General features: G+C 45.9%; 1 protein-coding gene across 1 annotated transcript; it reads left to right on the top strand.

Moving 5' to 3' along the window:
* The first annotated feature begins 32,602 nt into the window (after positions 1-32,602).
* Positions 32,603-61,658, top strand: LOC140185024 (uncharacterized). Its single transcript, XM_072238249.1, has 3 exons — positions 32,603-32,664; positions 52,165-52,355; positions 60,760-61,658. The coding sequence occupies exons 1-3, from the start codon at positions 32,603-32,605 to the stop codon at positions 61,656-61,658; spliced, it is 1,152 nt and encodes a 383-aa protein (XP_072094350.1).
* Positions 61,659-72,089: the final 10,431 nt, after the last annotated feature.

Genomic DNA, 72,089 nt, shown 5'->3' with positions numbered 1-72,089 from the left:
CCCTGCACTCACACTCTGACAGCTTCTCCTCACCCAGTTCTGCTCAATCACGCCCTTTCATCTCCATTGCCTCCTACCCCCTACTCGCCCCTACTGCCACACCTTCCCCTCCCTCTCCTGTAGACCCCTCCACGCTCCTGAAGAGTGGCGTCTCATGCGGTCCACGCCACTCCCTTTCTCTCCCCTCCCTTCCTCCAGCCCATCTGACTATTGAATCCCTCCCATTTTATCCCCGTCAGATGAGGCCGCCATCGCTGGATACCACTGGCCAGCACCAGGTGAGATCCCGCGGAGACCCTCCTTCCGCGAGGGCGATGTGGCGAGTTTGACCGCTCCCCCCTCCCGCCCACCGCTGCCCGCGCTTCCCTCCCACCTCCCTGACACCATTCCTCAGGGCTGGATGCGGCCTTCTCCTGTGGGCATGTTCCTATCCAGGGTCAGCATGCAGAGCGGGTTGGTCATGTATGAGGTCCTCCCACCGTTTACTGAGGAGTGCATTAGAACAAGGGGTATCTGGGAATACAGGTCTACAATTCAGTGAAAGTGGCTTCACGGGTAGATCGGGTCGTATAGAAAGCTTTCGACACATTGACCTTCAAAACACGAAGCACTGAGTGCAGGAGATGGGACGTTATGTTGAAGTTGTAGAACTGTTCAAGAGGCCTCATTTGAAATTCTGGTCAACTACCGACAGGCGAGATTAACTGAGTGCAGAGATACTTTACAGGGTTGTTAGAATAAAGACCGTTACAGCGCAGTGCAAGCGCTTCGGCCGACAATGTTGCCGGGCCTTGAGGAACTGGGATTTCGGGAAATGTTGAATAGGGTCGGACTTAATTCCCAGGAACGCGGACGACTGAGGTGAGATTCGATCGAGGGATACAGAATTATGAGGGAAATAGATTGGGTAAATGCAAGCAGGCTTTTCCCACTGAGGTTGCGCAAGAATAGAGGTCAAGGATTAAGGGTCAAAGTGAAATGTTTAGGGGGAACACGAGGGGGAACCTCTTCCCTCAGAGGGTGGTGAGCGTATGGAACCAGCAGCCAGCAGAAGTGTTGGATGAGATTTTGATTTCAACAGTTAAGTTTGGATCAGTATATACAGGTCGGAGGGTTCTGGAGGGCTATGGCCCTGGTGCGAATCGTTGGGACTAGACACAGTTACGGTCGGCAAGGACTAGACAGGTTCTTCGCCAGAAGGACAGCAGCAGTCACAGAAGGTGATCACCCGCCGTGTAATTCCGAGGAGACAAAGGTAGAAAATGGTATCCCTCCCTCACACCGTCACGCACCGTCAGGCTGGACGCCGGGCTTAATCCAGCAGTATCCGATCTCCCCATAAACCCACAAAATGGTCAGAGGAAAAGGCCGTGTAGCAGAACAACACAACGCAGGCTGAGTGGCAGGATTCTCAGCGGTGAGGAAGAGCAGAGAGATCTCGGGGTCTACGTCCACAGATCCCTGAAAGTCGTCACGCAAGTTTACAGGGTGTTTACGAAGGCGTACGTTGTGCTGGCCTTCATTATTCGTGGGGTTGAGTTCAAGAGCCACAAGGTAATGCTGCAGTTCTTTAAACCCTGGTTGGACACAACTTGGACTATCTTGTTCAGTTCTGGTCGTCTCACTGATAAGAAGGACGTGCAAGCTTTAGAGAGTGTGCACAGCAGATTCGCCAGGCTGCTGTCTGGATTAGAGAAAGTGTCTAATGAAGATACGTTGAGCGACCTTTTCCCTTTGGAGCGAAGAAGAAGGAGAGGTGATTTGATAGAGCTTTACAGGATGATAAGAAGCACAGATCAAGTGGATGGCGAGAGACAGTTTTCCGAAACAGAAATGGCCGATTCGAGGGGGCATAGTTTCTCGGTGACCAGAGGGAAATATACGGGCGATGTCAGAGGTGGGCACATGGATGGCAGAAAACTGGAGGGCTATGTGGGCGGGAAGGATTGGATTGACCTTAAAATTTTGTCACAACATAGTGGGCCGAAGGACCTGTACTGTGCTATGATGTTTGAACACGGAAAAGTACATCACAGAAACAGACCCTATTCTAAGATTAATCTATGGTATCAATCTAATATCATTCTAAGGGACCAGAAGGATGATGGACTGATGGGTCGGTGCCTGTGCTGTTCAAGAGGCTGCTAATGTAGCTGCTTCTCCCACCAACCCTGACAGGAAGTTCCACGCACCCACCAATCTCTGTATGAAAATCTTACCTCTGACATTGCCCCCAGTACTTTCCACTCACATTAGATATCCCCCCCCCCTCCCCAATTTATTGAGCTGGAAAGAGTGCAGGAGATTGTGGAGAATGCTGCTGGCTCTCGAGGGCCAGTGTTATATCAAGGTGATAGGTAGCTTTGGATTTTAATCCGTGGCGAGCAGAGGACCGAGGGACGACCTTGCAGGTGCATATTAAATTCCGGGGGCCCTAGATGAGGTAGATACTTGCAGTGTTATCCCAGGGAACGGGATCTTCCAAAGGGAGCACTGGCTTCCTGAGAGAAAGGGAGAGATTTAAAAGGGGACTGGAGGGAGATCATTTTCACCCAGAGGATGGTGAGATTACGGAACGGAATGAGCTGCTAGTGGAAGTACCAGAGACAGGTACATTAACAACATTAAAAGGCCTTCCAATAGAAGCGCCTTTAAAGACGAAAGATGATCTTCGTCCCAAGTACGTCAAACAGAGAGTGAAATGTATCACTGGTGTCAGGGAGGATTGTGCTGGGGCCTGCCGGAAGTGTCGCCACGCTTCTAGCGCCAACGTAACCTGCCCACAACTTACTAACCCTTGTGGCACAGATCACGCTTAATTTAAACCCCTTCTCTATCGAAAAGCCTGTGGTCCGTGGGAGGAAACCGGGCACACAGAGGTAACCAGCATGGTCATGGAGAGAACCGACAAACTCCTTTCAGAGAGCAGCGGGAATCAAACCTCGGTTGGTGATCGCTGGCCAGGGGAAATGGTTGGCATAGACCATCCTGTGTGACTCAAATCCATTGCTTCCATTTCGCAGCGAAGGATCCCACAGGAACGCGACTGCGACGGAAGAGGACGTTTCTCCACAAGGGCTCAGATCAATGTTTCAGTAACTTGTAATCACTTCTAATGAATACATTTCTTAATCTATCAGTGTCACGCTGTATCTCTGTACCAAAGCACAGGATCACACAGAGAGTTGGAAAGGTTAAACAAAAATAGGTATTTCATTAACCAAGGGGACAAGCAAGGTATTGAATAAATGGGCAGATCTTCACTGGAGGAGAATCAGGACAGTCAAGAGCTTGAGGGGTTGGAACTGCCTCTTTATTTGTTCAGCGGTTTGAACGGGGCACGACTGCGCACGCGCGTGGACGTCAACCAGAGGCAACAGTGGGAAGAGTTTAAAAAGAAGACAGCTTTATACAGCGGGCGACAGAGTAGAGGGAGACAGTGTAGGAAGGTTTTGGCTCAACGGGGCTTCTGCCATAAACGGTCGAGGCGAGGTAGGTTACTTGTGTAGAATACAGACAGAAAGAATGTGTGTGAGGCCGGTTTTCTGTGCTTGGTGTCATATGTGGGAGGTCCTGGAGACTCCCAGCCTCCCAGACGGCCATATCTGCACCAGGTCCTCCCAGCTGCAGCTCCTTAAGGACCGCGTCAGGGAACTGGAGCTGGAGCTCGATGACCTTCGTCTGGTCAGGGACAATGAGGAGGTGATAGAGTGGAGCTATAGGCAGGTAGTCACTCCGGCGCCTGAGGAGACAGATAAGTGGGTAACAGTCAGGAGAGGGAAGGTGAAGAGCCAAATGCTAGAGAATACCCCAGTGGCTGTCCCCCTTAACAATAAGTAGTCGTGTTTGAGTACTGTTGGGGGAGAAGTCCTAACTGGGGTAAACAACAGTGGTCGAGCCTCTGGCACAGAGTCTGGCCCTGTGGCTCAGAAGGGTAGGAAAATGAAGAGGATAGCAACAGTAAGGGGGTCAGACAGGCGATTCTGTGGACGTAGGAAAGAAACGTGGATGGTAGTTTGCCTCCCAGGTGACAGGGTCCGTGAAGTTTCTGATCGCGTCCACGATATCTTGCAGTGGGAAAGCAACAGCCAGATGTCGTGGTACATATTGGTACCAACCACATAGGTAGGAAAAGGGAGGAGGTCCTGAAAACAGACCACAGGGAGTTAGGAAGGAAGTTGAGAAGCAGGACGTCGAAGGTAGTAATCTCGGGATTACTGCCCGTGTCAGGTGATAGTGTCTGTAGGAATCGGATGAGGTAGAGTATAAATGCGTGGCAAGGGGCAGTGATTCCGATTTTTGGATCATTGGGACCTCTTTTGTGAACTGTACAAAAAGACAGGCTGCACTTGAATTCCAGAGGACCAATATTCTGGCGGGGAGGTTTGCGCAGACTATTGGTGAAAGTTTAAACTAGAATTGCCGGGGGGCGGGATGCTGGCAACCGAATTGAACTGACGGAGGAAAGGGAGGTTGGTTGACAAATAGAGAAAGCTTGGAGACAGTGTGAAAGGGAGGATAGGCAGATGATCGATAGATAGACAGACAGATAGATAGATAGATAGATAGATAGATAGATAGATAGATAGATAGATAGACGTAATTTGTTGATCCCGAGGGAAACTGGGTTTCGTAGAGTTGCACCAACCAAGAATAGAGTATAAATGTAGCAATATAAAACCATAAATAATTAAATAATAATATGTAAATTATGCCAGATGGAAATAAGTCCAGGACCAGCCTGTTGGCTCAGGGTGTCTGACCCTCTAAGGGAGGAGTTGTAAAGTTTGATGGCCACAGGCAGGAATGACTTCCTATGACGCTCTGCGTTGCATCTCGATGGAATGAGTCTCTGGCTGAATGTACTCCTGTGCCCAACCAGTACATTATGTAGTGGATGGGAGACATTGTCCAAGATGACATGCAACTTGGACAGCATCCTCTTTTCAGACACCACCGTCAGAGAGTCCAGTTCCATCCCCACAACATCACTGGCCTTACGAATGAGTTTGTTGATTCTGTTGGTGTCTGCTACCCTCAGCCTGCTGCCCCAGCACACAACAGCAAACATGATAGCACTGGCCACCACAGACTCATAGAACATCCTTAGCATCGTCCGGCAGATGTTAAAGAACCTCAGCCTCCTCAGAAAATGGAGACGGCTCTGACCTTTCTTGTAGACAGCCTTGGTGTTCTTTGACCAGTCCATTTTATTGTCAATTCGTATCCCCAGGTATTTGTAATCCTCCACCATGTGCACACTGACCCCCTGGATGGGAACAGGGGTCACCAGTGCCTCAACCCTCCTCAGGTCCACCACCAGCTCCTTTGTCTTTTTCACATTAAGCTGCAGATAATTCTGCTCACACCATGTGACAATGTTTCCCACCGTAGCCCTTAACTCAGCCTAATCTCCCTTGCTGATGCATTCAACTATGGCAGAGTCATCAGAAAACTTCTGAATATGGCAAGACTCTGTGCAGTAGTTGAAGTCCGAGGTGTAGATGGTGAAGAGAAAAGCAGACAAGACAGTCCCCTGTGGAACCCCAGTGCTGCTGGTCACTCTGTCGGACACACAGTGTTGCAAGCACACGTACTGTGGTCTGCCAGTCAGGTAATCAAGAATCCATGACACCAGGGATGGTGCAGGGCGGATGGTGTTGAACGCACCGGAGAAGACAAAAAACATGACCCTCACAGTGCTCGCTGGCTTGTCCAGGTGGGCGTAACCACGGTTCAGCAGGTAGACGATGGCATCCTCAACTCCTATTCGGAGCTGGTAGGCGAACTGGAGGGGATCTAAGTGTGGCCTGACCATAGGCCGGTGCTGCTCCAGAACAAGTCTCTATAGGGTCTTCATGATGTCGGAGGTCAATGCCACCGGTCTGTAGTCATTGAGGCCACTGGGGCGCGGCGTCTTCGGCACAGGGAAGAGGCAGGACGTCTTTCACAGCACAGGAACCCTCTGGAGACTCAGGCTCAGTGTCTCTATCTTCTCAGATAGAGAAGAGACGGAGACTCAGGCTCAGGGCCTCTATCTTCTCAGATAGAGAAGAGACGCGCTCTGACCGAAGGTTTGAGATGTATCTATCTTAAAGCAAGGAGTATTATGAATAAAGCGGATGAGCTTAGGGCGCGGATCAGCACTTGGAGCTACGATGTTGTGGCCATTACAGAGACTGGGATGGTTCAGGGGGAGGAAATCAAGTGCCAGGCTTGAGATGTTTCAGAAAGGATAGGTAGGGAGGCAAAAGAGGTGGGGGCGTGGCACTGTGGATCAGGGATGGTATCACAGCTGCAGAAAAGGAGGATGTCAGGGAGGGGTTGTCTACAGAATATCAGTGGGTGAAAGTTAGGAATAGGAAGGGGTCAATAAGTGGACTGTTTTTTTATACAGCACCCAAAAGGAGCGGATAGGGAGACAGATTCTGCAAAGGTGTAATGGTAATACGGTTGTTGTGGTGGGATATTTACCATTGATTCATCTCCATAGAGTGAGGGGTTTACATAGGGTGGAGTTTGCCAGGTGTGTTCAGGAAGGTTTCTTGACACAATATGTAGATAAGCCTACAAGAGGAGAGGTTCTACTTGATCTGCAATTGGGAAATGAACCTGGTCAGGTGTCATGTCTCTCAGTGGGATAACTTTTTGGAGATAGTGATCACAATTCTATCTCCTTTACTTGTGCCTTGGAGAGGGATAGGAAATAGAAGTTAGGGGAACGTTTATTTGGAGTAAGGGGAAATTTGAGGCCATCAGGCAAGAAATTGGAAGCATAAATTGGAAACAGATGTTCTCAGGGAAACGTACGGAAGAAATGTGGCAAATGTTCAAATGTAGAAAGCGGCCAGTGCGTGAGTGGGCCAGTGAAGGAGTGGAGCTTTGAGGCTTTGACTCGAAAGATTCTGGCTGTTTGGGCGGTTGGTCTGTGCAATCAAGTCAATCAAAATTTGAATTGATCAGCAGAAATCCGTTGATTAGACAATCAAGATTTGAATAGCTCAGACTCAGCAGAAAGCAGCTGATTGGGCAGTCGAGGTCAGGTGACCAAACATTTTGAAAAGCTCAAACAGATACATAGAGGGATAGCTCAAGTGAAGCGGCGAGTGCATGAGTGGGCCATTGAAGGAGTGGAGATTTGAGGCTTTGACTCGAGAGGCTTCGACGAGAAGAGGCGGAGGACAAGCTAGCTCGCAGTCAGTTTTTACAATGTCTCCTGAGACGGTGATGTGCCTCTCATGTGAAATGTGGCAGTCTTGGGGGAATTCCCCTCTCCCGCAGAGTCACATCTGCCAGAAGTGCATACGGCTGGGCGATCTGGAGACCGTGCAAGGAATCTGGAGTAGCAGCTGGATGACCTTCGACTCATAAGGGAGAATGAGGCAGTCATAGATGAGAGCTACAGGGAGGTAGTCACACCTAGGCTGTCGGAAGCAGGTCGTTGGGTGACAGTCAGAAGGGGGAAAGCGAAGGTGAGCAGACAGGTAGTGCCGAGCACCCCTGAATAATAAGTTCACCGTCCTGGATACTGTTGGCGGTAACTACCGACCAAGTGAGAGACACGGTGGCAGGGCCTCCAGCACTGAGTCTGACCCTGTGGTGCAGAAGGGTGGGACGGAGAAGAAGAGAGCTGTCGTCATTGGAGACTCTATAGTCAGGGGAGCAGACAGCAGATTTTGTGGACGTGAGAAGGACACCGGCATGGTTTCTTGCCTCCCAGGTGCCAGGGTCCGGGATGTCTCTGACCGGGTGCACGACATCCTGGTACGAGTGGGAAAGCAACCAGAAATCGTGATACATGTTGGGACCAACGACATAGGCAGGAAGAGGGATGAGGTCCTGAAGTGTGAGTTTCGGGAACTAGGCAGAAGGTCGAAGAACAGGACCTCAAGGGTGGCGTTCTCAGGATTACTGCCAGTGCTACGTGACAGTGATGGTAAGAATTGCAGGAGATGGCAGTTGAATGCGTGGCTGAGGAATTGGTGCGGGGAGCAGGGTTTTAGATTTTTAGATCATTGGGATCTCTTCTGGGGAAGGTGGGGTCAGTACAGATTGGATGGGTTGCACCTGAACTCGAGCGGGAGCGATATCCTTGCAGGTAGGTTTGCTAGCATGGTTCGGGACGGTTTAAACTAATTTGCGAGGGGGATGGGGCCCGGAGCGATAGAGCAATGAAAGAAGTACATGGAGTAAAGCCAGATCTAACATACAGAGAGGCTTTGAGGAAAGAGAAGCAGAATAAACGGTGCAAAGACAGTAAGGTAGAAGGGCTGAAATGTGTGTACCTCAATGCAAGAAGCATCAGGAACAAAGGTGATGAACTGAGAGCTTGGATACATACATGGAATTATGATGTAGTGGCCATTACAGAGACTTGGCTGGCACCAGGGCAGGAATGGATTCTCAATATTCCTGCATTTCAGTGCTTTAAAAGGGATAGAGAGGGCGGTAAAAGGGGAGGAGGGGTGGCATTGCTGGTCAGGGATACTATTACAGCTACAGAAATGGTGGGTAATGTAGCAGGATCCTCTTTTGATCAATATGGGTGGAAGTCAGGAACAGGAAGGGAGCAGTTACTCTGTTGGGGGTATTTTATAGGCCCCCTGGTAGCAGCGGAGATCCAGAGGAGCGGATTGGGAGGGAGATTTTGAAAAGGCGCAAAAATAACAGGGTTGTTATCATGGGTGACTTTAACTTCCCTAATATTGATTGTCACCTTATTAGTTCCAAGGGTTGAGATGGGGCAGAGTTTGTTAAGCGTGTCCAAGACGGATTCCTGTCACAGTATGTGGACAGGCCGACGAGGGGGAATGCCATATTAGATCGAGTTCTAGGTAATGAACCGGGTCAGGTCACAGATCTCTCAGTGGGTGAGAATCTGGGGGACAGTGACCACCGCTCCCTGGCCTTTAGCATTATCATGGAAAAGGATAGAATTAGAGAGGACAGGAAACTTTTTAATTGGGGAAGGGCGAATTATGAGGCTATAAGCCTAGAACTTGCGGGTGTGAATTGGGATGATGTTTTTGCAGGAAAATGTACTATGGACACGTGGTCGAGGCTTAGAGGTCGCTTGCAGGATGTTAGGGATAAATTTGTCCCTGTAAGGAAGATAAAGAATGGTAGGGTGACGGAACCATGGGTGACAAGTGAGGTGGACAATCTAGCCAGGTGGAAGAAGGCAGCATACATGAGGTTTAAGAAGCAAGGATCTGATGGGTCTACTGCGGAATATAGGGAAGCAAGAAAGGAGCTTAAGAAGGGGCTGAGAAGAGCAAGAAGGGGACATGAGAAGGTCTTGGCGAATAGGGTAAAGGAAAACCCCAAGGCATTGTTCAATTATGTGAAGAACAAAAGGATGACAGGAGTGAAGGTAGGACCGATTAGAGATAAAGGTGGGAAGATGTGCCTGGAGGCTGTGGAAGTGAGGGTGGTCCTCAATGAATACTTCTCTTCGGTATTCACCAATGGGAGGGATCTTGATGATGGTGAGGACAATATGAGTGAGGTTGATGTTCTGGAGCATGTTGATATTAAGGGAGAGCAGGTGTTGGAATTGTTAAAATACATTAGGACGGATAAGTCCCCGGGGCCTGATGGAATATTCCCCAGGCTGCTCCATAGCGAGGGGAGAAATTGCTGAGCCTCTGGCTGGGATCTTTATGTCCTCGTTGTCCACGGGAATGGTACCGGAGGATTAGAGGGAGGCGAATGTTTTCCCCTTGTTCAAAAAAAGTTAGTAGGCATAGTCCGGGTCATTATAGACCATTGAGCCTTACGTCTGTGGGAGGAAAGCTGTTGGAAAAGATTCTTAGAGATAGGATCTATGGGTATTTAGAGAATCATGGTCTGATCAGGGACAGTCAGCATGGCTTTGTGAAGGGCACATAGTGTCTAACAAGCCTGATAGAGTTCTTTGAGGAGGTAACCAGGCATATAGACAAGGGTAGTGCAGTGGATGTGATCTATATGGATCTTAGTAACGCATTTGACAAGGTTCCACACGGTAGGCTTATTCAGAAAGTCATTAGGCATGGGATCCAGGGAAGTTTGTCCAGGTGGATTCAGAATTGGCTTGCCTGCAGAAGGCAGAGGGTGGTGGTGGAGGGAGTACATTCAGATTGGAGGATTGTGACGAGTGGTGTCCCGCAAGGATCTGTTCTGGACCCTCTCCTTTTCGTGATTTTTATTAACGACCTGGATGTTGGGGTAGAAGGGTGGGTTGGCAAGTTTGCACACGACACAAAGGTTGGTGGTATTGTAAATAGCGTAGGGGATTGGAAAAGGTTGCAGAGAGACATTGTTGGGATGCAGAAGTGGGCTGAGAAGTGGCAGATGGAGTTCAACCCGGAGAATTGTGAGGTGGTACACTTTGGAAAGACAAACTTCAAGGCTGAGTACAAAGTAAATGGCAGGATACTTGGTAGTGTGGAGGAGCAGAGTGATCTGGGGGTACATGTCCACAGATGCCTGAAAGTTGCCTCACAGGTAGATAGGGCAGTAAAGAAAGCTTATGGGGTGTTAGCTTTCATAAGTCGAGGGATAGAATTTAAGAGTCGCGATGTAATGATGCAGCTTTGTAAAACTCTGGTTAGGCCACACTTGGAGTATTGTGTCCAGTTCTGGTCGCCTCACTGTAGGAAGGATGTGGAAGCAATGGAATGGGTACAGAGGAGATTTACCAAGATGCTGCCTGATTTGGAGAGTATGCATTATGATCAGAGAGTAAGGGAGCTAGGGCTTCACTCTTTCGAGGGAAGGAGGATGAGAGGAGACATGACAGAGGTGTACAAGATAATATGAGGAATAGATGGAGTGGATCGCCAGCGCCTCTTCCCCAGGTCACCACTGCTCAACACAAGAGGACATGGCTTTAAGGTAAGGGGTGGGAAGTTCAAGGGGGATATTGGAGGAAGGTTTTATACTCAGAGTGTGATTGGTGCGTGGAATGCACTGCCTGAGTCAGTGGTGGAGGCAGATACAATACTGAATATTTAAGAAACTACTGAACAGGTATATGGAGGAATATAAGTTGGGGGCTTATATGGGAGGCAGGGTTTGAGGGTCGGCACAACATTGTGGACCGAAGGGCCTGCACTGTGCTGTACTATGTTCGATGTTCTATGTTTTTAGTTGGAATTTGCCCGGAGTTTTCCACAAGCTGAGGTCAGCCCCCCAGGAAGTTGTGACTGGGACGGGTTTACATTGAATTCACTGGTTCTGAGGTATTTTTGAGAGTGAATCTCTGGTCTTGTGTTTCAAGTGTCCGGTGGTGTATGTCACGGTCAGAGTCCACTGTCTGTTGGTCAATAATTGTGTCCCATTACGGGAACCAAGGATCTGCTGACGTGTGTTAGAATTCTTTCAGCAACGTAGTCACTGAGTCTCAGGTTGCAAAGTTGTCCCTACTTTCCCTCTCAGACCGGCCGTAAATTGAGGCACAGCTTCGTACTCGAGAGGGTCTCGCCGCGGAATGCTGAGTGTTTGCTCATTTCAATGGATGCTGCCTAACATGCTGAGTTCCTCCAGCATTTGATGTGCGCTCTGCGTTCCTCCTCGGCTGCTTCCAGATACAGTCACAGTTAAATCATTGAAACCGGACCCATCAGTAATTGGAATCGGGATCAGCATTGATCATTTCTACAGCTCGATTTTACTCCCAAAGTTAATCCACATATCGTCTTAGCTTCACACTGAAGAAGGCACGTCAGAGACAGCGTGACCCGTTCTGATGTTAGAGCTTCATAAAATCCCAGTTCATGCGTTTGCTGCCCTGACTGATGACGGACAGAGCCAGCCACCTAATAAACCAGCTATATAAGGGGAATTAATGAGTTGGCTGTCACGGTCTTTTCCCCTGAGTCGTGTAGCCGAAAACCTCAGGGCACAGGTTTAAGGTGAAAGGGGAACTGGAAAGGGCATCTGAGGACAAACGCTTCACCCCGAGGGTTCTCCATGTATAACCTGCAAGAAAATGTGGTTCGGACAGGTACGTGCGTGTGTATTTGGGGTTGCACACTTATTTCGGTGTATAGGCTGATTTGGGAGCGGAGAGTCAGCGGGTTTGCGAATGCACGTGGAATTGTCATTACGCTTGGATATCGGGTGCTTGTGTACTTGAGTCTGCACACGGATTCGGGGGTGCGCGTGGATATTAGATTGTGCACGGATTACGGCAGTGAGTAAATTTGGGGTATCAGCGGGTTTGGGGAGCACGTCGGTTTGTCAGAGCGTGCGGATCTGTCTACAATCTCCCATCATTTTCCTAAGCTCCAGGGAAAGAAACTCCTAACCTACTCAACCTTTCCCTACAACTCAGGCGCTCAATTCCCAGCAACATTCCTGTAAATTCTCTCTGCACTCTTTCAGTCATATTAATATTTCCCTCCAGGTAGGTAACAAAGGCTACACAAATGAGGCTCGCCACATCTGACACAGTTTCGACATACCATACCATGTCTGTACTCAGAACTTCGATTTATGAATGTCAATGTGCCGAAAGCTCTCTATATCACCCTGTCCACCTGTGAAGCCACAGTCAAGTCATTATGAATCTGTATTCCCAGATCCCTCTCTCCTACCGTATTCCCCGTTGCCCAAATGTTCACCTGATTTGTCCACTCAAAGTGTAACATCTTACACTAGTCTGCATTAAAATACATCTGCAATGTTCAGCCCATTTTTCCATCTGTTCCAAATCCCCTGGCAAACTTTGATGGCCTTTCTGTTTGTCTATAATTCAACACAATCTGTTTGACATCCACAAATTGTATCCAGTTTATCACATTAAGATTCAGATTGTTGATATGGATGAGAATCAGCAACAACCCTGCGCCACTCCACTGCTCACAGGCTTCCAGTCAGAGAGGCAACCAACTATTTCCACACTCTGCCTCATCCAATTTACGACCTCACTCTGAATGCCTAGCGACTGAGCCTTCTGAACCAAGGGAGCTTGTCAATGGCCTTGCTAAATTACCTGTCGACCACACCCACTGCCTTTCTTCCATCAGATTTCTCAGTAAGCACCTCTAAAGACTCTGTAAGATTGGGTAGACATGGACGTACCAAACAAAGCCATATTGACTATCCCTAATCAGTTATTGGCTCTCTAATTACGTATATAGCCGGTTCCTTAGAATAACTTCCAATAGCTTTCCAACTAAATATTTGTTGAGTGTTTCGCTCAGTGCTAACAATCCGGACTGGCCAAACAGAATAGTCACAGAAACAGCAATGAAGAATCCTCCAACATTCGTGTGCGCTGGTATTCCTCTGTCTCCACCAGGAACTTGCAGAGCTCACTAGCGAAACCGAGTGGAAGCGACTGACACGATAATGGAAGTTGTGACCACCGCCAGGACCAACACTAAAACTGGTTTCAGCCGAGAGCCAAGAGAGTTGGAGAAGCTTCATTACTGTTCTAAGCTCCTCATCTTCCGACACCCACAAACAGGCCGATACCTATATATCCATGCACACTCCATATCTCCCACAATCCGAATCTATCAGCAACCGCAAGAGCGCACACATCCTTATCGGGTGATACCCCAAATCCACATCAGATTATCCCAGGGCAAGAATCAGAACAAAGTGATCTGGAAATGGAGGCTGCAAGCACCGTCTTTTAAAATAGCCTCCTCCATCTTCAAACACATGGCAAGAGCGAAGTTAAAAGTTCAAAGTATATTTATAATCAACGTATGTATAAATTGTACAATTTTGATATTCATCACAACCCAGGATCTGCTGACACTCTCGAATCTGCGCTCATCTCCAAATACGCGTACACCCCTCTCATTCACCTTGAACCTACCCCCTCTCACCGTCAATGCATGCCCTCAGGTATTAGTCATTTCAACCCTGGTAAACGGATACATTTTGTCAACTCTATCTGTGCCTCTCATAATCTTATAAACCTCCATAAAATATCTCCTCAACTTCCAACGCTCCAAACGAAACAACCCAAGTTTATCCGAACTCTCGTGATAGCACATGTCCTCTGAACCAGGCAGCATCCTGGAAAATCTCTTTTTCACCGTCTTCAAAACCGCAACATCCTTCTTATTGTGATCAGAACCTGTCCAATACTCCGGATGTGGCATAACCAGAGTTTTATACAGGTGCAGCATAGTATCATGACTTTTGGACTCAATTTCTAGTCTACCAAAAGCAAAAATTCCAGAAGCCTTCGTAACCACCACATCAACCTGTACAGCCACTTTCAACGAGATATTGATTTGGATCCCAAGATCTCTTTGAATAGCAACACTGATAAGGATCTTGCCTTTAGCAATGTGTTATCTCCTTGCATTTATCGTAGATAACTCCCACCTGCCATTGCTCAGCCCTTATCTACAACTGATATATGCCATTCTGTATTCGTTGCCAGTCTTCTGCACAATCCAAAGCTCCACATATCTTGGTATAATCGGTATATTTACCAACCCACCCATTTGCATCTTCATCCAGGTCATTTATATGCATCACAAACAGCAGAGCTCCCAGTACAGATCCCTACAGAACACCTCTAATTACAGGATTCCGGCTCCAATAAGTCGCTTCGTTCACTACACTCTGTCTTCTGTGTGTAAACCTATAATTTTATTCAGAGACTCGTGGATGGCTGGTAAGGTGGTAGAAGGAAATACATGAGAGGTCCTGAAGAGACGCTTTGGATCGGCAAATGGATGTCAGGAAGTTGAGGGATATGAACATGGTGTTGTAGGAAGGAATAGTATTTGGGAGTTTTGATTTGCTTTCGAGCTGGCTCGGCACAGCATTGTGGGCCGAATGACCTGTTCCTGACTGTACTCTTCCATGTTCCATGTGTCGAGTAAAACATAAACCATTTGTCTGTTCCCACCTGCTCACCACAGTGTAATAGTTATGTTGGGCTTATGTGGGCAGAGGGAAAACCTTTTCTTTCTCCCCAGGCCTCCTGCCCATGATCCTCTCATATCCATTTTGCCAATCGACTGTCCAGCTGTTGGCTCTATCCCTCCTCTTCCTGTCTTCTGTTATCATTTCGGATCTCCCCCTCCCCCTCCCCCTTTCAAATCTCTTACCAGCTCTTCTTTCAGTTAGTCCTGACGAATGGTCTCGGCCCGAAATGTCGACTCTACCTCTTCCTCGAGATGCTGCCTGGCCTGCCGCGTTCACCAGTAACTTTTATATGTGTTGACGGAAAATCTTCGCTCTTATGCTTCTTGATTTCGTCTCTCGATATTCAGTGTCACTCAACCCTGCCACTTTGCTCTGGCCCACATTTGACCACTGTCTTATTGGGATCTTCCTCGACTTCACACAAATTTTCAGGTTTATGTTTACGAATGTGCTGAGGTGATAGGATTACGACTTGTGATTGAAGTGGAGGATGATATTGGATTGTAGGGTATGAGTGTCGTGGTGTGGGTTAGGTTTTATGCGGGTGTGTAGGAGGGGAGTAGGTGTTAGCTTATGGGTAAGGTTGGGAGATGAAGATGCAGCCTCCACGTGGGGAGAGAGCGTGGTGGGTGAGACCTTGTATAAAGTGAGCTTGTTCGTGGGGCTGTGGCCAACTTTAGTTGGGCTGCAGTCCGGGATATTTGGATTGTGTGCACTTGGACGTTAGTATTAGCGTTAATGGTAAGGTTGGGGATGCACATCTGAGGCTGGGGGAGACAGGGTTGCGGAGTTTAGTTTCGGGCGGAATGAGGGGCTCTGGCAGATAGGGTTGTGAAAAAAAAAATAATCTGGCCCACTCCTTTCATTAAACTGGTCTAACAACATTTGTCTTAATTAACCTGGTGTGTATTCGAACGCGTCATCAGTAATGTAAAGTGGAGTCTTAGGGTAATTCAGGTCCTTAATCAGTAGACATCTGCACCAGGGCGACCCAGCAGGGTTGATCAGGCCAGGCTTGTGATAGTCCCATGGATAAAGATAATGAAAACCATGTCATCTCTAGTTTAACGTGTTTCAGACTTATTAATCTGATTTTATTTAACGAATTAGATAGAAAAATGCTTAGAAGCCTAGTAATACTTCATCTCAAAGTGAGATGTAATTTTCCCTATTTTAAATTTAGAGTAATCTTCATTTTCCATCTGGGTGTGTGGGATCGCCTTTTTTAAATTGACAGGGTTTACTGGAGCTTCAGTGTCACTGCACCCTGTCAATTAGAGTTTAGTGGTGACTTGTTTTCTCTGGCTCCAGCTTAACTAATAGGATCCCTCTCGCCTTCTTGCCTTCTCACGGGCATTTTCACGGGCGTTTCTTGGACCAGGAAAATGAAGAACATGTCACTGTTTGGCTTGGTTGTGATAATGCGGGTAGTGAGAAAATCATCGCTCTTGTCCTTCTTGATCTCTTCACCCGAGATTCAGTATCACGCAATCCTGCCACTTTCCTCTGGCCCATGCATGAGAGTTAGTTCAGATTAGGATTTAGAGACCGTAAGACCATAAGATATAGGAACAGAAGTAGGGCATTTGTCCCGTCGAGTCGGCTCCCCCATTAAATTATGGATGATAAAATTCTTCCAGTCATCCCCACACCCCTGCCTTCTTCCCATGCCCTTTGATGCCCTGGCTAATAAAAACCTATCTATCTCTGCCTCAAATGCACCCAATGTCCTGCCGCTCGAGGCAACAATTTCCACCCCCCGGCTAAAGCAATTTCTCCGCATTGCTATTCTAAATGGACGTCCCACAACCCTGAAGTCGTACCTTCATGTTCTGGACTCCCTTACTATGGGGGAGGGGGTGGGGAAACTTTGTTATATCTAATCTGTTCAGGCCTTTTAAAATTTGTAATGTTTCTATGAGATACCTCCTCATTCTCCTGAACTCCAGCGAATACAGGCCAAGAGCTGCCAGACGTTCCTCGTATGGCAAACCGTTCATTCCTGGAATCATTCTCGGGAATACTCTCTAAACCCTCTCCAATGTCAGTATAACATTTCTAAAATAAGGAGCCCAAAACTGCACATAATACTCTCAGTGTGGTCTGAGGAATGCCTTGTAGAGCATCAACATCGCAGCCCTGTTCTTATATTCTGTGCCTGCAGAAATGAATGCCAACGTTCCATTTGCCTTCTTTAGCACCCACTCAACCTCGAGGCTAACCTTTAGGGTATCCTGCACAAGGACTCAAAGTCCCATTGCATCTCCTCATTTTCAATTCCCTCCCCATCTAAATAATAGTCTGCCCGTTTATTTCTTCCACCGAAGTGTATGGCCATACACTTTCCAACAGTGTGTTTCATTTGCCACTTCTTTGCCCATTCCCTTAAGCTATCTATGTCTCTTAGGGAGACTTAAGGTACAGGGATCTGCGGATTTAGATTTCAGATTATGATTTATGGTCAGGCATGTGAAGTGTTTCAGGTCTCATTTCCGTTTCGGGACGGGAATGTGGCTGGGATGGACGTCATATTATGTTTAAGATCAGGGATGTGGGAGGTAACGGTCAGATTGGCGATAGGGTACATGGTTGTGGTGGGCTAGCTGTCTGGTTAGCGTTTATGGAAAGGGAAGAGTGGTGCTGGAGGTCAGATTAGATTAGAGTTTAGGTTCAGAAATGTGAGGTGTTGATCGTCAGATTAAGGTTAGGGGCAGTGATGAAGGGATTTAGAATTCAGTTTAGGATTTATGGAATGGGAAGTTTGAAAGTTAGTTTTCATATTAGGATAAGGGGCGGTAATGTAGGAAGTTACAGTGCAGATTAGGATTCGGGGGTTGGGATGAGATTGTCATAAGGGTGGCGGTGGGAGCGGACCGAAATGCCAGACACAGACACTGAAGTACTAGGAACAGGACTCGGAGTGTAAATAAAGCAATGGAAGTGGGGAAGAAAGGACGCTGACATTGCCACAGGCCCTGGACGAGACTAGGATGCAGGGGCCTGGGCTAGGACATGGACAAAAAACACTGAACCCGAACAAGGAACTAGGACCAAGGAGCCTAGACTAGTGACACGGAACTCCAGAACCAGAGGCTGGACAAGGACCCAGAACCTGGGTCTTGACTCGGAACCGAAACCCAGGTCAAGGCAAGGAGTCGGGACGAGGATCTTGGCAAGGAACGGACGTGTCTACAGAACAGGAGGTGGAACTCCTGCACAGGACGAGGCACATGGACAGGTCGAAAACGCAAAGCCTTGACATGGACAGAACGAATCTCTCTGACGTGGCTCGGACATAACAAGGTTCTTGGACGTGGCTCGGAAAGGACGAGAGACACCTAGACAGGACGAGGGAACCCCAGCACCGGACTGGGCGAGCTACTCCTGGGCTGGACAAGGCACAGGGACAAGACGAGAACATGAACCCTTGACTTGGTCGAGGGAGAACAGGAACGCAGAGCCTTGGTCGAGGGAGAAGAGGAACGCAGAGCCTTGGTCTTGGTAGACAGAAACGGAGAATGCAGAGCCTTGGTCTTGGCAGACAGAAACGGAGAATACAGAGCCTTGGACTTGGCAGACAGGAACGCAGAAAACAAAGCCGGGACGGTTCCATGGGAAAAGGACGTAGGGCCGGGACTCATACACAGAAATATGAACACGACGAGACAGATCCAAGCACTAGGTAGCCGAAAACGGCCGGACCTACGTCACGAAGGCGTGGACACAGAGACGGATGTCAACACAAGGTCGCGGCAAACGGCCGGACCTACCTAGCGAAGGTGTGGCCACAGTGTCAATTCCCAACACTAGGTAGCGGGAAATGTCCGGAACTACCAGTTGAGGCGTGGATACAGAGACGGTTCTAAACAACGAAAGGCAGTTCCTTATCTAGTCACGGCAAAGTTCCGGTCTTGTTTTGGCGCTAGAACTTGACAGCGATACAGGCAAGGACGCAGGCGAGGTTGCAGCCAATTCTTCAGGGACAAGTCTTCAGGCAGAGGGTGCAGGCAAGGCTTCAGGCAGAGGTTGCAAGCTGGGCTTCAGGCAGAAGGTTGCAGGCTGGCATTCAGGAAGAGGCTGCAGGCAAGGCTTCAGAAGGAAGAGGAAGGGAAGGGAAGGGAACAGATCAGCCACTGAAGCTGAACCCAGGAGCTTATTACGTAGCCAACCGAAAATGAGAAATCCTGTGTCTCAATAAGGCCAACAGCAGGACAAGGGAAAACCGGAAAACCTGGAATCAGGGTCGATGGACCGGACCGTGAACAGGAATGTGGACTTCAGGGACCGGATCATGGCGTATCCCCCCTATATGGGAGCCTCCTGGGTACCGAACAGGCTCTCCAGGGCAAAAGACAACACGGGAGGGTGGGTCGGGGGGCATTCAACAGGAAGGAACCCAGGATAACAAGAGTAAAATGACCGTGTCTGTACTGCTGGGTCCATATTGGACTGGACTGTTCTAACATAAGGGAGGCGCTGGGAGCGGACCCAAATGCAAGACACAGACACAGAAGTACTAGGAAAAGGACTCGGAGTGTTAAGCAAGCAAGGGAAGTGGGAAAGAAAGGACGCTGGACATTGACACAGTACCTGAACGAGAGTAGGATGCAGGGCCTGGGATAGGACATGGACAAGAAACGCGGAAACCGGACAAGGAACTAGAAACAAGGAGCCTGGACCAGTGACACGGAACGTCGGAACCAGAGCCCGGACAAGAATCCAGAAACTGGGTCTTGGTTGGGATTTGGAACCTGGGTCTTGACTCAGAACCGGATCCCGGGTCTAGACTAGGACTCGGGACTGGGATCATGCCAAGGACATGACGTGGCTACAGAACAGGGCGTGGAACTCCTGCACAGGATGACGCACATGGACAGGACGAGAACGCAAAGCCTTCACTTGGACAGGACGAGGTTCTTGGACATGGCTTCGACAGGACGAGGTTCTTGGACATGGCTTCGACAGGACGAGGTTCTTGGACGTGGTTTGGACAGTACGAGGTTCTTGGACGTGACGTGGGCAGGACGAGAGACTCCTGGACAGGACGAGGGAACCTTAGCACAGAGCGAGGGAACCCTAGCAGAGGGCTGGGCGAGGCACATGGAAAAGACGAGACCATAAACCCTTGACTTGGTCGAGGGAGAGACAGGAAAGCAGAGCCTAGAGCCTTGGTCTTGGCAGACAGGAACGCAGAAAACAGAGCCTTGGTCTTGGCAGACAGGAACGCATAACACAAAGCCGGGACTCCTTCATGGGAACAGGACATAAGGTCGGGACTCAATACAGAAAGCTGAACACGACGAGACAGTTCGAAACACTAGGTAGCGGCAAACGTCCGGACCTACCTAGCGAAGGTGTGGACACAGAGGCAGTTGCCAACTCAACGATAGACATTTCCTTATCTTCCACAGCAAGGCTCCGGTCTCGCTCCGGTAGTTGAACTTGACAAGGTTGCCGGCGAAGGTAGCAGGCGAGACCCCAGGCGAAGTCAGCAGGCGAGACCCCAGGCGAAGGGAGCAGGCGAGACCCCAGGCGAAGGTAGCAGGCGAGACCCCAGGCGAAGGCAGCAGGCGAGACCCCAGGCGAAGGGAGCAGGCGAGACCCCAGGCGAAGGTAGCAGGCGAGACCCAGCGGAAGGCAGCAGGCGAGACCCCAGGCGAAGGTAGCAGGCGAGACCCAGGCGAAGGTAGCAGGCGAGACCCCAGGCGAAGGTAGCAGGGGAGGCGTCAGAAGGATGGGGAAGGGAAGGGAACAGTCCAGCCTCAGGGTAACGGCAAAGACGGCCTGGCTTACCCAACGGAGGCCAGGACAGGAAGGGACAGATCCAGCCGCAGGGTCACGGCAAAGCCGGCCTGACTTACCCCACGGAAGCGAGGACGGGATACTGACGAGACGAACCAGCACCCACACTCGAACCCAGGGCCACTTATATTCTCAGCCCCCAAACGAGCATTAGGTGCCTATGAATAAGCCCAACTTCAACAAGGGACAACCGGAAGACCCGGACTCCGCAGCTATGGACCGGACCGTGAACAGGAACTCGGACATCACGTACCGGACCAAGAAAGTACCACCCCCCCGCCCCGCCCCCCATGAGAGCCTCCGGGCGACCAAACCCGGCTGTCCAGGACTAAGGACTACCCGGGTGAGTGGGTGGTATTCAGTCAGGAGGGAACCCAGGATGACGAGAGTTAGAGGACAGTGTCTGCGTTGCTGGGTCCATGTATGGCTGGTTCGTTCTGTCAAAATAGGAGGCGCTGAGTGCGGATCTAAATGCAAGACACAGACACTGAAGTACTAGAAATAGAACAGGACTAGAGGCTAGAGTTAGGGACGAGGAGCTGGATGCAGACTAGGAACTGGGACAAGAACACAGACCTGGGCTAAGACATTGGCTAGCCAAGCGTTACCAGGACAAGGAACTGGGAACTAGGAGCCTGGGCTTGGACTACAAGCCAGAAACTCGACAGGGACCCAGAGCCTGGGTCTTGACTCGGGCTCGGACCCCGGAACTAGGCGAGGATATGACATGGCTACAGGACTGGACATGGCTTTGATTCCTCGAGGCTTGGTTTCCTCGAGGTGAGGACATGACAAGGCTTGGGTTCTGAACCCAAGCCAGAGACTGGACAAGAACCCAGAACCTGGGTCTTGATTCGGACTCGGACTCAGGAACTGGGCAAAGACATGACGTGGTCTTGGGAGACAGGAACTTCGGAACACAAAGCCGGAAGCCTTGACTTAGTCTTGGTGAGGATAGGAACGCGGCCTAGAGCGCGGAAGAGGAAGCCTTGGTCTTGAGAGACAAGAACATGGAACACAAAGCCGGGACCCCTCCTTAGGAACAGGACGTGGGGCCGGGACTCATACACAGAATGCTGAACCCAACGAGACGGTTCCTAGCACTAGGTCGCGGCAACGGCCAGATCTACCTAGCGAAGGCGTGGACACAGAGACGGTTCCCAACACTAAGGTAATAGCGAACGGGTTGACCTACTTAGCGAAGAGGTGGACACAGAGACGGTTCCAACTCAACGATAGACAGTTCCTTATCGTGACGCAGCAAGCTCTCGCTCCGGTGGTTGAAATTGACAAGGTTGCAGGCGACGCTCCAGACACAGGTTGTAGGCGACGCTCCAGACACAGGTTGCAGGCGACGCTCCAGACACAGGTTGCAGGCGACGCTCCAGACACAGCTTGCAGGCGACGCTCCAGACACAGGTTGCAGGCGACGCTCCAGACGCATGTTGCAGGCGACGCTCCAGACACAGGTTGCAGGCGACGCTCCAGACGCATGTTGCAGACGCCGCTCCAGACACAGGTTGCAGGCGACGCTCCAGACACAGCTTGCAGGCGACGCTCCAGACACAGGTTGCAGGCGACGCTCCAGACACAGGTTGCAGGCGACGCTCCAGGCACAGGTTGCAGGCGACGCTCCAGACACAGCTTGCAGGCGTGGCTCCAGACACATGTTGGAAGTTTAATCCCAGGACCGCTTATATTCCCAGCTCCAAAACAAACATCGGGTGCCAATGATTAAGCCCAACTGAAACAAGGAACAGCCGGAAGACCCGGAGTCTGGCGTCCACGGAGCGGACCGTGAACCAGAACGCGGACTTCACGGACCGGACTATGACAGTGGGAGGACAGATTTAGGTTTGGTGACTGGGGTTTGCGGTATTAGAAGTCAGGTTATGTATAGGGGCAGGTTTGTGAAGGAGTTCATTCATAGCATTCTGGCATTCATAGCAAGAGGATTTGGGTACAGGAGCAGGGAGGTGCAACGGCAGTTGTACAAGGCCTTAGTGAGACCACACCTAGAGTATTGTGTGCAGGTTTGGTCCCCTAATCTGAGGAAAGACATTCTTGCCATAGAGGGAGTACAAAGAAGGTTCATCAGATTGATTCCTGGGATGGCAGGACTTTCATATGATGAAAGACTGGATCGGATAGGCTTACGCTGTCTGGAATTTAGAAGATTGAGGGGGGATCTTATTGAAACGTATACAATTCTAAAGGGATTGGACAGGCTAGATGCAGGAAGATTGATCCCGATGTTGGGGAAGTCCAGAACGAGGGGTCGCAGTTTGAGGATAAAGGGGAAGCCTTTTAGGACCGAGACGAGAAAAAAACTTCTTCACACAGACAGTGGTGAATCTGTGGAATTCTCTGCCACAGGAAACAGTTGAGGCCAGTTCATTGGCTATATTTAAGAGGGAGTTAGATATAGCCCTTGTGGCTAAAGGGATCAGGGGGTATGGAGAGAAAGCAAGTACAGGGTTCTGAGATGGATGATCAGCCATGATCGTACTGAATGGCACTGCAGGCTCGAGGGGCGGAATGGCCTACTCCTGCACCTATTTTCTATAATTCTATGTTTCTATGTTAAAGATGAGATTGGGTTTAGTGACAAGCATGCTGAGTTTGATGCCTGGCCACCTTCTCCCTATAACACAGATCACCTTGTCCTGGCAGCATCTTCGTAAACCTTCTCAGCACTCTCTCAAACACACACACACACACACACACACACACACACACACACACACACACACACACACACACACACACTCAAACACACACACACACACACACACACACACAGACTCACACACACACACATTCATTCTCTCTCTCTCACACACACACACGCAACAATCTTTCACGATCTCTCAATCTCCCTTTACTCAGCCCCCACGAAGCACTCCAGCACTCCACTCAGCCAATCCCAGACGTCTCTCTATTGCAAGCACTTTCCTATCACCCTCCATTTTCTCGCGGTCCACAGCACTGCTGCTCCCGGTCAATAAGACGACCGCCACGGAATAATAGCTTGGAGACTGGACGGTGAATGAGAAGGTCTGGAGCCCGGACGGGATACATTGAAGCTATATCTGGGTTACGCTCAGGGCGCGTCTTTATTAATCAACTGTAGCACAGAAATGATCGGGTATTTCACCGCGCTGATCAACTGCTCCCTGAATTTCGACTGAGTCACTGCGTAAATAACTGTGTTCGTGCACAAGCTAAAATTCCTCAGCAAAACGCCGAAATTGTGAAATACCCATTCAGAATCATTGAAATTGAAACCCATTGCTTTGACCTGATAATATATGAAATTTACGATCAGTGTCATCCACAGTGAGACGAAGCTGCCCGATAGAGTGAAGAGTAAAACCACAGACCTCCTCCTGCTCTCCAGCTCCGGGTCACTGCGGTTCTCGCCCTTGCTCTGACCCTTCAGTCCCTTGCGGACCCGACTGGCCACTAAAATGTGCCTGACTGTCAGAGCGTTGAGCAGCAGGATCCCAGCGAAAGGGAGCAACGGAGTTAAAACAGTCTCCACCCAAGCCTGTGCTACCCACCAGGGGTCAGTGATAACTTTGTCCCTGAGGTTACAGAACCACGGCACATTGTCGATCATCACTTTGGGTTCCCAGAGGAAGTATCGGGGAATGTTTTTCAGACAGTACAGTACGCCGGTTGTTGTTAGAACCACAGCCGCAGTTTTCCCGGTGCAATATTTTGTTTTCAGCTTCTGGCAGCAAATGGCGACAAACCGATCAAAGGTGAAAGTAACGGTGAACCAGACAGAACAGTCTGTGGCTGCGTACCTGAGTACATTGATAACGCTGCACATGGGGGTAATGTTTAGAAAACTGGACATGAAGTAATATTTTTTAATTCGAAACAAAATGATCTCGAAGACAATAGTCAGTAGATCGGCCGCTGCCATGGCCACCAGGTAGCGAGTGGTGCAGGCAGAGAGGCCGCACTTTCCACGGGACAGGATCACAATCGCCAGTAAATTCACTAGAGAGAGAGAGAGAGAGAGAGAGAGAGAGAGAGAGAGAGAGAGAGAGTGTCAGACAGACAGACAAACAGAGACAGAGAGCGAGACAAGAGAACAGGCACTGGGCATTACTGAGCAGACTGGGCATTACTGAGCAGACTTTCCGGGAATTAAGACAGGACCGGGTTTCGGCTAAAGAACAGAAGTGCGAGAATGTGTAAACGGCTGCAAATCTAACATCTGACACGGATCACAATATATTTGAACTGTTTTCCTCACTGTGCCAATAAAACGTTGTGTGACTAACCGTCGGTGCTAAAACCGAGCTGCATGAACGACAGTGATCGGTGCTAATTCTGATTCCATCGCTGATGGAACCGGTTGCACTGATTTAGCCGTGACTGAGCAGACCACGAGAAACACGGCATCAGGTGGGCCTGGGGCATCCGGAGGGAAACAACACACACAAATTACTGGGGGAGCTCTGCAGCCCAAGGAACATCTATGCAATTGAACAAACACTGACCGTTTCGGGCCAAGACCCTTCTTCAGGATGAAATGCTGCCCCAATTTACGGTGGATCTCAAAGGGAAAGCCGGCTCAATTTAGTGAACAAAAGCTGATGGCTCCATTACTGAACTAATTAATTAAGTGATTTACATCAATTCTACAGCGCAGTGCACTTGGAGAAAACAGTTCAGGGTGTCTGTGGACACTGACAGAGGTGATCAAACCCAATTATTGAACAACGGGCAGTGGAATCCGATTGACATAGTCTCCAAAGGGAAACGTAAAACACAGGACCAGATGGTCAATCTGATCAATTCCTCAGAAATAGTGAACTTCACAATGTAAATCCCTCCCAGTCCCATCTTCGGGTGAAAGTGCCTTTCTCCAGCCGGGTATAAATCTGGACGAATTCCCATCAAAGCCCATCCTGTCAGAGAGCTGCACTGGGACTACTCTGGAAAAGGTGTCTTTAAATACACGGAAAAAAAACGTCCGAGTCGAACGGTTGCGGCAGAGAGACAGACTATTTGATTCGTTTGTCATTAAATATGCAAACTCAGCATTTCAAATTGACAAGATCGATATCTGTGGCGAATTTGGTCATCAAGTTGGAAGCTTGTCAAATGATCATAAACAGTTCACACCGGTAAACACACATAAATACCAAACATGAAATCCACTCACTGACCAGGAACTCCAAAGACAGCAATGAACACGTACAATATTGTTTGCACACTCCTATAACTATGCCACATTGAAGACATTTTCTGTGCCCAGTAATTCGACACCCTGTGCTACAGGCGATCTGTCGGAATGAAATGCTAAAGCAGCAAAAGCCTGGGGTTTTAATACCGTTTAGCGACTCCACAGGGACAGACTTCAGCAGATTTATGAATAAAGATTTTCAAATTATTCCCAAACCGATTACGTCAGACGTGCAACCCCACAGTGACAGATAATTACTAATTCAGTGAATTAATTGTGAAACGGCAAACAGTGGATAATGTGATGTACTCAGGGCTGTAAATTGCGAGTAGCGTTCATCCAGCAAAAGGAACATTGTTTCAAATACCATCAGACACAGATTATCACCTATTGCTTGTCTCGCTGCGACTTTTCTCCTTCAGTTGCGGAATCGGTAAAGCCGATCGACTGAGAGAAACACCTTCGCTCCACCATTCTGCACCAATTCCCATCGCACCTCATCTGAATGCAACCGCAAGCACGAAAAGAAACTGCAGATGCTGGAAATCAAATCAACACACACATTTCAATTCTACTTCCCATTCTCATTCCGGCACGTCAGTCTATGACCTCCTCTACTGAATAAACGCTATCACCATCAGCCTCACCAGGACCCACCCCGAGCTGCACTCCGTGGCTTGCAATCTCAGCAAAGCTGGGGGTGAGTATGGATGAATCATAACACCCTGTAACCTCACCAGGACCCACCCCGAGCTGCACACCCTGGCTTGCAATCTCAGAAAAGCTGGGGGTGAGTATGGATGAATCATAACACCCTGTAACCTCACCAGGACCCACCCCGAGCTGCACACCCTGGCTTGCAATCTCAGCAAAGCTGGGGGTGAGTATGGATGAATCATAACACCCTGTAACCTCACCAGGACCCACCCCGAGCTGCACTCCGTGGCTTGAAAACTCAGCAGTCTAAGCTGGGGGTGAGTATGTATTGATAATAACACACCGTAGGGACATAAAACACGACAGAGAGCTGGAAAGGCGCAGAAGAAAGTTCAGTTATCGATGTGTGTACGTCCGTGGGTGTGTGTCTATGTGTTTATGCCTTTGACTGTATGTGTGCGTGTGTGTGTGTGTGTGTGTGTGTGTGTGTGTGTGTGTGTGTGTGTGTGTGTGTGTGTGTGGCGCACAGCGCGTCTGGTGTTTATTCGTGTGAGTGTGTGTGTGTTTTTACAAGTTTCAGTTTGTTTTTCTATCTGTCTCTATATTTGTCTGTCTGTGTCTGGCAGTATCAGTCTGTATTTCTGTTTCGTAGGCTGTCTGTGTACGAACCTTTGTCGGTCTTTGTTTGTCAGTGTGGGTGGCTAGTTGTATGTGAAACTGTGTACGTCTTTGGGTGTGTCTGTGTGTCACTATTTGTTTGCGTCTGTATGTGTGTGTGCTTTTGAGTTTCTCTATGTGTGCCTGCGTCCGTGTCTATGTTTGGCCGTCTGTGTGCGTTTGTGTGTGTGTGCGTGTGTGTGTGTGTGTGTGTGTGTGTGTGTGTGTGTGTGTGTGTGTCTGTGTTTGTGTGTGTGTGTGTGTGTGTGTGTGTGTGTGTGTGTGTGTGCATGTTCTTGTGTTGCTGTGTCTGTGCGGGAGCTTATGCTTTTGCCAGTGGTGTTTGTGACTATGTGCGTGACAATGTGTGTGTCTGAATATGACCACAGAGTCTGAGACTGTGTGATTGCATGTCCATGTCTGTGTGTGAAAGTATGTGAGACGTGTGTGTGTGTGTGTGTGTGTGTGTGTGTGTGTGTTCTTGTGTTGTTTGCAGAGTCTGTGTGCATGTGTGTGCGTCTGTGTCTACCTGTGGGAGTCCGATAATGATTGCGACTATAACTGTCAGTGCCTAGGTCTGCCGTTGCATGAGTATGTGTGTGTGCTAATGTGTGACTGTCTGTCGTGTATGCTTGTCTCTGTTGTCGCGTATCTAATCCTGCTGTTGTTTCTTTCGGGTTTCTGTGTGTTAATGTGCAGCACAGTGGTCGTTTCTCTCTGTTTGATGTGTATATCTGTGTCTGACTGCATGTCAGTGTGTGTATCTCGATGTGTGACTACATGTATGTCTGTGCGCAGTGGCCACTCATTTTAATTAAGGATCTCCCAGTGGCCACACATTTTAATTCCACATCCCATTCCCATTCCGATGTCTATCCACGGCCTCCTCTACTGTAAAGATGAAGGCACACTCAGGTTGGAGGAACAACACCTTATATTCCGTCTGGATAGCCTCCAACCTGATGGCATGAACATTGACTTCTCTAACTTCCGCTAATGCCCCACCTCCCCCTCGTACCCCATCCGTTATTTATTTATATACACACATTCTTTCTCTCTCTCTCCCTTTTCTCCCTCTGTCCCTCTGACTATACCATTTGCCCATCCTCTGGGCCCCACTGCGTGACTTTTCCTTCTCCCTGGGCCTCCTGGCCCATGATCCTCTCATATCCCTTTTGCCAATCACCTGTCCAGCTCTTGGCTCCATCCCTCCCACTCCTGTCTTCTCCTATCATTTTGGACCTTCCCCTCTCCCTCCCACTTTCAAATCTCTTACTAACTCTTCTTTCAGTTAGTCCTGACGAAGGGTCTCACCTTGAAACGTCGACTGTACCTGTTCCTAGAGATGCTGCCTGGCCTGCTGCGTTCACCAGGAACTTTGTTGTGTGTTGCTTGAATTTCCAGCATCTGCGGAATTCCTCGTGTTTGCGGGATTACATTAATAACGGTTAGCATGTACAAGCACAGGTTCCACGTAACAAATGTAGTTTAGCCTCCCAATCTCTAAGTAACTAACCATGAAAAAGATATTTTGTAAAGAGAAAAAAAAACTCTAAACTCAAAAAAAAAACTAAACTGCTGTCTATCTCCCCTATTTATTTGTGTTCTTCTGGGAAGATGACGACCTGAAAGGCAGACTGCACACGCTGCCTGACCCGCTCGGTTCCTCCAGCATCTCGTATCTGTTTGATTGGGAAATCTCTGCTCTCCGTCCAGCGGAAAACCCTTGGGGAGAGATCGTTGTCCATCCGCTTTCGTCGAGTCAAACCACGGGAAAGGTTCGTGTCGGCCACCAGACCTCGCCTGATGCCCAGCGGCCTTTCCCCGATCCCCGGAGCCGCGCTTTCCGAGCCTCCCCCCGATCCCCGGGGCCGCGCTGCCCGAGTCTCCCCACGATCCCCGGGGATTCTCTAATTCTCTGCTTCTCCCCCCAGTCTCTGTCACCCTGGATGTGGAAACGGGACTCGGCATGTAAACTAGTGGCTGAGAATCTGCTCCGGTTGCGCACCGGGCCTGTGAACGGGTCGGGTCCCGGGACCGGCGTCAGGAGTAAAGTCCCTGTAAATATAAATGTGCGGAGAGTGAAATAAACACGAGATGAGAATTATCGACCCGTTAATTTTAACTCGTTCACCGCATCCGACAACGGAACAGAAACACCGCGGATTCAGCAGCAGCCGCGGGGCGGCGGGTCCTGAGCTCCCCCGGGTCCTGAAGTCCACCTTCACTGAGACAGGTTAAATGTGACAAGTGGGGCGGTGCTGACAGGAAAAGACAGTGAAGATTGATACAAAGTGTTCATTAAGTTCATCTGACATTTCTTTGTCCCCATCACTACCTCACCAGCATCATTTTCCAATCCAATATCAACTCTCATCTCCCTTTCACTCTTCATGTAACTGAAAATGAACTTTTAGTATCCTGATTTATATTATTGGCTAGTTTGCCCTCATATTTCATCTTTACCATTCTTATGGCTTATTTCGTTGCCTTTTGTTGGATTTTAAGAGTATCCCAATAATCCAACATCCCACTCACCTTTGCTCCCTTATATGCCATTTCCTTTGGTGACGCACATCCTTAACTTCCCTTGTCAGCCATGGATTCCCACCGCTGCCATCTGAGAAATTCTTCTGTGTGACATGTCTCTCCTGTGCCTTGTAATCTATTCCCAGATACTTCAGCTACCTCTGTATAGGTGCCTGTCCTTCATCCTACAAGTCTTGCCAGAAGTCCGTAATTCAGAACACTACCAACCCCTTAGCTTCTGATTTGCTAAGTGCAAGGTCTATATCCACAGCGCTGAAATTTAACAGGTTTTGTTGCTAAACAGTCAACCCCATCATTTCCCTCACCAGTGCGACGTGCAGGGCCCATAATGTGCAGACATATAAACCAAATTTGTATATGGAATACTGCTTGATGAGATTCCAACAGTCAATTTGACCCACTGCTGGAATGACCTGTTTTAAGGCTCATCAAACCCGAAAAGGATTCTGAACAAATTACAAGTTTGTAAGGACCAATTTCCTCCACCCACTGTAAGCCTAAAATGATGGCAAAGAATTCTGCTTCATATACCCATAACTGTCTGGTGAGTGATTTCTTTATCATTACTTACAATTCAGGCACACACAACAACAAAACAGCCACACTATTCCCAGTTAAATTATGTTTTAATCCATCTGTAAAAATGGTTACTGTATGATAATAACTTTCATTAATATACTCACGAACCAACAGACTCTCAGGCAGAACAGAATCCAGTTGTGTAACCTAAAATTAACTAAAGTCATTGGGACAAAAAAAAACACAAAATTGGGTTACCGAGAAAGCTACAGTGGGACATATTGTATCATCAAATACAGCCATGTTCCGAGCGTGATATGAACCCAGTCACCTGAAACAAAATACAATCTTCTTGTGATGTTCCCAACAGTCCTCTAGCACAGGATGATAATTGTTTTGCCCCCTCAAATTAACCCAATTTGTTAACATTAACTTCAAACTCTGTCATTCTAAGGGCAATTGTCCCATTTCAACCAGGAAAGCCGAAACAGGAGACGACCTTACTGCACCACAACACAATCTTAAAGCCTGTGCTCATATCACACCCAAACATCTTAAAGTTGAACATGAAACTGATGCATAAGCCACACAGCCAGAATCAAGAACAGATTGAATTAAACAAATATAAATCGTCAACAAAGATTTTAATGTTGCGTGCCAGGAACACCCACACAGACGCCTGAGGATATTTAATGCTCCTTTACAGTTATCAATTATTTTACTGACATGGTGCTTCCATGTCAGCTGATTATCCATCCACTTGCCTGGAAATCTCACCACTGACATATTTTCAGGAGTTTGACCATATAATTTCAAATCAAGTGCAGGTCTATTAATGCTGTTTGTAAAACACATAACCTGTTTTAGTGACTGAAAACTTAAAATCTTCATCTATTTGCCCAGTGTTTGACCTATTAATTGTAAATTGCATCCTTTTTACAGTAAAATTGAAATACTACCTCCAATCTATAAAGCTACATCATCTGCGTTTAGTAATTAACCCACTAGAGTACCTATCTCAGAGAACATATCATTTATCATAATATTAAATAATGAAAGGCTACAAATACTGCCTTGTGGGGTCCCATTCTCTATCACATAGAAACACACGCCCACCCATTCCTGCACTGCCCGTCCAAATAAAAAAAACTCAGATAAATTATGCAATCTCCTCTAATTCCTAATGTCCAAAATTTAATCAAAATTCCTTCCTTCCATAACATATCAAATGTGTTATAATGTAAAAGAATCTGACATTACAAAATCTTTATTTAACTGTGCTCTCCTATTATTGTCTTCCAAACCTAAAACTGAATCTTATGTCATTCTCCCCTTCCAAAATCCACTCTAATGAAGCGTTATATTATCTCTCCGTTCCAAAATATAACTGAAGCGCTCGATTACCATACATTCCGTCAGTTTACGTAGATGAGACATTAATGATATAAGCCAAGAGTTATGGGTTTATTTCGTTAGTCTCATTTATGTAAACTGGAAGGATCGGACGGGGATCTCCACAGGTTTCAGAGCAGGCACAACTGCTGCCATATTCCATGAGGGAGGAAGGTGGCCCAACCTACAAACATGATTCAAAAATTTAATATTTTCATGAGAGAATTACAATTACGTGTATCACCCTTCCCTGGGCGCCTGACCTGCACTCATAGTAGACTTCTTAAATTCCTACAAAGAAAACTCTACGTTAGTGACACTATCATTGCCACAGCTGAATTCCAACACAACAGGGTACAGTATTCACTCAGAAACGTATCAGTATTCACTCAGAAACATATCCCTACATTGTTTAACTTCCTCACTGAAATTATCTTGATTATGAATAGCAGCACATGACCCAGCCAGTGACACATCCTTCCCCGTTTCAGTAACAATCATTTTGCCCTCATTAATCAATTCTGAAATATTAAGAATCATATCATACCCCAAACATCTCCAAGTTAAATATCCCTTCAAATTTTATGTCAAGGTGACCTCCAGTAAATCACCACCTTCCTCACCATGGCCTGTGCCCTTTTATTCTTAATAATGTCACTTGGAGACTGATGCATCATCACATAAAAACTTATATTTCTTCCAATTTGCTTCACCAAAAGTTGAATTGCCTACACGTGTCTTCCTGTCCCCCAGATAGAGATGCAAACTCAAGCTCATAAAGACAGGAAGGCTGACTGACATTCACATTAACTACTCACCGTCTGAGTTCTCATTTGACCGACAGGAACCTCAACCAATGAAACCAGGGGTTAGAGGTGGGTCTGAGCTACTATAGGCTGGTGAAAATCTCCCCTCCTCTTCCGCTCCATCGCCATGGCGGATTTTAGTGAGGCGCTGCTGTCGGTGGTCGCCGGCTTCGGCGTCTACAGGGATGGGTGCGGTTCTCCTTCGACGCCTCGGTGAATCTGTTTCGGTGATGTCTCTGATGGCTGAGAACAATCTTTTTACAGGGAGCGAGCGAGGAGGCGAGGCATATGACTACAACTCCCAGAAGGCACCGCTGATGACACTATAGTTGGGCGTGTTGCGGAGAGTCTGGAAGATTGTCAGAGATCACAGCGGGAAATAGATGGGATGCAGAACTGGGCTGAGAAGTGACAGATGGAGTTCAACCCAGATAGGTGTGAGCTGGTTCATTTCGACAGATCAATATTGACCACAGAATATAACATTAATGGTAAAGGAACGGAGCCTCATAGAGCGGGCAGCGTAGTTTGCGGGCTGCGGAGTGAGCCGGGAGCAGAGTGAAGACTAAAGGGCTTCGGCTCAACGGGCTTAGGCGGAAACGAGCGAGGCGAGGGAAGTTTGGCTTTCATTTTTTGTTGTTATTTGAGGAGAGGGGCAGTATGAGTGTGAGGGCAGTTTGCTGTTCTCGGTGTCGGATGTGGGAGGCCCTGGAGTCTACAAGCCTGCCGGACGTCTACATCTGCGCCAAGTGCATCGAGATGCAGCTCCTAAGGGACCGCGTTAAGGAACTGGAGCTGCAGCTCGATGACCTTCGTCTGGTCAGGGAGAGTGAGGAGGTGATAGAAAGAAGTTGCAGGCAGGTGGTCACGCCGGGGCCACGGGAGGCAGATAAGTGGGTCACGGTTAGGAGGGGGAAGGGGAAAAGTCAGGTAATAGGGAGTACCCCGGTGGCTGTGCCCCTTAACAACAGGTTCTCCTGTTTGAGTACTGTGCGGGGGGACAGCTTACCCGGGAGAAGCGACAGTGGCCGTGCCTCTGGCACAGAGTCTGGCCCTGTAGCTCAGAAGGGTAGGGAAAGGAAGAGGAGGGCAGTTGTGATAGGGGACTCGATAGTAAGGGGGTCAGATAGGCGATTCTGTGGACGCAGTCCAGAGACCCGGATGGTAGTTTGCCTCCCTGGTGCCAGGGTCCGGGATATTTCTGATCGTGTCCAAGATATCCTGAAGTGGGAGGGTGAGGAGCCAGAGGTCGTGGTACATATAGGTACCAATGACATAGGTAGGAAAAGGGATGAGGTCCTGAAAGGAGAATATAGGGAGCTAGGAAGGGAGTTGAGAGAAAGGACCGCAAAGGTAGTAATCTAGGGATTACTGCCTGTGCCACGCGACAGTGAGAGTAGGAATGCGATGAGGTGGAGGATAAATGCGTGCCTGAGGGATTGGAGCAGGGGGCAGGGATTCAAGTTTTTGGATCATTGGGACCTCTTTTGGCGCAGGCGTGACCTGTACAAAAAGGACGGGCTGCACTTGAATCCTAGGGGGACCAATATCCTGGCAGGGAGATTAGCGGGGGCTACTGAGGTGACTTTAAACTAGAATGGTTGGGGGGTGGGAATCAAATTAAAGAGGCTAGGCGTGAGGAGGTTAGTTCACTACAGGGGGATGGGAACCAGTGCAGAGAGATAGAGGGGTGTAAAGTGAGGGTAGAAGCAAAAAGTAGTAAGGTGAAAAGTAAAAGTGGCAGGCCGACAAATCCAGGGCGAAAATCAAAAAGGGCCACTTTTCAACATAATTGTATACGGGCCAAGAGTGTTGTAAAAGAGCGCCTGAAGACTTTGTGTGTCAATGCGAGGACCATTCGTAATAAGGTGGATGAATTGAAAGTGCAGATTGTTATTAATGATTATGAATCAGTTGGGATCACAGAGACATGGCTCCAGGGTGACCAGGGATGGGAGCTCAACGTTCAGGGATATTCAATATTCAGGAGGGATAGACATGAAGGAAGGGGAGGTGGGGTGGCGTTGCTGGTTAAAGAAGAGATTAACGCAATAGAAAGGAAGGACATAAGCCGGGAAGATGTGGAATCGATATGGGTAGAGCTGCGTAACACTAAGGGGCAGAAGGCGCTGGTGGGAGTTGTGTACAGGCCACCTAACAGTAGTAGTGAGGTCAGAGATGGTATTAAACAGGAAATTAGAAATGTGTGCAATAAAGGAACAGCAGTTATAATGGGTGACTTCAATCTACATGTAGATTGGGTGAACCAAATTGGTAAAGGTGCTGAGGAAGAGGGTTTCTTGGAATGTATGCGGGATAGTTTTTTGAACCAACATGTCGAGGAAACGACTAGAGAGCAGGCTATTCTGGACTGGGTTTTGAGCAATGAGGAAGGGTTAATTAGCAATCTTGTCGTCAGAGGCCCCTTGGGTAAGAGTGACCATAATATGGTGGAATTCTTCATTAAGATGGAGAGTGACATAGTTAATTCAGAAACAAAGGTTCTGAACTTACAGAAGGGTAACTTTGAAGGTATGAGACGTGAATTAGCTAAGATAGACTGGCAAATGACACTTAAAGGATTGACGGTGGATATGCAATGGCAAGCATTTAAAGGTTGCATGGATGAACTGCAACAAATGTTCATTCCATTTTGGCAAAAAGAATAAATCAAGGAAGGTAGTGCACCCGTGGCTGACAAGAGAAATTAGGGATAGTATCAATTCCAAAGAAGCAGCATACAAATTAGCCAGAGAAAGTGGCTCACCTGAGGACTGGGAGAAATTCAGAGTTCAGCAGAGGAGGACAAAGGGCTTAATTAGGAAGGGGAAAAAAGATTATGAGAGAAAACTGGCAGGGAACATAAAAACGGACTGTAAAAGCTTTTATAGATATGTAAAAAGGAAAAGACTGGTAAAGACAAATGTAGGTCCCCTGCAGGCAGAAACAGGTGAGTTGATTATGGGGAGCAAGGACATGGCAGACCAATTGAATAATTACTTTGGTTCTGTCTTCACTAAGGAGGAATAAATAATCTTCCAGAAATAGTAGGGGACAGAGGGTCCAGTGAGATGGAGGAACTGAGCGAAATACATGTTAGTAGGGAAGTGGTGTTAGGTAAATTGAAGGGATTGAAAGCAGATAAATCCCCAGGGCCAGATGGTCTGCATCCCAGGGTGCTTAAGGAAGTAGCCCAAGAAATAGTGGATGCATTAGTGATAATTTTTCAAAACTCGTTAGATTCTGGACTAGTTCCTGAGGATTGGAGGGTGGCTAATGTAACTCCACTTTTTAAAAAAAGAGGGAGAGAGAAACCGGGGAATTATAGACCGGTTAGCCTAACGTCGGTGGTGGGGAAACTGCTGGAGTCAGTTATCAAGGATGTGATAACAGCACATTTGGAAAGTGGTGAAATGATCGGACAAAGTCAGTATGGATTTGTGAAAGGAAAATCATGTCTGACGAATCTTATAGAATTTTTTGAGGATGTAACTAGTAGAGTGGATAGGGGAGAACCAGTGGATGTGGTATATTTGGATTTTCAGAAGGCTTTTGACAAGGTCCCACACAGGAGATTAGTGTGCAAACTTAAAACACACGGTATTGGGGGTAAGGTATTGGTGTGGGTGGAGAGTTGGTTAGCAGACAGGAAGCAAAGAGTGGGAATAAACGGGACCTTTTCAGAATGGCAGGCGGTGACTAGTGAGGTACCGCAAGGCTCAGTGCTGGGACCCCAGTTGTTTACAATATATATTAATGACTTGGATGAGGGAATTAAATGCAGCATCTCCAAGTTTGCGGATGACACGAAGCTGGGTGGCAGTGTTAGCTGTGAGGAGGATGCTAAGAGGATGCAGGGTGACTTGGATAGGTTGGTGAGTGGGCAAATTCATGGCAGATGCAATTTAATGTGGATAAATGTGAAGTTATCCACTTTGGTGGCAAAAATAGGAAAACAGATTATTATCTGAATGGTGGCCGATTAGGAAAAGGGGAGGTGCAACGTGACCTGGGTGTCATTATACACCAGTCATTGAAAGTGGGCATGCAGGTACAGCAGGCGGTGAAAAAGGCGAATGGTATGCTGGCATTTATAGCGAGAGGATTTGAGTACAGGAGCAGGGAGGTACTACTGCAGTTGTACAAGGCCTTGGTGAGACCACACCTGGAGTATTGTGCGCAGTTTTGGTCCCCTAATCTGAGGAAAGACATCCTTGCCATAGAGGGAGTACAGAGAAGGTTCACCAGATTGATTCCTGGGATGGCAGGACTTTCATATGAAGAAAGAATGGATGAACTGGGCTTGTACTCGTTGGAATTTAGAAGATTGAGGGGGGATCTGATTGAAACGTATAAGATCCTAAAGGGATTGGACAGGCTAGATGCAGGAAGATTGTTCCCGATGTTGGGGAAGTCCAGAACGAGGGGTCACAGTTTGAGGATAGAGGGGAAGCCTTTTAGGACCGAGATTATCTGTGGAATTCTCTGCCACAGGAAACAGTTGAGGCCAGTTCATTGGCTATTTTTAAGAGGGAGTTAGATATGGCCCTTGTGGCTACGGGGGTCAGGGGGTATGGAGGGAAGGCTGGGGCGGTGTTCTGAGTTGGATAAATGGCGGTGCAGGCTCGAAGGGCCGAATGGCCTACTCCTGCACCTATTTTCTATGTTTCTATGTAAGACACTTGGGCAGCGTGGAGGCTCAGAGAGATCTTGGGGTCCGTGTCCATACGACACTCAAAGCTGCTGCGCAGGTTGGCAGTGTTGTTAAGAAGGCGTCTGGTGTGATGACCTTCATCAACCGTGGGACTGAGTTCAGGAGCTGTGAGGGAATGTTGAAGCTATATTAGGAGACATTTAGTCCCCACTTGCAGTACTGTGTTCAGTTCTGGTCACCTCACTACAAAAAGAAAGTGGATACGAAAGAGGGAGTGAAATGACTAACGCGAGGGTACATAGTTTTAAGGTGCTTGGAAGTCGGTACAAGGGGGATGTCAGGGGTAGGTTTTTCACACAGAGAGTGGATGGGGTGTGGAATGCACTGCCAGTGACAGTGGTAGACGCTGGTACTATAGGATATTGTAAGAGACTCTTCGATAGGTACACGGAGCTTGGAAAAATTGACGACTATACGATAGGGAAATCCTAGGCAGTTTCCAGAATAGGTTACATGATGGACACAACATTCTGAGCTGAAGGGTCTGTAATATGCTGTCGATTTCTATGTTCTATGTCAAAGGCAGGCGGAGGGATAAGTTTAAATGGACACCAGCACAGCATGGAAAAGTTGGGCCGAAGGGTCTGTGTCAGTGCTGTAAGGAAGGGGTTCTATCTCAAATATCGACTCTATTCCCCTCAACAGATGCTGCCTCACTTGCCAAAGTTCTTGAAAAGTTGTTTTCAGTTCTGCTTAGCATTCTGTACGAAGGGTGTTTTGTGCTGGAAGACTGCAGAGGAGATTCATCATGATTGAGGGGGTTTGTGTCCATAAGTCCATAAATCATAGGAGCAAAATTAGGCCATTCAGCCCATCGAGTCTGCTGCCTTTCTGTCACGGCTGATCCCGGATCGCACCCAGCCCCATGCACCTGACCACTTGCCATAGCCATTGATGCCCTCCCCGATCAGGAAACTATCAACTTCTGCCTTAATTATACCCACAGTCTTGGCCTGTACTGCATTCTGAGGCAGAGCATTCCACAGATCCAATACTCCCTGGCTGATATATATATATATATATATATATATATATATATAAATAATCGATCAATCAATCAATCCACCTTAACTCTGTTTGGAAAGGTGGCCTCTCATTTTTGTGTATGTACCCTCTAGATCTTGATAGCCCCACCGTTGGAAACATCCTCTCCACATCCACCTTATCTGGTCCTTTCAACATTCAGCAAGTTTCAATGAGATCCCCTCTGCATTCTTCAGAATTCCAGGCTTTACATGCTCAAAGTTGACAAATGCTCCTCATATATTAACCCCTTCATTCCCAAAATAATCCGTCTGAACCTCCATTCGACTCTCTCCAATGACAACACATCCTTACTGAGCTATGGGGCCCCAACACTATTGACAATACTCCAAGTGTGGCCTGATTAATGTCTCAGCATTATCTCTTTGCTGTTATATTCATGGGATGAGATTGGATCGTGTTGATCTACAGAGGGGTCTTGGAAACTGATTTTATAACTTGCAGAGAGTGGTTCCAGTGTCAGGCAGTTATGTTGCATCTGGAGAATTGCATTCTAATATAGGAATAATGCAGAGGTTTTGGATAGTGAGTGGAAGAGGCTTAACAGGATGCTGCCTGGATAAAGTGAGACTGGACAATCTCGGGAAATTTTCTCCGGAACGGCAGTGGCCCAGGGAGCTGCGACAAACGTGTTACGTACTGTAACAATTAGAAACAAATCGGCAGCAAGAAATTTCACACTGAGTCAGGTTTTAATGTTAAAACCACTATCTTTATTCGTATCTACTTATAATATCGTAACTTAACCAAGTTAACAGTCTCATATGTATAAAATATGGCTCCCGAACCATATCGAGCTTGAGGGAATGGGGCTTAAATTCTTGAGATGATAAAGTCGGGAAAGTGCAGTCATCCGCGGAATAAGTGATAGGAGAGAGATATTTGTAACCCAGGGTGAAACGCAGGGAAAAGGTGGTCACGTCGAATTCCTCATGTAAACAAAAGTGTCATCGACGAAGATCTTGTCCGTCGTCGTTCCAAATCCACATACAATTTATCACCGAAAGTGACTTGTCACAGGGATATCACCTTCAAGTGATTACCACACAACATACGCAGGCAGGGGTTAACACATAAGTGGTCTCCACAGCATATCCCAAACAAAATCCACTCCTTTGGATTATACGAAGTGTCAGTCCCACATTTGTTGCGCCCCGTGTGCCGATACTTAACCCAATCTTTTGGGCTTGAAAGAGTTTCAAACCATCGCAGTGACCAGCTGAAGATTCAGCAGCTGGTCTCCTTTCTCCTCTCTCTCTCTCTCTGCTGCTGCTGCTGCGACTACTGAAAAGTCTCTCTCTCTCTCCCTGTGGTTCAGCTCACAGTCAGTAGTGTCAGCCTGTGACTGACGTCATAGTCCCGCCTCGTTTAGGCGCTCTTAAAGACACAGTCACAGTAACCAACCGCAGGCTGTTAACAAACGTTCACAGGAACATGAGAGGCACGGTCAGAGTGGACAGCCGGCATTTCATTTCTCTCGAAGGAGGAAATATGCAATGCCAGAGGGCATGCACTTCAGGAGAAAGGGGGAACACCACCTCATACTTGTTTTTTTTTTTGCACTATTTATTTTGTAATTTAGTGTAACTTTGTATCTTTTCTCTGCACAGTTGCTGTTTAAAAAAACAGTTACAAAAGACAATGATGTTAAAAACTTGACGCAGAATGTTGAAAGGAGATTTGCGTTTCAAGTTTTGTTTTTCATACCCATCGTGGTGAGTGTCTGGAATGAATGTCAGGGGTGGTGGTTGAGGCAGATGTGATAGAGGTTATTAGATACCACCTGAATGTGTGGAGAATGGAGTGATGTGGACCTTGTGTAGGCAGAGGGATTGGTTTAGTAAGGCATGAAATGACCGGTTCAGTTGGTTCAGAACAACACAGTGAGCAGAAGGACCTGTTCAAGGACAAGTAGAGCAAGTAGAGCAGGTAAACTGGGTAAAGTGTTCCCAGTCAGAGAACAGACTGTGACGTCAGCGGATATATGTCGCATCACCGTTCTCTCATCAAAGATATTTTATTGCTGGATAAAATGAAGTTTGTGATGTTTACAACCGATGTGGTGAATTGAACTGCTCAAACATCTCGTCCTCCTGAGGTAGTAAAAATTATTGTGAAAGCTGCAGAACGGTATCTTGGTGTAACTGGTGTTTTGTGGGAAGCTTTAAATGAAGATTTGTTGGGTGGGGTATCTGTATCCCAGTCTACTTGTGAACGTCCATAACAAGATTAAAATATTGCAGTGAAATGGTCAAGTCTTTAAGAAGTTTATTGCTGATTTGTCAGATTCTTCCGATGTTATATCTGTTCAGGAAACCTGCACATTTTAAGTTTTTATTCCTGTGCAGGATTATATTGTCGTTTGGCTTGACAGGGTAGTTGGCAGAGGGGTGGTGTCAGTTTTATAAGGAAAAGAGCGGGGTATAGAGTTGTGAATGGGAACACAATGTATGAGGAACTTGTAGAAGAAATTCTTGATTCAACAGGTATGTATCAAATTTTCCTTTTTGAAAATATTAACATTTTGAATCGTATTTTGAGGTTTGGCCATCTACTTTCCTCATGGAAAATGGTTGTAGTAGTGCCCATTCTAATACCTGGAGCTCCCTGTCTGATCCTCCTTGTTACAGGCCAACAGCAATAATGTCTCCTTTATGTAAACGTGTGGAATGTATGGTAGTCGAGTGTTTAAAAACATAGAAACATAGAAAACCTACAGCACAATACAGGCCTTTCCGCCCTCAAAGTTGTGCCGAACATGTCCCTACCTTAGAAATTACTAGGCTTCCCCATAGCCCTCTATTTTTCTAAGCTCCATGTACCATTATATTTTTGATAAAAGAGGTGATTTCACATTTTATCAGAGGGGAATTCGGAAGAGTAGAATAACATTGGAATCAGTTTTAGGTTTGGAAGATCATATTAGGCAAGCACAGTTAAATAAATATGTAATAGCAATATTTTTTGATTTTGAAAATGCAAATGATATTTATTGAAGGACAGACTTTTGATTAATATTTGGAAATGCAATTGAGGGGTCTATTGTACATTTTTTTTCGAATAGTTTTTATTTGGACGTCTTACATAGAAACACAGAAAACCTACCGCACAATACAGGCCCTTCGGCCCACAAAGTTGTGCTGAACAAGTCCCAACCTTAGAAATTACTAGACTTCCCCATAGCCCTCTATTTTTCACAACTCCATGTACCTATCCAAAAGTCTCTTAAAAGACCCTATCGTATCCGCATCCACCACCGTTGCCGGCAGCCCATTCCACGCACTCGCCATTCTCTGCGTAAAAAACTTACCCCCGACATCTCCTCTGTACCTACTCCCCAGCACATTAAACCTGTGCCCTCTTGTGGCAGCAATTTCAGCCCTGGGAAAAAGCCTCTGTCTAGCCACACGATCAATGCCTGACATCATCTTACACACCTCTATCAGGTCACTTCTCATCCTCCGTCGCTCCAAGGAGAAAAGGCCGAGTTCACTTAACCTGTTTTCATGAGGCACGCTCCCCAATGCAGGCAACATCATTGTAAATCTACTCCGCAACCTTTCTATGGTTCCCACATCCCTTCTGTAGTGAGGCGACCAGAACTGAGCACTGTACTCCAAGTGGGGTCTGACCAGTGTCCTATAGAGCTGCAACATTACCTCTCGGCTCCTAAGTTCTGTTGATGAAGGAGAATACACCGTATACCTTCTTAACAGCAGAGTCAACCTGCGCAGCTGCCTTGTGTGTCCTATGGACTCGGACCCCAAGATCCCAATGATCCTCCACACTGCCAAGAGTCTTCCCATTAATACTATATTCTGCCATCATATTTGACCTACCAAAATGAACCACCTCACATTTATCTAGGTTCAACTCCATGTTCCACTTCTCAGCCCAGTTTTACATCCTATGAATGTCCCGCTGTAACCTCTGATAGTCTTGTAAAGGTATGGGTGGGAAAGTACGACATTGAACTCATTTTTATGTTTGGAAGATGATATTAGGAAAGGACAGTTAAATATAGATGATGTAACAGCTGTATTTTTACTATTCAAAAGGCAGATAGTATTTATGGAAGGAAAGACTTCTTATGAAATTGTGGAAATGAGGATGGGGGCGATTATCTAACTTTTTCTGAGTTTTTTTTTAATTGTATGTCTTGTGTCAGGTACGGATGTGCAAGTTATATACAGGTTGTTATGAGATAGAAATTGGGGTCCCACAAGGCAGTATTTAATATTTCATGTTTTACTTAATAATATTTTTTTATGAGATAGGTTTAGAGTGCGGAAATCACTATATGCAGATGATGGAGGTTTATGGATTCGAGGTAGCAATTTCAATTTCACTTTATATAGGATGCACTAGCAATTAATAAGGTGGAAAAGTCGGCAAATAGATGGGATTTAAGTTTTCGGTAGCTACAAGACAATTTATGTGTTTTACAAACAGGATTAATGGACCTCCACTTGATTTCACGTGTATTTGACCTCCACGTGTATTGCTATTGCCCTGCTGATCTAAGGCTGAGTGGAGACGATCGGCGATCGGCAAATTGCAGTGGGTCCAGGTCAATGCAGAGGTAGGAGTTGATTACAGCCATGACCAACTCCTCAAAGCGCTTCTTCACAGTAGATGTGAGCACCATCGGCTGTTTTAACAGAATACATTCTGTGCAGAAACTAGTCCTGTGGTTAAGGCAGCCACCGGAAACGCTGCAGAGAGTTGTGAACAAGTTCAGTGCATCATGCAAACCATGTACACTGTTTACACATCTCTCTGCCTCAATAAAACAGTCCATATTATCAAAGACTCCACACACGTTGAACATTCTGACTTCCTGAGAGATGGACAACTAACTTCACAATCTACCTCACGCAGTGTTGTGATTAATTGGTCTGTATGATTTGTTAATTTAATTAATTGTCCCCCTACATTTCACGAAACCGCACTCCCAGTCTCGAGGTGATGAATTGATCTTTATGGAGGGGATGTGAATCAAAAGTTATCACTGTGCCTTGGTTCACTGAAACCAAATATCCCAATTTATGCTATCCCCTCCCCTCCCCTCCCCTCCCCTCCTCTCCCCTCCCCTCCCCTCCCCTCCACTCCCCTCCTCTCCCCTCCTCCCCTCCCCTCCCCTCCCTCTCTCCCTCTCCCTTTCCCCGCCTATTCAGTAGCACACTAAACGGAAGCAAACAAGCCTCTCGCTGAAACCACAAGCCTTTATCTTCTGAGGAAACATTGAATCTTTCCAACCAACGAGAAATTATACGACATCTGTAATCCACTGAGCGTGTGAAACAGTCATCACGGTGCGGGATGGGGGAGCGGTGGTGGTTTGGACGGGTGGGTGGCGGAGACAGCAAGCTACAGGGAAGGGGGAATTGGGGAGAAAGCGAGAGGCAGCGAAAGGTTGGACATAATGGAATAAGAGACAATAAGGAAAAGATGCAGGGCAGTTACTGTGTAGGGAAGAATGTGTGGAGAAAGAGTGGGAGAGTGTGAAAGAGAACGGATGAGGAAAAGAGAGCAGATAGAGAAATTGGGGAAATGTATGTGTATAGACAGAGAAAGATAAGAGACATATGGGAGACAGAGAGAGAGAAAGAGAAGGAGAAAGGCGGGTGGAGAGAGAGAGGGGACCGTGGAGGAGAATGGAGATCGTGGGAAGGAGATTGGAAGAGCGTAAGGAGAAGTGAGGAAAGAAAGAGAAAGGGGGGGAAAGAAGCGGGGCCCGGACACGGGACAGGGGTCTCAGAGCTGTAGTGGTAGCATGATTGAGAGAGGAGTTGACAAGCAGACCCGAGGTATCCCCAGTAGTGTCCGAGCCGTTAGGGTTTAGGTGAGGGTGTAGAGAGGTCTCGGAGGATTAGGAAGCTCCCAGATATGTTGGCCTATGTCGTGCCCGTGGACGGGCGGAAGGTCTACTGTTCGGGGAGCAATGTCACTCTGTGTATCTGGATGGGTTTTTGTGTCTGTAGGATTGGTTGGCGAGTTATTTAGAAGTCATGACAACATGACTTTATTTGGTGGGGGGAGAGTGTAAGAGGTTTCTTCTTTTATGTTACTGCGTAAGCTAATTAAAATGGCATCTTTGTTATGTTATAACTGAAATGGCTCCTTTGTTATGTTAACTGCTGTGAAAGTCCTACCGCTAGCAGATTGTGTGGATTATGTTACTGATAAGAGGCTGTTACGAACAATTGGGATAGATGTTATTCTTTCTGTATGTTTGTAAGTTATTGTGATGCCTGGGTTCTGGGGCAGAAGGCGCGAGAGAGAGAGTGAGGATGGACAAAGTGCTGTGAGTCGGCTAACGGGGTCGGACCCCGATTAGGAGTCCGAGGTTCAGGGAGTTTGGCGAGGAGAGGAGACGGTGACGGACACTTGTGGAGAATCTGGTCGACAAACGTTGTTGACCCAGGCGGCATTTTGAGGTCGTCCGAGGGGATCGCAGGGTGAAGAAGGAGGGTCCTGAGCGCCAACTGTTTGTGCACAAAGAGACAGAACTTTGATAAGCGTGGCGCCTTTTACTTTCCTTTTTATATTTTATTCTCTATTAATTATATAGTTCCAGTAATATCTATAAACTGTAAATCATTTAATCGTATCTGGTGTATTGTCTGTTATTTGGGCGGGGTGGGGTATATCACACAGCATCCACACAAACTATTACCCAGTTTGGCCGGGCCGAGGGCTGTTTCCCTAGAAGACAGCGAGCTGAGCGACCCTGAGGCAGGCACGGGGGCTACATAATTTTCTCTCTGTTTTCAACATTGTCAACCATTCATTTCTTTTTCCAAAGTCATGACCATACACTTCCCGACAGTGTACTCCATTTACCATTTCCAATCCCAATCTGTCTAGCTCCTTCTGTAGCCTCTCTACTTCCTCAGAACTACTTTTCCCCCCATCTCTGTTCATGTCCTCTGCAGATATTGCAACAAAGCCATTAAATACATCATCCAAGTCACTGCCATATAGCATAAAATAATCGGTCCCATCACAGACCCCTGTGGAACACCACTGGACATCTGCAGCCAGACAGAAAGGTTCCATTTATTCACACGTTCTGCCTCCTGTCAATCAGCCACTGCTTTAGCTGTGTTAAACTCTTTTCTGTAATATCGTGGGTTCGTAGCTCGTTCAGCAGCCTCATTTGTCCCAGCTTTTCAAAGGCCTTAAATTCAAAATACACAATGTCAACTGATTGTCCTTTGTGTATCCCGCTTGTTATTTCTTCAATGAATTTCAACAGATTTGTCAATAAACCATGCTGACTACGGCCCGTTTTATCTTTTGCCCAAAGTACCCTGAAACCTCATCCTTAATAATCGAAACTAACATCTTCCCAAACACTGCAGTCAGACCAGCTGGCCTTTAGTTTCCTTTCCTCTGCCTCCCTCGCGTCTTCAAGAGTGGAGTGACACTGTTAGAAACCATAGAAAGCATAGAGAAACTACAGCACAGAAACAGGCCTTTTGGCCCTTCTTGGCTGTGCCGAACCATTTTCTGCCTGATCCCACTGACATGCACACAGACTTAATCCCTGCATACACCTCCCATCCATGTTTCAGTCCAATTTATTCTTCAATGTTAAAAAAAGAACCCGCATTTACCACATCGTCTGGCAACTCATTCCACACCCCCACCACTCTCTGTGTGAAGAAGCCCCCGCCAATGTTCCCTTTAAACTTTCCCCCTTCACCCTTAACCCATGTCCTCTAGTTTTTTTTTTCTGCCCTTGCCTCAGCGCAAAAAGGCTGCTTGCATTCACTCTATCTATACCCATCATAATTTTATATACCTCTATGGAATAAAGTCCTAACCTATTCAACCTTTCCCTGTAACTGAGTTTCTCAAGTCCCGGCAACATCCCTGTAAACCTTCCCTGCACTCTTTCAACCTTATTTTCTACTTCCTGCAATTTGGTGACCAAAACTGAGCACAATACTCCAGATTCGGCCTCACCAATGCCTTATACAACCTCATCATAACATTCCAGCTCGTATACTCAGTACTTTGATTAACAAAGGCCAATTTAGCAAAAGCTCTCTTTACGACCCTATCTACCTGCGACGCCACTTTTAGGGAATTTTGTATCTGTATTCCCAGATCCCTCTGTTCCACTGCACTCCTCAGTGCCTTACCATTAACCCTGTATGTTCTACCTTGGTTTGTCCTTCCAACGTGCAATACCTCACAATTGTCTGTATTAAACTCCAGCTGCCACCTTTCAGCACACTTTTCCAGCTGGTCCAAATCCCTCCGCAAGCTTTGAAAACCTTCCTCACTGTCCACTACACCTCCAATCTTTGTATCATCAGCAAATTTACTGATCCAATTTACCACGTTATCATCCAAATCATTGATATAGATGGCAAATAACAATGGACCCAGCACTGATCCCTATTGCACACCACTAGTCACAGACTTCCACTCTGAGAAGCAATCCTCTACTACCACTCTTTGGCTTGATCCATTGAGCCAATGTCCAATCCAATTTACAACCTCTCCATGTATACCTAGCGACTGAATTTTCCTAAACAACCTCACATGCAGGACCTTGTCAAAGGCCTTAATGAAGTCCATGTAGACAACATCCACTGCCTTCCCTTCATCCACTTTCCTGGTAACCTCCTCGAAAAACTCCAATAGTTTGGTCAAACATGACCTACCACGCACAAAGCCATGTTGACTCTCCCTAATAAGTCCAAGTGCTTGTAGATTCTATCTTTTAGTACCCTTCCAATAACTTATCTACTACCGACGTTAGACTTACCGGGCTATGATTTCCCGGATTACTTTTTGATCCTTTTTTAAACAACGGAACAACATGAGTCACTCTCCAATCCTCCGGTACCTCACCTGTAGACACCGACATTTTAAATATATCTGCCAGGGCCCCTGCAATTTCAATACTAGTCTCCTTCAGTGTCCGAGGGAATACCCTGTCAGGTCCTGGGGATTTATCAACTTTAGTTTGCCTCAAGATAGCAAGCACCTCACCTTTTCAATCTGTACAGTTTCCATGATCTCACTACTTGTTTCCCTTAATTCCATAGACTTTATGCCAGCTTCCCTAGTAAACATAGACGCAAAAAAAAAACATTTACGATCGCGCCCATTTCTTTTGGTTCCACACATAGCCGACCACTCTGATCTTCAACAGGTGCAATTTTATCCATTACAATCCTTTTACCCTTAATATAATTGTAAAAGCTCTTTGGATTATACTTGACTTTGACTGCCAAGGCAACCTCTCGTCATCTTTTAGCCCTCCTGATATCCTTCTTAAGTATTTTCTTGCACTCTTTATACTCCACAAGCACCTTATTTACACCGTGTTTCCTATACATGTCTTACAACTCTCTCTTCTTCTTTATCAGAGTTGCAATATCCCTTGAGAACCAAGGTTCCTTGTTCCTATTCACTTTGCCTTTAATCCCGACAGGAGCTTACAAGCTCTGCACTCTCAAAATTTCTCCTCTGAAGGCTTCCCACTTACCGATCGCATCCTTGCCAAAGAACAACCTGTCCCAACCACGCTTTTTAGATCCTTTCTCATTTCTTCAAATTTGGCCTTCTTCCAGTTTAGAACCTCAATCCTAGGACCAGATCTATCTTTATCCATGATCAAGTTGAAACTAATCGTGTTATGATCACTGGAACCAAAGTGCTCCCCTGCACACACTTCCGTCATTTGTCCTAACTCGTTTCCTAATAGGAGATCTAATATTGCATCCCCCCTAGTTGGTACCTCTATATATTGATTTAGAAAACTTTCCTGAACACATTTTACAAACTCTAACCCATCTGGACCCCTAGCAGTATGGGAGTCCCAATGAATATATGGAAAATTAAAATCCCCTACCACCACACTTTATGTTTCCTGCAGTTGCCTGCTATCTCTCTGCAGATTTGCTCCTGCAATTCTTGCTGACTATTGGGTGGTCTATAATACAACCCCACTAATGTGGCCATACATTTCCTGTTTCTCAGCTCCACCCATAAGGACTCAGTAGACAAGCCATCTAATCTGTCCTGCCTGAGCACTGCTGCAACATTTTCCCTGACAAGCAATGCAACCACCCTCGCTCCCCCCCCCCCACCTTTCATTCCTCTGCCTCCATCACATCTGAAACATCGGAACCCTGGAATATTAACCTGCCAGTCCTGCCCCTCCTGTAGCCAAGTTTCACTAATTGCTATAACGTCATAATTTCACGTGTCAATCCACGCCCACAACTCGTCTGCCTACCCCGCAAACTCCTAGCATTGAAATATATACACCCCAGAAGATTTTTACCACCACTCACAACCTTTCTATTCGCGGCTTTGCTTGACTTCTAACATCACTTATTTTCACCCCAGCTCCACTGTCAGCTCTGGCAGTCTCGTTCCTATCCCCCTGCAAATGTAGTTTAAAGCCTCCCCAATAGCACTAATAAACCTCCCTGAAAGGATATTGGTCCCCCTGTAGTTCAAGTGTAACCCGTACTCTCCTTTCTCCGGAATTCTGCTTCCATAGCACACTGTTCCTTATTCTTCACCTATTCCTTATTCTTCCTTATCTCTCATCATCTCCCCACTCTGTCTTCTCCCTTTTCCATCCCCAGTCACCCTTCTCTCTCTGTCCCTCTCTCCCTACACTTCCTCCCCTCTTTTACTACCCCGTCTCTTCTTTCTCGCACCGCACCCTCTCTTCTCTTCCTCACATACCCACTCTCCATTTCTCTCCCGGACCCACACCCTATTCTCTCTTCTACTACCCTCTCTCCCTAATCTCTCTCCTAGGCCCCAATCTCCCATCTTTCTTCTCCCCACTCTCACCTCGTTCTCTGCCACTCCCCACTAACCTTTCTCTCTCCCACTCCCCATTCTCACTTCTCACTTTCCCAAACCCCACTATTCCCACTCACTGACGCACTCCGTACATTTCCTTCTCTCCCATACACACTCCCCCACCTTCACTCCCCACTCTCTCTCACTTCTCACTCTCCCTTCTTTCTCTCAAACCGCAAAAGATTCCTTCTCTCTCATACCCTCCCGACTCTACCTTCTCTCTCTCCCACTCCCTACCCTCACTGTGCTCTCTTCCGCTCCATCTTCTACTTTCTCTCTCTGCAACTGGTCCCTCTCTCTCACACTCTCCACCCCTTCCCTCTCTCACATTACCCGCTCCCCCTTCTTTCTCTATCATTCCACACCGCCCTTTCTCTGTGTTTCCAACTCCCCACGCTGCCCTCCCTCTCTCCCACTGCCCACCGCCCTCACTATCTCTCTCTTTCCTTCTCCTCACACTTCATTCTCTCTCTCCGTTCACTGTACCCATTCCTCACTTTCCCACTCTCCACTCTCCTTACTCTCTGTCTCCCACTGCCCGCACTCGCTTTTCTTTCTCACATGCACACTCTCTGATTTCTCTTACTTTTCCCACTCTCCCTCATTTTTTCTAGTCCTCGTTCATCTCCCATCTCTTATTCACGCTCTCTCCTCTTCCTTTCTCCCCACTCTCCCTTCCCTTTCTCTCACTCTATCCTTTTTCTCTCTCCCAGTCCACACTCTTCCTTCGGTCTTCTATTACCCACTCCCATCTGCCTCCCCTACTTTCCCTTCTGTGTCTCACACACGCCTCTCCCATCTCTCTCTACCAAACTCCATTCGTGCTTCTCCCAACAGTGCTTTCTCTTTCCCAAACAACAATATAAATTCCCTTTCCCCCACTCCACACTCTCCTTTATCTCTTTCTCTCCCCTCTCTCTTAATTAACTCTTTCCCAGCCTCAATACTTCCACTCGTTGTTTTAGACTTGGGATTGTGTTTTTCATTTTTTATTGTACTTTTCACTTGCTGTGATCTTACAAACTATCCTGCAGCATCCTTGGAAAGTTCCTACTCCCCACTGATCGAATCTTGTCATCTTGCTGATCTCGATGCTGAAGAGGGGTCTTGGTCCGACAAGTCCACTCGTATTATTTTCCATAGATGTTGCCTGACCTGCTGAGTTCCTCCAGCATTTTGTGTGCGTTATTCTCCGTTACACCTCCTCCTCTCTGCCCATTTCTATTCCCATTTCCTGCACCTCTCTCCTTTCCTGCATTCTTACCCATCCCTCCCACGCGCTGTCACTCCCTCTGTACATCCCGACTGTTCATTGCAATCTCTCTCCCCCTTTATCTCTATCTCTCTCATACACACACACAATCCTCTCCCCTCTATAAGTCTCGCAATCACTCGCACACTCTCCTCTGCCCCAGCCCTCTCCATCTCTACCACCTCCACTCTAGTCCACCTTTCCTTTCTCTGTCTCTCCTTCCCTCCCTCTCTATCCCATCCCTGTTCCAATCTCCTCCCCTCCTTCTCTCGTTTGCCAAAGTTTCTCTTAAAATTGTTCTCAGTCACTGCCTCCCCACCCTCTATCGCTGCTCACTTTCTTTCCCTCCACCTTCCCTCCTCCTTCCCTAGGTGCCTCTCATCACCCTCTGTCACTGCACCCACTCGCCCTTCGTCCGCCTCGCACATCTACTCTCACAGTCTTCAACCTACTTACCCGCACTCTCCCGCTCTTCCCCCTATATTCTACCCCTTGTACCTTAACATCCCTCTCCTTTACTCCCTTTCTCTCCTCAACACTGTCACATCTGTCCTTCGGCCACCGAGAGAGGGGAAAGATTTGGGGAAAGAGGAAAGAGTTGGACCGAGGGTAGACAGAGACGGACTGGGGGAAATAGTTGGGCCGAGGGTAGACGGAGATGGAGAGGGGGAAGAGTTGGACCGAGGGTAGACGGAGATGGAGAGGAGAAAGAGTTGGACCGAGGGTAGACGGAGGTGGAGAGGGGGAAGTGCACTGGCAGAGTCAGTAATTAATTGTATCTCAGCATTTGCCTCGTTATCCTCAGAATGCATATCTGTCCTTCCACCCTGTGTCTCTCCTGCCGATTGTCCTCCTCCTTTCTTCCATCTGCCTTTACAGTACAATGAGAGAGAGAGAGAGAGTCACGCGGGGGGGGGGGGAGGAGAGGGGGGGAAGGAATAATGAGAGGGAGAAGGTGAGAGTGAATTTCCTCTCCAGTCTGGTTCCACTCAGCCCTGTTTCTCCAGTTTCCCCACTACCTCCTACTTCTCAACTTCCCCCCAGCTCTTTACCCATTCTATCTCTCCTCCTTCTACACTCTTATCTCTCCCCACATCTTGTCAACCCTTAGTCTCCCTCCTCCCTCTCCCACTCCCCAACTCCCTCAACTGTGTTTCTCCCTCTTCCCAATGCCGTCTCCCTCCCTCTCCGCTGAGGGTTTGACAGTAAATCACAGTCACTGGAAGTTGACTAGATCCATATCCTGGATAAAGCTTTTTGGCTGGATGAGGAGGGCGCGGGAAAAAGTATGTTTCATCTGAGTGATGCAGGATTCAGGAAAGTAGGGAGTAAGCAGAGGGTGAGGGGTTAGTGTGAGAGTGGTGTAAGGCGGAGGGAGTAGGGAGTAATGGAGGAGAGTGATGGGGAGAGGTAGTGGTGCTTGGGATGAGAGAGGAGAAGCGGAGAGAGACTAGAGAGAGGAAGTGAGAGTGAGAAAAGTGAGAGAGAAGGACGAGATTCGGAGAAAGCTCATAAACAGACCCTTCAGTCCATCTGGACATTTCCAGCCATATTCACAGAGCCAGTGGTATTTGCACACGGTTGGAATTTACTCCTATAAACCCTGTCCATCCGCGTGTCGGGTAGGAGCTGGAGAGATTTGTGACCTGGTATCAAGTCAACAACACTCCCCACCCCTCCATTTCACCAATACAATAGAGCTGGTGACTGACAACAGGAAATCAGCTGGGACGATGCACACATTCCTGTTTACATCAACGGTAGAGGACGAGAGGGTGGACAGCTCCAACTTTTTGAGAGTGAACACCACTAACAGCCTCTCCTTGTTCAGCCACAAGGACACCATCGTTAACAAAACTCAGCGGCGTCTCTGCTTCTTCGAGACACTGAAGAGAATCAGCAGCTCCGGGACGACCATCGTCTGTTTTTACAGAATACATCCTGTGCGGAAACTAGTCGTGTGGTTAAGGCAACAGCACTGCCAAGCACCGGAAACGCTGCAGAGAGTTGTGAACAAGTTCAGTACATCATGCAAACCATGTACACTGTTTACACATCTCTCTGCCTCAATAAAACAGTGCATATTGTCAAAGTCCCCACACACGTCCAACATTCTGACGTCCTGAGAGATGCACAACTAACTTCACAATCTATCTAATGCAGTGTTGTGATTAATTGGTCTGTATGATTTGTTAATTTAATTAATTGTCCCCCTACTTTTCACGAAACCTCACTCCCAGTCTCGAGGTGATGAATTGATGTTTATGGACGAGATGCGAATCAAAATTTATCACTCTGCCTTGATTCACTAAAAGCAAATGTCCCAATTTACACTCACCTCTCCTCTCTCTCTCTCCTCATTCTCTCTGCCTGTCACTTTCTCTCTGTCTCTCTCTCTTCTCTCTCCCTCTCTCTCTTCTCTCTCTCTTTCCCGTCTCTTTACCCTTCTCTTCCCCCTCTCCTTCCCCCCTCTCTTTCCACCTCCCCTACCCTGTCTCTTCCCCCTCTTCTCCACACCCCTCCGCCACCTGTTCTGTCGCACACTAAACGGAAACAAACAGGCCTCTCCCTCAAACCACAAGCCTTTATCTTCTGAGGGAACTTTGACGTGGTCGGCGTCTTCTCTCTTCATCTCCCGCCGAACAAAAGGCCCAGATCGCCATGGTGTCAGGCACACGGCACGAAAACACCCCCCAGTCTTTGGACGTCTCATGTAAGCACCCGTTACCTCTAATCATAACCCAAACACTGCATCTACAAAGAGACCATTACATTCTCCGTGAAACCTGTCCCACGGCGTGACAGTAATTTATAGCTGATCAGTCCTATTTACGCTTACACTCTAAATAGGGACAGTTTAATTTGACTGAGACCGCGTTTCACTTTCAATTGCTCTACGGCAGTTTGTTGACAACCGCTGCGGGAACGAAACGCTACCAACAGAACAGTTGTTATGGGTTAGAATGATTATGTCGTTCGTCCTATCAGCCAATTTCAACAACCCTAGTTAGTATCTTTTATCATTTAGTAAATAACAAACAACAGCTCGCTTGTTTGTTGCAAATGTTTAGTTTCTGGGCCAACACGTATGTCTTTGGACTATTGTAGGCAACGTTCAGAGAAGAGCTGAAGAGTGGATGAAATATATATTTACATTCAGTCGTCTGTTGTGTAGATAACGCGCAACTGCTATTGAATGTTGGCAGAAACCGGAAAAAATGTTGGAAAATATTAGTGTGTTTGTCAGGTCTGCCATTTGTTCATTATTCAAATATTCTTGCGTTTATAGAGACTGACATAAACACTCGCCCAACGCGTCCTTTTCACCGAGAGACCTATCGACGCTCATGCAATGTCTGCTTCCAGTTCCCCCTATGTAATTGTCCAAATGTATGTTAGTCATTTAAAATTTTGCTTATCTCGACCTGTTCTGTCAGTTCGTTTCATACATTCGCCAACTTTTCTGTGAAAATCCTTTCCTTGTTGACATGTTAAATCGTAGTTTTCACATATTTCCGGGCATCACTCCGGAGAAACATTGTATCATTTCTTAATGCATGTATGCATTTCTAAATGACAATAAAAGAGGACTGAGTGTTCTCATAATCTAATCTAATTTCCGTGTCTTGTAAAATTTGTGAAAAAAGAGAAAACAAACAGTGAACAATGGGTGAAACTAATGCAATAGGCATGAAATGGCACAAAATGTGACTGGTGAGAATGGAGATGGACTAGTGTGTCAGCGGCAGAAACCAGAGTGCATTTCTATGCTGGAAAACTCTGTTTTTAATCTGTCCATTTATTTCAGTAGTTTCAAGAAACCAACTTCTTACATTAATCACAGATGACCGTGTGGATGTGATGATGTCCTTCGAGTAATACAACTATATCGATCTTTTGCTAAGTTATTTCTCATCCATATTGGCCACTATCGTGGGACCAAACCAAAGATCCGTGAAAATAATGAGCTGTGAACGTTCCCCTTCCAGGAAAAAGATTCTCGCATTTAAAAGCCAAACTACATGCCTTTCAATAACTGCAAACATTCTCAACATTTTGCGCCTACTGTTAATTGTTTGAGGGTAACAGCTCACGTTTTAAAAAATACGGAAATATAGAATAATTTCATTTGAAATGTGCAACCTCTGTGTCAGAAAGAATGTACAACATCGAGGGCCATGGCCCCGGTGCAGGCCGGTGGAAGTAGGCAGTATAGATGGTTTCGGTACGGACTTCATTGGTCATCGACCTGCACCGGGGGCAGATCCCTCACTGTTATATTAAAATGGTCGTTGTGACGCCTCTAGTGTGGTAATGTAGTCGCTGGTCCTTGTCGCTGTCACTTTCACCATCAAACTGGCTAGCAGTTTTGGGAAAAGGACAGATGAATGTGTAACTCGCTCCCAGCCAGTACATAGCCTCTCTAGCAGCCTCCTCGCTAACGACACACGGAAGCTGAACTCTTTTCGGACTCTAGCTGAACTACAGAGGACGGGGAGGAGGTCTGACCCTTGCACACAGAGCATGCAGGCCCTTCGGTGTGGGGACACGCTCTGGTGCTCGTGAAACAGATCCTCAGCGCTGAGTAAATAGCCCCATTGCTATGTGGGCAGTAACACGACTGATATCCATTGTATTCCTAGTGTTTGTTCAGAGCACTGTCTCTAATGTGACTACATAGGTGTCTTAGTCTTTGATGGAAATCTAACTGAACACCTTGTTCACGAAGTGGTAAAAGCTTATCCAAGTAGAGCTGCGAAATTGAGTTGCCGACAAAACGGGACGAAGATTTCCGACAAGCATCATTTATCTGGTGCCGGGTAATTCGCAGATGGAACAATATCGATGAGAAAAAAGAATCACTGCTTCTCCCGTTTCCAAACTGAAAACATTAATTTGGGATGCGTGATTGTGAGGGGAAGCATTGCTTTGTCCGCCGGAGCAGCATTTCTAATGTCATCTCATCTCAGTAAGTCTGCTAATCATTTAGATTGACCATAGTCCGGAATACATTAGTCAACAAGAATAACAGATAATGATAACCAAAAAAAATCATAATTTAACTTTTGGAGGTTAGTTGAGAGGTTTGCCATCATCCTGGAATTAAAAACAGGGGATAAAATATGTTCGGCTGAATTAGCTGAACATAGAAGAATGTTAAAGATGTTTTATTGTGGAGGATAAGTGGCCAATGGAAGAACACAGTGTTCAGTGTCGACCATCGGCCATTTCCAATACTCATGTAACATCTCCGATCTTACTAACGACCACAAAAAAAAAATAATTTAAAAAATCGCAAAGTAGGTTTTACGGGGAGCTCGGGTGCTGTGTGTCTGAATTATGAGTAAGATGCAACCAATACCTTGTTTAAGTTTGACCAAAGCTATGACCAGGTAATTCGATTGTGTTTATTATGGTTGATTGTAAAAGTGGTGTTACTGTCAGAAATTGGAAGTTGTTGTGATGTGAGAAGATGCTGTTTGTTTTACGGGATTAAACAATGGATGGTGAGTGAAATAAAAATCTCTCCGCTCCCCACCATGACGCTGTCTGAATTTACCGAATATTCATACTGATTCCCTTGATCTACTCTGCGTCTCTGACAATTCGCAGTGAGCCGAAGGATCTGATCGGTTCCGTGTGATTTCTGCGCAGTTGCCCTACATATAAAAAGTTATTCACAGATGTGTCTCGACAGCGGATGTGGGCGTCACCTCCCGGTGGGACGCGAAATACAAGATTTTCAGAACGTGTGGTATCACGGACACTTTCCTCAGCAGCAAAAAAAAAACGTAAATTTTCCAAATTGATTCCGAACACCCATTTTAATATCCTGCTTTTATCTGTTTTGTTTTTGAAAGATATCAGAGTGGAATCAAGTTTAGAGTAATTTATGAAATTTAAAAAAAATACAGAGTGGAAAGTAAAAAGAGCTCGCATTCTGTGGCTGGAATCTCATCGTCTGTGCATCTCTGAAACTCTAAACAGACTTGCATAACTAACGTCAGCAATTACATTTTATGAATTCTATTATTTTATTATAACTAGGTGTCTGGGTAGTAATTCAGCATACTTAAACACATTAACAAGAATCTTGTCTGCTAATTAGCATTTTAGAAGACAAACACAATCCTTACATAAAGCAATTTTCTATATCAACTCGAAATTCAAAATCAGTGTACTAGAAATCTTGTGCAACATATTTTAACATTCTATAGAAACGCAGTGTGGAAAGGCTTCTTTTCAGATTGCTCCCGAATTATACCGATCTGTCTCACAAAATACCACATCTAAATTCCCTATTTATACGAACACTAATCATTAATTTCTCCAATGGTCAATTCTCTCTGAATTGGGTAAACTCGTATCCGAGTTTGAAACTAAAACTCTAGATTTAAAAGTAATGCCGGAAAGACAACACAAATGCTCCTATTTTCCTTCATTCAGAAATTTAGGAAACAACTGAAAAAAAAAACCTTAGAATAATCATTACAGCACAGCAGCGGATCACTCCTACATACACATCCATTCTGCTGCCATCTATTTGCATGTAGAGAGTTTTACAACTGCTCCCAGCGGCTGTTCCATGCACCCACCACTCTGTATAAACTACTTTCTTCTGACGCTCAACCTTATACCTACTTCCAATCACGTTAAAATAAACCCCTCTTATAATGAACATTTCTGCAATGGGAAAAGTATCTGGGTACACGTCTATCCACGCCTGCCGTCATCTTGAATAATTCTAGCAATTCAGACCTCATACTCCTTTGCTCCAAAAGAAATGTTCCATCTCGGATAACTTACCTTCAAAGGGCATACACTCAAGTCTAGAAATCACCTTAGTAAATACTCTCTGCACCCTCATTAAAGCTCTCGAATCCTTCCTTTAATAAAGTTCTAACAACGTAGTAATGATATCGTCAATGTTTTGTTGTTTGCCCCATTTTCCCATCCTAACTAAACTAAACTCGGCCCGAAACGTCGACTGTACCTCTTCCTATAGATGCTTCCTGGCCTGCTGCGTTCACCAGCAACGTTTATGTGTGTTGCTTCAAATTCCAGCATCTGCAGATTTCCTCATGTTTGCATGGAAGTTTAGTTAGAAAGATTCAGTCCCTCCGTATACATGGAGAGGTGGTAAATTGGATTGGACATTGGCTCAATGGAAGAAGCTAGAGAGTGGTAGTGGAGGATTGCTTCTCTGAGTGGAGGCCTGTGACTAGTGGTGTACAACAGGGATCAGTGCTGGGTCCATTGTTATTTGTCATCTATATCAATGATTTGGATGATAACGTGGTAAGTTGGATCAGCAAATCTGCTGATGATACAAAGATAGGAGGTTTAGTGGACAGTGGAAAAGGTGTTCAAAGCTTGCAGAGGGATTTGGAACAGCTGAAAAATGGCAAATGGAGTTTAATACAGACTACCGTGATGTATTGCACTTTGGAAGAACAAACCAAGGTAGAACATACAAGGTAAATGATCGGGCACTGAGGAGTGCAGTAGAACAGAGAGATCTGGGAATACATATACAAAACACCCTAAAAGTGGCGTCACAGGTAGATAGGGTCGTAAGGAGAGCTTTTGGTATATTGGCCTTTATAAAACAAAGTATTAAGTATAAGAATTGCAATGTTATGGTTGTATAAGGCATTGGTGAGGCCGAATTTGGAATATTATGTGCAGTTTTGGTCACCAAATTACAAGAAGCATATTAATAAGGTTGAAGGAGTGCAGAGAAGGATTGCAAGGATGTTGCCGGGACTTGACAAACTGAGTTACAGAAAAAGGTTGAATAGGTTCGGACTTTATTCCCTGGAGCGTAGAAGAATGAGGGGATATCTGATAGAGGTATATAAAATTATGATGGGTATAGATAGAGTGAATGCAAGCAGGCGTTTTCCAATGAGGCTAGGGGAGAAAAAAGAAACACTGGAAATGGGTTAAGGGTGAAGGGGGAAAAGTTTAAAGGGAATATTGGAGGTGGCTTCTTCACACAGAGAGTGGTGGGAGTGTGGAATGAGCTGACAGATGAAGTGGTAAATGCGGGCTCACTTTTAACATTTCAGGAAAACCTGGACAGGTACATGGATGAGAGGTGCATGGAGGGTGACGGTCCAGGTGCAGGTCAGTGGGACTAGGCAGAAAAATGGTTCGGCAACAACCAAGAAGGGCCAAAGGGTCTATTTCTGTGCTGTAATGTCCTACGGCTATGTTTTTCTATAACATGGGACTGGAAACTACAAAAATTGTCCGAAATGATGTATTACAGATATAATGAAGCCATGGGACTTCCCACACACAGGGCAGCGTGAGGTATAGGTTATTGTTATTTTATGTCGCCTATAACAACTCATGCGAATTAAATACAACGATTCTTAAATTCAGTAAGAAAAATATGGAGACTGCATCACCTATGGATAAATTACAGCTCTCATGTCTTCACATAATGGACACACAGAGCCGTGTCAAATTCGCAACATAATAAAAGAAAAAAAATTAGTGCCCAATATATGAAAATAACGCATCTGCAAGAAATAACACAAAATGTCAGTGCAGAGAGAGGAAATGAATCGATAAGTTAGTGGGAGAAATACGAGTCCTTCATGATAAACAGTGCAGTTCTATTGAAAAAAAAATGGTATTGAGTGTATCTATTTTTACAGATAGTTTTGTGAAACACGCTCCTTACATTAATCACAAATGAGCCAGCTGTGCCCGTATGTTTAGATGTGGATGTGGACTTCGAGATGCATAACTAATCTAATCGTTTACTAAATTATTTCTCCGTGAGATTGATCACTGTTGTGGCACCAAACCAGTTGGAAAGCAAGCAGGAGGTGTGAATGTTCCCCTTACAAGAAAAGATTATTGAATTGGATAATCAAACTAAATGTCCTTCCTTAACCTCAGAATCTTAATGCCCTTCGCCTATTGTTACTGCTGATGATTATTTGAGGGTGATAGCCCACGTTGTAAACATATTGAGACGAAGGATTATTTTATGTGAAAGGCACAAACTCTGTGCCATAGAGAAAGAAAGTACAACGTTCTTGTTTAAAAGAGTGAATCAACAAAATTAAACATAATTGTTATTTTGTGATACTTTCGAGGGAGAGATTTTCATTGCACGATGACGCAATTCATATAAATGGTTTACCTGAAGTGTTTGTTCAGTGGACTGTCTCTGATGTGACTAACCACGTGGTATGATTAATTGCCAGAGGGCACTTTCCTCTCCTGTATAAGAGTTTGCAAAACAAACCACAGCAGATATTCGCAGTTGGACTACTTTCAACTGATAACAAATTCAGACAGAAAATGGGCTATCCAGCAATTTACTACGTCGCGAGTATTTACTATCCTGTACTAGCAGCGATTGGTATCCCTAGTAAGTAACTGAAATTGACTGCTACTGCATGAATGTGATTTGTTGTTTGAACACTTCTTACAGATGGTGCTTCATTTGATGAATGTGGTAAGCCTGGTCGGATTTAAGTACATATCTTATTGTATGCGTTTATTTTTCTCTGGAATTGTTACTCGTTTCCCACGTCCGATCATTTTGTCTGTATATTATTCTGTTCTAGCATTTTACCTCTCTCGACCTTCCAGCTTTACCATCACGTCTTGTTCTAAATCTGACTCCTCATCAATGTAGAAATTTTAAAGTTTACGAAAATGAAATCAAAATCTTTAGCATCGCTGCAGCAGCTCTCTCCACGGGCTCCCCGGTTTTTCGGGAATACCCAGTTTGTTCCCCTCTCCGTCTTAATACAACAGAAGTTTTCTTTTCTCTATTTATTTGTCTAATTGTCTCTCTAATTGTCACAATAGCTTTGAAAGCTCTTCACTTTTAGAGTGTCCTCCTTTCCTGGCTGGTTTTAATTTAGATAAGATTAGATGTATTTTATTTTATTTCTTACATCCACCTCATAACATGAAGGAGTAAAAACCTTTATGTTGCGCCTCCGTCGCAATGTACAAGATCCAAGTTCATTTGCCACCTCTACATGGAAACGTGCATGTGGATGCCGTTCATCCAATCCAAAATATTATCTCCGAGGAAAGAGTCTCACTGATTCAATTTTATTCCCGCAATATATTAAAAACATGCAGCATTCTCAGCTACAATGATGGGTCTGTCCTGAGAGCGGGTCGGTAAGACGCCCACTGGAAACCCTGCTTTCAGCTGTAAAGTTGCGGATCGACTGTTACTCGGGCCGTCGTTACCATCCGATCGAAGGACAGTGACTGAGCCCATACGAATAATACCTCCAGTCTCCGAATCGAAGCCTGCCTGACCCCGCAAAGGGATCAGACGTTCACTCAATCCGATTCAGCACATTTCTATGCTTGTATATCAAGTAAAAATGATCCGGGTTTCTGCGCATGAAACTAACTTTCCTTTGCTCCGTTGCAGTTAATTTAGTGGCGATTGTGATCCTGTGTCTGGGAAACTGCGGACTCTCTAAATGCATCTGCCGTTACCTGGTGGGAATGGCAGCAGCTGATTTACTGGGTGTCATTATTGCTGTTATAATCTCTGAGATTAATAATATTTATGGTTATGCCTTTCCGTTGCTCATCACACCGGTTTGCGCCGTGACGCATGTCCTGAGGATCACAACCATGGACTGTTCTGTTTGGCTCACGGTGGCTTTCACGTTCGATCGCTGTATTGCAATCTGCAGTCAAGAGCTGCGGGAACGATACTGCACCGAGAGGACCGCGACTATTGTGATTGTAATTGTGGTTTTAGGAAGTTGTGCGAAGTGTGTTCCATTCTACTTTGCGGTAGAACCTTACATTATCATTGATAACGTACCTTGGCGATGCATTTTGAAAGCGGAATACATTTATTTACCAATATGGAAAGCATTCCAATTGTTTCACATCATCACTACACCTTCGTTGGCGATCGGCTTGATTCTGCTTTTCAATGCTTTAACAGTCAGTCATATTATCGCGGCAAACAGAGTTCGCCGGGGGCTCAGGAACAGTAGCGAGAAAAAGAATGATCCGGAGTTAGAGAACCGGAAAAAGTCAATAATATTGTTGTTCGCTCTCTCCGCCAATTTCATATTGTTGTGGATCCCCTATATTGCATACACTATGAACTGGCAAGTTCAGAATTACTTTTACACAGACAGATATTTGAATACCCCGACATATATCCTGCAACAGTTTGGGTTCATGTTGCAGTTTCTTTGTACCTGCACCAACACGTGTATCTACACTCTGTCACAGAGAAAATTCAGGGAGGAGCTGAAGGGTGGAGTCAAATATCTGGTTACGTTAAATCGTCGACTTTGTAGGTAAAACACAAATCGAATTGTAAGCGTTGACGGGAGTTGAAATACATTTCTATATTATTGATTTGTTTGGTAAATGTGCCTATATTCCTGCAGCCAGGTGATTGAACGTTAGCAGTCTACCGGTTTCAGTACAGTCAGTCAGTATGTGGGGCAGGAAACAACACAATGGCGCAGATGCGTTCGCTACATCAGCAGAAATTGTATTAACAACCTGGAGTAATATCGGAATCTTGGCCAACAAACTATGTGAAGCTATTATTATTTTTCTTACTTTGGTAGAATTCTATTCTAATTCATTGGATCATTCCAGCGATTTCTGTGGAAATTGGAGAATTATGCTTGAAATGTGGAAAACTTGTGTCAGTTAGAGTGAGCTCATTAATCTACAATTTCCATTGTACCTGTGCAAAATACCTGGCAGCTGCCTTTTCATTCAGAAAGCACGTGCCTCTTCCAAAGCCGGTCTAAAACTGCACGACATCCCAGTGAGCTCCATAAATGGAGATGTGTAACAGTCTTACTGAGGGGGAATGGTATCAGAAATATAGCTGTGGATTTTCTTTTTGTGTTAATTTTCGTCGTCATTAAAAAACCCACTCTGCAGAAGCATTTGGATCTAATACATTGTGTCTACTAATGTTATGGATTTGAAATTTCACAAATTGCGATGACCTTGGAAGAGGACGCGACCAATGCTTCACACGGCATGTGTGCTGAATGCTCTAACAGTAAACGAGAGATCAAAAACAAATGACAGCATCAAGCAGCAGCCTCAGTGCGTCTTGACGGATCTTTACTGGTTCCATTACACTTTCTGTTCCGTCTACATGATGTCCCCATACTACACACAATCTACACGGTGACACAGAGGAAAATCAGGGAGGAGCTGAGAAATGTCAAACACCTGGTGACATTATGTGGTCAGTTCAGTGGATAGCACACAAATCTAATTGTAAGTTGTTTTGGTAGATCAAATACATTTCTTTATAATTCATATCTTCAGTAAATAAGTCACATATTCAAGAAGTCTGGTGAACGAACCAGTAGCTGGGATTCGGAATCATAATCTGAATTAAGTTTAATAACATTGACAAATATTGTGAAATATGTTGCTTACCACAAGACCATAAGACCATGAACTATAGGTGTAAGAGTAGGCCATTCGGCCCATCCAGTCTTCTCCACCATTCAATCAAGGGCTGATCCAATTCTTTCAGTCATCACCACTCCCCTGCCTTCACCCCATACCCTAACCAGCACCATGCTTTCAATAAATAATAATAAAACTATAATTTTCAATGAAAAGTACATACAAAGGACCAGCAAAAATTCTCGAAGCAGTTAAAAGTGAAGTAAGATACTGAGATAGTGTTGAGGGATTTACTGTCCCTTTAGAAATATGATGGCGTAGCTAAGTAATATTTCCCTTTCGGGAGCTGGAGAAGCAGTGTTATTTTCTCACTGACGTTGGTTTTGCTACGGATTACTCGGCACCGCGATAAAAGATGCACCTCGAAAATCTTTGCCCATTCCCACGGCAACTCAATTTCACAACTCCACCTGAATAACTTCTTCCTCCAAGTAAACGAGGTGTTCATTTAGATTTCCATTAAAGACTAAGACGCCTATTGAGTCACATCAAGATGGTCCACTGAACAAACACTTCAGGTAAATAATTGATATCAGTTTTATCATGGTGCAATGAAAATCGCTCTTCAGAAAGCATATTTCCACATATGAAATAACAAATGTGGTTAATGTCGTTCACTTACACTGTAAAATGTGAATAGTGTCATAAACTCATGAAAGTACAGCTCAAAAATGGAACCTTCGGTTTATCTAGTCCATGTCGAAGACATTTAAAATACCTGCTCCCATCGACCTCCACTGGGACTATTACTCCGCCATTACAAACATTCTTTCAGACACCGAGTTTACCAGTTTCAAGTGAGACAGTTCTATGTTTCAATGTTTTTATTGATTTCTTACATAAAAGAAGAACATAGAGTACAGAATACAGTTTATTATAATCACACTTATAGTCTCGAAACCCCATATTCATGTAATTTAAATTGTAATATTGAAAAATAATATTTTTATTATTCAAAAAAATCTATATTCACTACCAAAAAAAGCTATTCGGTGAAGAAAGAAAAAAAGGAAAAATCCTTATCATACACTAAAACATATCATTAGCCAACATCCGTACTTAATAACAAAACAATGATTTTGAAAATAATTCAGAATTGGTCCCCACAATGTTAGAAAGTCTTGTCTTGATTCAGAAATTTAACAACGAATCTTATCTAAATGTAAGCATGACATAACATCATTTTACCATTGAGCATGAGTCGGCGGAGCAAAGTCCTACCCCCTGAACAACAAAGCCCTTCCAGCCACAGGAAATAAATGCCAACAGGTGCAAGTCAGGTGTCTCAACAAGAATATCTTTTCCTCCAACAATACCGAATAATGCGGTCAAAGGGTTAGTTTTAAATTTTACTTTAAAAAGTACAGAAAAAGTTTGGAATACTTCCTTCCGATATTTTTCAAGACTCGGACATGTCCAAAACATATGAATTAGTGAAGCTTCTCCATTGTTATATCTGTCACAATACGGAGATATATCCAAATAAAATCGAGACAGCTTATCTTTAGTCATGTGGCCCCGATGTAACACTTTAAATTGTAGCAGAGAGTGACGGGCACATAAAGATAAGGTATTAATCAATTTTAAAATTTCATTCCAAGATTCCTTGGAAATTGAAATCTGTAAGTCTTGTTCCCAGAGATTTTTAATTTTGTCTAAAGGGACGTTTATCATTCCCAACAACATAGAATAAATATTAGATATTGGTTCATTATGAAGATGTTTCAAATTAAAAATTACATCTAATAAATTCTTATCGGAACTTTTAGGAAATCTATGTAATTAAGATCGCATAAATTCTCTGATTTGCAAATATCGAAAAAAGTGGCTTTTTGGTAAGCTATACTTAGCTGACATGTGCTCAAACGAAAAGCGACTTCCTCCACAAACAAATGCTGGAGGCATTTAATACCCAGTCTATCCCAATCTTCGAAAATTGCATCAGTCACAGAAGGTTTAAAAAAAAGTTAGAGAAAATGAGACTTGAAGAAAATCTCAATAAACCAAAATATTTTCTAAATTGAACCCAAATCCTGAAACTATATTTAACGACAAAACTATCAATTAGTTTACTTAAAAATAAAGGAATTGAGGATCTGAGAAGAGAGATAATAGAAAACTTATTAACAGACGTTAGGGTAACTGGCCTATAATTTCCTTTCTTTTGCATTCATCCCTTCTTGAGGAGCACAATTAACAATTGTCTAGTGCTCCGGGACCATGCCAGAATCAAGTTATTCTTGAAAGGTCATAAATAACGCATCCATTTAGCTCTTGAGCAACATCTCTCAGGACTCTGGGATGTAGTCCATCTGGCCAAGATGACTTACCCACTTTAAGATCTTTGATTTTGCCTAGCAGTTTTCCCTTTGTAATAATATAGGCACTTACTCCTGTTCCTGCACCAGTGGCACACTGCTAGTGTCTTCCTCAATGAAGACTGGTGCAAAGTGTTCTTTAAGTTCCTCTGCCATTCCTTTGTCCCACATCACTGGCTCACCAGCATCATTTTCCCGTGGTGCAATATCAGCTCTCACCTCCCTTTTACTGTGTGAGGAACTGAAAACACCCTTGGTATGCTGCTTATATTACTTGCTAGTCTGCCCTCATATTTCATCTTTTCCCGTCTCATAGATTTTCCCGTTTCCTTTTTTCTGAAGTTGAAGAAACTAATAACAAAAAAAACTATTAATACTAATAGGGAGGAGAAGATGGCGGCGCGACGCAGCTCGCAGCGGCCTCTCCGGTGGTGATGTCTGTTATTTGTCAAGTAGGGTGCCGTGCACAATCCTGATTTGATGGAGACGGACGTGAGAGCACGGGGGAACATGGTGAAACTTCTGAAATGCTTGTTTCGCTTCTGCTGCTACTGTGTGGTCCAGAATCTCCGGAGGGGAAGGCCCCGAGTACTCGGCTTTGCTTGTTGCTCGGCGGCCGGGGCGGAGTCGAAGCGCTCGGCAGAGAATGGTGCTCGGAGAGTTATGTCGGAGGGCTGGTCGGAGGCTTGAAGTTTTCGGATGGACTTAGAGTTCGCTGTGGTCGGGTACTTCCGATGGTGCTGGTGAATCTCAAGGTTGTTTCATTTATAGAAACTGTAATAACAAATAATATTTAAACTATATTGTTATTTAACTTAAAGTGGAAGCAGCTGTTTTGTGAATGGTTTGAAATGATTCCTGTTGTGAGATAATCTAATGCACATTTCGGGTGTCAGTCTGTCTGGATGCGCACCGATCTGGGCATCTGAGTGTATTTGGCGTGACTGGCAGGTTCGGAGGTTCGTACGGACTTGGGGTGCAGACAGATTTGAAGATTGCGCTGATGTAGGGGATTTCGGCGAATGCGGGCGTGCACAGTGTCTTGCGGATGTGCGCGGATATGGGCGTTTATCAGCGAATATGAGATGTCGGTGGAGTTGTGAGCACACACTGACTCGAGAGTGCAGATGGATTTGTGGAGGTGCGCAGACTTGGGATTGTACGTGGATTTGGTGTTACGCACGGATTTTGGGAGTTGGTGGATTTAGAAGTGCTCAGGATTTGGGATTCACACGTATTTCATGTTTCTGAGGTGCATGTTTGGCGAATATCAAAGTTGTTTCATTTATGTATACTTTTAAAATAAATAGTTTAACCTATGAACTTTGATCTTGCTGTATTTTAAGGTGCTCGTTGCTATTGTGAGAGCTGTTTGAAATGATTCTTCCTCTGTGGTTTTCTAATGTGGATGTGGAGGTGGCTGTGGATTTGGGGTACGCACAGATCTGGGTTGTTCACATACATCGGTATGTGGGTCGATTTGGGACTGTCGGCAGCTTTCAAAATGAACATGAATTTGGGCTTGGGGACATGTATTTGAGGGGGTGAGCAGGTTTGGGAGGATCGGAGGATTTGTGGTTCACACATATTGGCGGCTAGACACACAGAAAAACCTACAGGGCAATACTGGCTCTTCGATCCACGATGCTGTGACGATCATGTACTTACTTTAGAAATTACCTAAGTTTACCGTCTATTACCCGCTATTTTTCTAAGTTCCATATAACCATCCAGGAGCCTATCGTACCCGTCTCCACCACCGTCGCCGGCAGCCCGTTACACGCACTCACCACTCTCGGCTTTAAAAAAAAAATCCTCTGTACCTACTTCCAATCACCTGAAAACTGTGCCCTCCCGTCCTAGCCATTTCAACACTGGAAAAAAAGCCTCTGACTATCCACACGATCAATGCCTCTCATCACCTTATACACCTCTGTCAATTACCTCGCATCCTCCGTGGCTCCAAGAACAAAAGGCCAAGTTCACTCAACCTATTCTCAGAGGGCATGCTCCGTAATCCTGACAATATCCCTGCAAATCTCCTCTGCTCCCTTTCTATAGTTTCCAGATCCTTCCTGTAGTGAGGTGACGAGAACTCCAAGTGGGGTCTGACCAGGGTCCTATATAGCTGCAACATTACCTCTGAGCTCTCAAACTCAATCCCACGGCTGCTGAGAGCCAATGCACCGTGTGCCTTCTTAACCACACAGTCAACCTGCACGGCAGCTTTGAGTGTTCTATGGACTCGCACCACAAGATCCCTCTGATCCTCCACACTGTCAACAGTCTTACCCATTAATAGTACATTCTAGCGTCAAATTTGTCCTTCCAAAGTGAACCACCTCACATTTATCTGGGTTGAACTCCATCTGCCACCTCTCAGGCCAGTTTTGTATCCTATCGATCTCCCGCTGTAACCTCTGACAACCAGTCACACTATCCACAGCACCCACATCCTTTGTGGCATCAGCACATTTACTAACACGTCCCCCCACTTCCTTATTTCATGTAATTTATAATAATCGCCAAGTGAAGGGGTAACAGAAAATATTCCTGAAGCACACTACTGGTCACCGACCTATATGCAGAATATGACCCGTCCACAACCACTCTTTCCCTGTTCTGTGCAAGCATATTCTGCATCCACGAAGCAAGGTCGCCTTGGATTAGGGTGTTTCTGGGTCCCATTGGATGTTGGATTTGCGTCTATATATCGATTTGGGGATGCGTGCACATCTCGGGATGTGAGGGCAAGCATGGGTTCGATGCCTTGAGGGTTTCCACATGGATTTGGGGGTGAGCACAGATTTGGGAGCGTTCCTAAGTTTAGAGCTGCACACAGATTTCGAGGTGTCAGTGAATTTGGATGCTCCATGCAAGTACATATGTATCTTGGTGTACACACCGATTTGCGGTTGTACACAGTTTTGTGTGTATTGGTAGACTTGTTGATGCACCTGGATTTGGGGTCTCCTTAACTTTGAATTTAGCCTTGCATTTTAAGGAACTGAGCATGGATTTGGAGATGTGCACTAATCTAGGAAGAGTCGAAGAATATAGGATTGCACACGGTGCTGAGGATGTGTGAGACTTTGGTGTGTCGACAGATTTAGGATGTCATTAAACGTTGAACTTTTTTTCATCCTATTTGTTTTAAGGTAGGAGCATTTATTTTGCAAGCTGTTTGAAATTATTCTTCCTCTAGGATACTGATTTGCATGTTTGCGAGTCATCGGTTTTAGGTTGCACACGGAATTGGGGTTCACAATGATGTGGGATCATGCACTGATTTGCGGGCGCACACGGATTTGGCGGTCCATACGGATTTGGGGATGCGCTCTGATATAGGCGGATGTTAAGAATATGACGATGAACACGAATTTAGCGGCGAATGCAGATGTGGTGGAGTTTAGGCGTTTTGGGGGGTACAAACTAATTTGGTGACGCCAGCCGATATAGAGTGTCTGTGGATTTGGAGGTGCACACGGATTTTTAGAAGTGTACTGATTTAGGGGTGAGTCCGCGAACATGGGAGTGCACGCGGATCTCGGGATTGCGCAGATGCGGAGGTTTTGGCAAATAGAAGGCTGCACAGACATTGCCGGCGGACTTGCAGATGCGCACCGATTTGAGGTGTGTCTGTTTTGGTGTCAACGTTTTAGGGTGTCTGGTAATTTGGAGGTGCACACAGATTTGGGAACCACCGTAGATTTAGGAGTTTATCCGGGAATATGGTGTGCACACGGAATTTGGGGTGCGTGAGGATCTGGAATAATCCAATGTGCATGTGGGTGTGCCTGCTGATTTGGAGATGTGACGAATCTGAAGGTTCTTTCATTTGTAGAAACTTTAACAACAAATGCAATTTGAATTTTGACCTTTGTTGATATTTTATGGTTCAGTCAGCCACTTTGTGAAGTGCTTGAAATCACTCTTACTTGGAGAATCGAATTTGAATATGGAGGTTGCAGCGTTCTGGGGGTACGCACAGATTTGGGGATGCACAAGATTTGAAAGTGCATGAAAGCACACACACAGGCACTCGCGCACACAGGCAGACAGATAAACACACACACACACACACACACACACATGACGACGGTTTCTTATCTACCTCTCCAGCTCATCGCCATGTTCTTTGACATATGTGCGGTGACATGATTAAGACATTCTCACCCCACCCCCACTGGACTGTTGAGTTTTACGGCCATGCGTTAGGTAAGTGGTAGGTCCAAAACGAGGCCCCAACAAGTGTTCAACAACAACAACAGGAATTCTGCAGATGCTGGAAATTCAAGCAACACACATCAAAGTTGCTGGTGAACGCAGCAGGCCAGGCAGCATCTCTAGGAAGAGGTACAGTCGACGTTTCAGGCCGAGACCCTTCGTCAGGACCCCAACAAGTGTTCATTCATGTCGCCACACACGGAGACTGTATCTTACAAAGGACCCTCTAGGTCGTGTCCACAAAAACACCAACTACAGCAAGTGTTTATACCATTGATGAGAATGGTAACAGTAGGCGATTCAATGCAATTTTACAGACTTTATTTCAATATTCTGTATTTGATAAATGATTTCCATTTCCCTGAAGTACATATTTACAGTGGAAGCAAATGCTATTGATAAGACACCTCGAAGGTTCTGACTCCGTTATTGGGACAAAGTTACTCACACAGCTGGTCTAAAAATTAATTCACTAAATTAATCACAACCCGTCACCGCGGGGATGGCACCTGTCTGATGTAATAGGTTTCTAAATAAGTTAAGGAGTTTTATTATACAATATGTTGAAGTCTGTCCCTGTGGGGTCGTTAGATGGTGTTTATAAACCCGGGACATGTGGTGCTTCAACATTTCATTCCAATAGACCGCCTGAGGCACAGGGGGACACATTGCTGCGCAGGGGAAATGTCGGCAATGTTGAAACGGTACTACAGTGTGCAGAGAATATTGTACCTGCTCATTGCCGTCACTGGAGTTCCTGGTGAGTGAGCAGAGCAATTCATGTTTGGTATTTCCGTGTGTTAACCGGTGTGAACCTGTTTATAATCAATCAACAAGCTTCCAACTTGATGATCTTTGCATAGATATCCGTCTAAGATATTTATCCTGTCAATTCAATATCCTGATTGTTTTATGTTTGATGACAAGATGAACGAATCCCCGGTCTCTCCTCTAACTCAGGGGATCAACCTGAACTTTGTTCTTGCCTTTAACGTTCTCTTGTCCAGATTTGTCCCAGTACCGGGGCGGGCAGCTCTCCTGGACGGTGTAACGGGGAATCTTTTAATGGGATCTTGTCCAGAGTTGTCCCACAGCTGGGGAACGGAGGCTCTCCGTGAAGGGGTGACTGGGATGGGTTTACATTGTGAAGTTCACTTGCTCTGAGTTATTATTCAGAGAAAACCCCTGGTCCAGTGTTTCACGTCTCCAGGTGGAGTCTGTCACAGATAACCACCAGTGTCCATAGATATGCTGACGAGAGTTATCGAATTGAACTGTGCTGTAAAATTAATCCATTAGTCTACGTCCACACTACGCCGGATAATTTTGAAAACGCCGGTTTCGAGTAAAAACGGCAGGCGTCCACACTAAGCGTTTTTCAAAATATCTCCTTCCACATTAGGCTACGTCCACCCTACGTCGGATAATTTTGCAAACGTCGGTTTCAAGTAAAAAACGACAGGCGTCCATACTAAACGTTTTTCAAAATATCTCCGTCCACATTAGGCAGATATTTGGACGAATCTCCTCCTACTGGGCATGCGCGGGACACATAGAAAACAAGCGAAGAGGAAATGCTATACTTGGTGCGCGTTTGTCCAGTTACAGACTAGAAAAAAAAACTTTAAAGAAATTGCTCTTGGCTCTCGCGCAGGAGGACCTAAAACTGAAAAAAAACAACAACAAATACTGGAGCGTATGGAGGCAACCGACAGTATGACCCAGCTGACGACGAACATTGAAATACTGACTAACTCTGTTGCATTAATAAAGCACCTTGTTAAATGTATAAAACGTCTGCATCAGTGTTGTCTTGTATTTCCATACAATGTTACATTAGGCTGTTACACATCTATTGTCAGAGAAGTACTTGCAAAAATAGGTGAACCACCTTCACACAAGCAAGGACAGAAACAGGGCAAAGGGAGTATACTTATTTATTCAGTAAGCTATGGGTCAAAGTATTTGGTGAGTACATTTCTAACTCTCCTGGCTTCAGTCTCGTCCGTCTGTTCTGAAATTGTTAGGTGGTGGCGTTCAAGAAAACAACGAACATCCGTTCCGGCACTTCATGACAGCGTTTTTAAAGTCAAAAAAGCTCACTTTACAATTTAACTCTCACGCCGTTCACACCGACTGCGCGTTATAACAGCTTGCGCAGTACCAAACAGAAGCAGGAAAAGAAACAGTGTTGTTCTGGTATTGTCATGACAGCGTTTTTAAATCTCTCCGTTTACCCTGTACACACTACGCCGGATATTAGGCGTTTTCAGATTTATTAACTCTGGAGAGTGTTTCCGAAAATCTCCGTTTTCGGGGGATGAAAACGCCTTTTCAGTGTGGACGGAAGGTCAAAACGAAGAGAGAAAGCTTCGTTTTCAAAATTATCCGGCGTCGTGCTCTCTAGTTACTAAATTGTTCCGGCTTTCCCTCTGAGACGCGTTGTAAATTGGGGCACTGTTTCGCCCCGAAACGATAGTTTGTTCAATTCCATGTATGCTGCCTGACCTGCTGGATCCCGCCAGTATTTTGTGTGTTGCTCCCCTCTGTGTCCCTTCTCGGCCCCATCAGAAGCTGAGCTTCGGGAGGCGTTGTCAGTCACGGTTAAGTCAGTGAAACCGGCCCCGTCAGTGACTGGAATCGGGATCAGCACCGATCGTTATTGTTCACTCAGCTCGTTTTTATCGCCGACGATTGTCCACACATCGTCGTATCTTCATACTGAAGGAGGCCGGCCAGA

Source organism: Mobula birostris, chromosome 20 (assembly GCF_030028105.1).
Source record: "Mobula birostris isolate sMobBir1 chromosome 20, sMobBir1.hap1, whole genome shotgun sequence".
Taxonomy (NCBI): domain Eukaryota; kingdom Metazoa; phylum Chordata; class Chondrichthyes; order Myliobatiformes; family Myliobatidae; genus Mobula; species Mobula birostris.
Note: the sequence above shows the minus strand (reverse complement) of the source record. Positions and strands in the feature narration are given on the sequence as shown.

What these genes read in the sequence shown, in the direction of transcription:
- LOC140185024 (XM_072238249.1), top strand. Translation starts at nt 32,603, where the DNA reads ATGGCGGATTTTAGTGAGGCGCTGCTGTCGGTGGTCGCCGGCTTCGGC. An exon ending in TTCGGCGTCTACAGGGATGG is followed by an intron (nt 32,665 to 52,164) that starts GTGCGGTTCTCC and finishes CTCCTTGTTCAG; the next exon opens with CCACAAGGACACCATCGTTA. An exon ending in GAGAGTTGTGAACAAGTTCA is followed by an intron (nt 52,356 to 60,759) that starts GTACATCATGCA and finishes GCTCCGTTGCAG; the next exon opens with TTAATTTAGTGGCGATTGTG.